This window comes from Caloenas nicobarica, chromosome 12 (assembly GCF_036013445.1).
Source record: "Caloenas nicobarica isolate bCalNic1 chromosome 12, bCalNic1.hap1, whole genome shotgun sequence".
NCBI classification, from domain to species: Eukaryota; Metazoa; Chordata; class Aves; order Columbiformes; family Columbidae; genus Caloenas; species Caloenas nicobarica.
In genome coordinates, this window is record NC_088256.1 from 13307916 (window position 1) to 13374872 (window position 66957).

The following is a 66957-nucleotide window of genomic DNA, read 5'->3' on the forward strand; positions in this document are numbered from 1 at the left end:
TCAAGTATCACTGATTATTTGCAGCTCCACCTTCTCGCTCCCTGGATAGGTATTTTTATAGTACTTCTGGGTATGTATTGTTTCAGTTTTTGCCTAGTACCATAATGCCATTATTTGCACTCTTCCGCACTTCCAGCTCAGACATGCTCTTCCATTAACAAAAAAAATAAAGGTTACTTGGCTGACCAAATGCCAGCTGCACTTTACCATGTGGTCTACCCTGGATGTTCACAAGGGTGATGTGGGAGAATGGTGGAGTCGAGAATCTGCAGCTGTGACAGAAGCCAGCCATAGGGAACATACACACATCCCTTGTGTAAGCATAATGCAAGAGTGGGGATTAACTGGAGATTGAGTTGGTTTAGCAAAGGGTTTTCTTAGTCTAGGTCCTCCCCACCTACCACAGCACGCCGCAAACGGGAAGCCATCTTACCTGAGAGGAGCATTCTGTGTGCTTTGCTTTCCAGCCCCACAAAACGCACCCAGCAGCTACACAAACATGTCTTTAGCAAATTCTGACAATGCTGCTTACGTTTCTTAGTAACATTTCATAAATCTACCAGAAATGTGATCCAGACTCTTCCCTGGGGTCAAGTAGAAAGAGGCTGACACTCCAAACAGAGCTACTGCAGCCACAGTAGTCTGTGGACAATACAGTGAAGTCTGCCTTTTCCAAACCTGCCTCTGAAAGTTTTTTAACTATTTCAGTTTGTCTAGTAAAAGATTTTTTCAAATTAACTTCTCTAAAATCAGTTCATTTTTACTCCTCTTCTTTTAAAAATTGGTACGCTTTGCTCTTAGAGGTTTACAGTAAGTGAAAAGACACAGCCTACTCTATCTGAAAAGAGCTGACAAGGTTTCTCACACTGAGATCATATTCACAGAAATGTTAGTTTTAATTCTGTTAATCTCCTACCATATATATATATATATATATATATATATATGAAATAATTTCAGCCAAGCCATTCACGTCCATATTTATTAGCAAACCTGTTCACTGCCAATACTCATGCTGATGCCTGAAGGAACAAACACTAATAGAACACAGTCTTCATGTTTCAGATGCAAATTGTTTCAAGGCTTTCCCAGTTTACATCAATAACCCAGACTGGCTTATAGAAACAGACACGGGGGACTGCAGCCCAGCATTATGGAAGGAATCACTTGGGGGTTGCCGAATCACAGAGGGGGTGTATCCATCTGACGCAGAAAGACGAGTGACATTAGAGTTCCCAGGAGACAGTCTCTCTTACAAGCCCAGTTTGGTCCTTCTCCAGTGTCTCCTTTTGGAGTTGTACCTAAGACAAAAGCAGTGTAAATTAGCAAAGTGCACACAACACATTTGAGGATCCAGGTAGACTGAAATGGCCCTGAATTAGCTCAACAGTTAAAAACGGAAATCTTTCTTGCGGGCTACACTGCCAGGCTGACAACAATCATCAGCTGTGTATTTATTTTTATTAAATTTCTACCTCTGTTTACTTTCTTCATTCACTAACCAACTAGCACGTTACTGCAAGAGAATCTAAACCTCAGAGAGATAGAGATGCCTGCAGAGACGCATCAACACTGGCGTGTGAATATCTTACCTCCTCTTTTGGAGACGAGACCCGCGATCTTGTATTGACTGCCCAATGGTAATGAAAACTACTTCTTGAATGTAGTTCATAGTCTAACACAAGAAGTATCATTTTCGTTCAAAATAAGAAAGTATGCGGTGCATGGAAAAGGCTCTCTCCTAGGAAAGTATATTCATTTATGAGTATGTACTTGTACATGTTAAGAACCAGCAATTTCACCACCACATAGGTGAAACCAAACACGGTGTTAACAGAGTCGCTCTCAGCAGGAAAATGGCAGTACTCCCACGGAATGAAGCACTGTAATTGCAGCCTGCTTTGGCACACAGTTTGGATAAAGCTGATGACTGAGGTACTGAAGCGCCACAGGACAAAAATTCATTATTTTGTCCCATGAACGAGTATTCCAAAGTACTGCAATTTAGCTAAAACAGAACCCCTTTGTAACTTGGTATCTGGAAAACAAGAATACAGCCTGGGGCTGATTTTTCCTGGAAAGAAAAAAGTCAGAAGTCACAGGAACAGAACCTGGCAATTCTGTGCTGCCCCGGTGCCTGAGCCAGCCACTGCTGCTGTCACTCTCCTCACTGCTTTGGACAAAAAACAATCTGGGAGAAAGAATCCCATTCTCTGAAGAAGTCTAGACAAGCAAGCAAGTGAGATAAAGAGCTAGCTGCACAGCTAGCACAGTGAATAAGCAAACTGTACTGGTCGAAGCTTCTAAACCAGAGGGCTAACATATGCATCACCTTCTGCATGCCTCACATCCAGCTAGTATTCTACAGTACTCTTATTGCATTTTCCTAAATATGATACTTGAAAACAAATGCTATAGGCAAACAAAAAGGAACTGTTGCAATCTAATTCTGCAGTCACGTGCTAAGCATCTCATACTATCAAATTTATCTCCCACACAGGTCTGGTCCTTTACACACAATCTTCTGTGTCTCACAACACCCATGCTCAGTAAGCTACTGTTCCTTCAAGAATGCGGGATCCCAGAGGAACAGCTATGAGAGAGGGGAAAGGGAACGTCAGAGGCACGGCGGTTACCAGCATGCAAGTTCTGGAATAAATGATCTCCAGGTACAGTTCACGCTTTCATTTTCAACACGCCATCACCAACACCTGTGGGTACTTGCAGAGCACTGGAATGAACTGAACTCCTGCTGAAGGGCGCAGAAGCCCCACGCTGCCTCAAGAAACCCCAACGGGCCGAGCCTGCCCGGCAGCCGTGTCTGCGCTAATTACCTGATCTTATTGCCCGTTTTCATGCGAATCCACTGCGGGATGGGCCGGTTCTGCTTCTGCTTCTTGGCGAGGAAGCGTTTGATCTTGAACGTCTTGTGAGACGACTGGAAGAGAGAGCAGCCGTTAGTGGCCCCCGGCCGGGAGCAGCTCTGCCGGGCCCGGAGGCCCCGCACCGCCAGGCACCGCCCCGCGCGGTGAGGCGGCCGGCGGGCCGCAGGGCCTCGGCCAACCGGGGACGGGGAAGTTGCACCCGGGGGCCCTCCCGCTCCGCCCCCCCGCGCGGCCCCGCTGCCGGGAAGGCCAAGCCAGCCCGCGACGGGGAGAGAGCTCGCGGCGCGGCGGCGGATGGCGGCCGATCGTCTCACCATGGCCCGCAGCTGCCCGGCGTCCCGGCGATGGCGGCGGCGGAAGAGGAGGAAAGGGCGGGGGAAGCGGCGAGAGAGGCGGGGGCAGCGCAGGCTTCACGGCCACAGCACCCCCTGGCGGCCCGGCGGGCCCGCCCGGCGCAGCGAGTGAGGGACGGCGGCAGCACTCGAGTTTCTGCGAGTTTATTGGTTTTCGTACAAAATCACTATGGCTAAAGTTCGCTAGCTTGGGAGGAGCTGCTACTGGTGAAGTCTCTTTCTGGGCTGTAAAACAATACTTCAGGTTACGAGGGAAGATGAAGCAGTACCGGGAGGAGAGGAGGTTGGAAATGTTTCAGACTCTAAAGAAAGGAGAATGCTGGAAAAGAACAGGGTGCTCAAACCAGCTACATTTGATTGAAAAATAAGCATTTCAGTGTACGTAGACTTTACATAAGAATTTGTCAAGAAGTACTCCAATGTTAAGCCAGCTTATTCATACACTCCAGAACCACAGGAGAGGAAGGTCTCTCCCTCCCTAACACTGATATTGCCATGCCAGATGTGTGATTACTGCCATGCCAGATGTTCTCTCCACATGCCAGAGGGCTCCTGTTCACTGGTACCTCAACAAGCCCAGCCTGCGGACCTGTCTCAGTGCTAGGCTGACAGAATTTAGCTACCACTGCCTCAGGTAGGAGCACCACACAACACTGCAACACCTGTGTTCACTCCGGGCACCTCCAAGCTCGCTCTGCTGAAGCACAAACGCTGGCTCTGATCGCTGTGCAGTAAAGCTCTGGCTTTAGATCCAGGTGTCATCTCCTCCTGACTGCATGACTCATTTATTATCATACTTAAGGCCATAAAGTCCTACTTCGCAAAGATTCTCTTCTCTGTTGTAGTTAGATGCCAGGAAAAATAAATTCAAATAACTGAAAATACAATAACACATTTCAAATTCTGAATCTACAACTGAGCTTCTTTAACCAGAAACATCCAACAGCACCATGCCCCTTTTCTTCCTTTGTTCCTTCTTCATTTCGAAGGCACTTCTGGATTGCGTAGTACATGCTCTTTGGCTGCACAGACAGTCAGAATGCTAAGGCTTGCATGCTAGTCACTCCTCTTCCTTCGTGGTACTGGTCTCACTGTCTTGTTTCTTATCCGCTCCCTGATCTGTGGGCTTTGCAGCACTGTCTTCATACTGACACAATCTGCTTCGGCTTCGGGCTCCTGGCTGGTACAGCTGCATTGCTGGACGATCCTGAAATAAACCAAAACTGTTTAGACTCTTTCACAGCCCCATGCTCTCATGGTTATTACGGCAGTGATACTAGAAATGGCCTAAATACAAACTTCTCAATTATTCTACCATGTTGGCAATGTAACTTCAACTGTCTCAAATCAAGGTTGCCTCTGTTGTAAGGCAACATCTCTGTTCAAACCACAAAGAACACTGCACATAGCTGAAGTTACTTGTACAGAGTTTCCTGCTTTGACGAGTTCAGCTCACCCTCTCGCAGAACAGAGGCCAACTTCTACAGCTTCTGCAAAACCTTGAGTTTCATTTGTACCCAATAATGCCTCAAGTGATATGGAAAACTTGCATGCTGAGGCTGCAAAAGTAGATTTGCAGAGTATATAAAACTAAACTGAAGATATTTCTTGAGTCTATAGGAGATCTGCCATATTCTGCATGTAGCAGTTTTGTCCCTGTTTCAGAGGAAACTCTTCAGTCACTCTCACTTTAAGATGTATTTTCAGGCACATATAACATCAGCAGAGGTACAGGTAAATTACCAATGCTCTGCCGGCACCTTAAAGATACGAACTATGGCACAAGTCAGCAATTAAAAAGAGATCAGTGCCTTTACAGTTTAGCCCATGGTATCTTGGCTTAATTCTTACATAGTAACAAGAAATATTGCAAACAGTTCTGCAAAGTTTAGTGGACAGATAAGCAAACTTCCTAGCAATGGCAGCAGAGTTTGTTACCAGAACAGGGAGAAGTTTCAACAGATAAACCACATAGTTCTTCCCTTAAAGTGCTTTTATCCTAAAAGCCACAATCTGGTCCTTACGAATCAACACATGAATTTAAAGAAATCCAGCACCTTGTTTCTGATACGATCCCTCTTAATTGTATCCTCTTTTTTATCGTCTTTGGTTACTTTCTCAGATTTGTCCGTGCTGCTGGTAAAGTCTGTAAGATCACTTTTCTTTCCCTTTTCTCTGAGTAAGTCTCTCTCCTTTTTCACCTCTTCCTCTTTTCTTCTAAAAACCTTCTCTTTCTCAAAGCGCTCTTTCTGCCTCCGACGCTCCTCTTCTTGGCGTCTCAGTTTCTCCCTCTGTGCTCTCTCATATTCTCTGTCTCTTTCAAAATCTCTATCTCGGTCCCTGTAGTCCTTTACACACTCATCTTCTGATCTGTATGAAAACAAAACTGAAAATTAAGCTCAAAAGATTCATCAAACAGGGCTGGGAGATTAATGTAATACTGGTGTAAATTTGCAATAAGGAGATGACACCCTGGTAGGCTTTAGGGAAGCTGTAATAACCTGAGTCATGCACGATAACCAGAGATGACACGGACTGCTAGTGTTTCCTGGCCTTCCACTCACATAGCTGGCTGAGTCTCCTCTGGCTTTGGAAAACATCCACATTTCTCTGTCTCATCTCTATTTCTCACATGGCAGAATTGAACCTTGAACAGATCATGGAGCTGTTGAGAATGACACTTCTCACTTTGACCTTCTACTAGACTTAAAGGGACTACTAACTGAAGTACACCGCTCCTCTTGCCATGGATAGAATTCCCTCATTGCAAGGACTGTGCTCACAGCCTGCTGCAGGTCACCTACACCCAGGCTTCTTCTGCAGATCTCCTGCAGCAAGTCACAAAAATATTAAAATTTGTCTGCTAGTGAAGAATTCTCAGGTAATTCATACAGAATTCTGTTATCACTGGGACATTGCACTGCCACTGAGAACACATCCCATGCCTTATAACAGAAAAATAATTTGAAAGGAATTTCAAAACGGGGTCATGGCAGAGCAGCCTAAGCCTCAGTATGATCAGGAAACAAGTTAGATAGACACATATATATTTATAGCAAGTACTAGAATACTTTTTTGCCTTCTCTTCTTTTGTCTCCCCATCAGATCGTTTGGCAGATGCACTACTCGCATTTTTTTCCTCCCTCAGAGTCTCTTTTTCCAGTTTCTTGGATTTTTCTTTTTTCTCCAAGTCTTTTTCATCTTTTTCAGGCTTCTTAAGTAGCTACAAAGAAAACAGAAGTCTCAACTAAAAAGCTCACTCTAACACATATTGTCTGGCACAACACCGAAACTGCATCAAAGGAACCATAGTCCAGTAAGAAATGAACATTAAAGTAATGTTACTGCAAATTGCAGTATTTCTAAAAGCTGGAGTGTATGAGTAAGCATCATCCACAGAGCAGACTAAGATTTTTCTCCTAAAACAGGCCATTTTAGAAAGCTTAAGAATAGTCTCCATACCATAGTGAATTCACAATTCTGTTTACCACAGCATGTACAACAGTCACATGACAAAAGCTTTAAATACTACTATGAAGCATTACAGCATGTAAACCTTTACAATGCCTAATATTTAATATTACAAAAGAGTGGTAATCTACTAACACCAAACTCATGTGATTCTCCACACAATTCTCAAAGCACATTTTGAGAGACTGATATACAAATAATAGGGGAAAGGGATTGTAACAGTTTATAATAAAGAACTGTTCTAGACCTTAATCTTTGGTTCTTCTTTTGATCTGTCTCTTTCTTTTTCTGGGCATCTGTCTACTTTCTTCAGTTTTTCTGCTTCTTTTCTCTTCCTTCTCTCCTCCTCTTTCCATTTTCTTCTTTCTTCTTCTCTTTGTCTTTTTCTTTCCAATTCTCTCCTTCTCCTCTCCTCTCTTTTTTCTTCTCTCAATCTCTGTGTGTGTAAAAGCAAAGAGAAAGCGTATTTCTACACTAGTAAATATCCCTTTAAGCCTAACAATACTGTCTTAAACCCAAACACAACACTAGCCTCAGCCTTTATCATTCTAATATTAATTAAATCTGCCCCATCTGTGATTTTCTCCATCGCTAAATGTTAAAATGAGATTATGTGCTAGGAGAAAGATCATCTACAAGGACCTTGGCCATAACCGCATTAAAAAAGGAAGTATTAAAAGGAAGTCTGGTTTGGCAGTGCCACAAGAGACGTTTAGCTGTAATCAGAATGCACGTGAAGCACCACTATTCCTACAAAGGCCAGCGTTTTAGTAGTTTAAAATATCTGATCCAAATGTTAACAAGGGAGTGGGGTCAAAAGCTTATTCTTCAAAAGGAAAGACAGAAACATGCCAATGTACACACTACAATATACATGTCCATGCTTTAAATGAGCAAATTGTACTTGCAAGCGACAAGAAGACTCTGGAGATAAGTCTTACCTGTTTATTTTTCAAGAAGTTCAATAAAGGAGTAGTCTTTTTAGCTAGAGAATATATAAAACAAATGTAAATAATTTGCCTTATCCAATACTGCAATACTGACAACAAAAGCGTACATGAAATGAAAAAGCCTTATGGATTATCCATCCTATCTCCTCTCACACAGAGCAATACAGCAGTGAAACAAGGATTCCAATCCTATCCCTGAACAGCAGCAACTATCAGGATTCTGTAAACTTCTTTAGGACACTAATATGATATCCAGTACACATATCTGTGAAGGAATATTCAGTCTACATTAGGTCTTTCTCAGATTCTCTCACTTCAAAAGAGATACCTGCAACATCATTAAAAATAGTCTTCTGGTCATTTTTATGGTATTTTACCCAACCACAATATCTCTTAATTTGTGCCTGCATGGCACATCACTGCTTTAAGCATTTCGCATTAAACATCACTGCATCTCACTAAATGCAGCCACTCCACTGCCTAGTCTGGCTAACAAACATCTGACTAGCAGCTTAAACCAGGAAGGCACTTTATGACATAAAACTTAAACCTACAGAAGAATTTGCGCATGGGAGCAAAATAAAATACAATTAATAACATTAGCCTAAAGGTTTAACAAATACCAAGCACACAAAAGAATTCAGCCTCTTCAAGGTTGAGAAATCACAGCTTCAAATTACACCACATACATTTTACTAGAGCACAAAGAAATGTAACTATAGTACATAGATTTTCATACCTATTAGCTCTTTGTTTCTTGCCTCTATTTCCTCCAGCAAAGTTTCAGGAGTGGAGGTTAATTTTTCATCATCTGCACTGTAACTTTCCAAAAACTTCTTGTACTCTGGATCTACAGGCAGAGAAAAAGGGGAGGGGAAGAGATATTGTAGTATCGAAAGAATTTGCATTGCACACTGCTGGAAATCTGGGTTAGATTTGCAGGAGTTGTATTGTTCCTATGTCACCTTTTCATACATTGGCAGCTCTCAAATGAGCTGCTGCTGCATTATGTTTGTCTGGGATAACACTCTTTAATAAATTTGCAGCGGACAGAGCAGTGCTAACAAGCTTCACATAAAATTAGGCAAACATTCTCTTGATAAACTACAGTGTCACAGTAAAAACATTATATTCAAATTACTGCTAGGACTTTCAAGTCTACACATGCAGAAGAAACTAGCCAGCTGTTATACCATCTTCAATAGTTCCAGTTTTGGCATCCTTTTTCTTACTCTTCTTTTTTGCAGCTTTTTGGAAAGGTGCAAACTCAACTATGGCAGCATATTCCTGACCTGTCAAGAAGAGAGGGAAAAATACATTTAAAAAAAAAAAAAAAAAAGAGATGAAATGGATATAAAATAGAGTATATTGTCCGTGTCTAAAGCAGGAAGACAAGCCTCACAAAAAACACACAATATCAGAAGAGACTACTTGGACAGCAGAAAAGAACTACTGTATTTTGAAAGCCACTTAATAAAACAACATTTTACAGACAGCAGAATTCATGAACTGAACACTCTTACTACATTAACAAAATAGTAAATTCACAGACTCACAACAGGAAGGAAATACTGGATTTAAGACTGCCCACAACTGTCAGTTCAGTCACCTCAGCTACACCACACCACATAACATCCTCATCCTACAGACTATGCACTCATTGTGCAAGTAGAACAGAATATTTTAAGTTAATGCAACTGAGGCATATCTCAATTTTTGGCAAAATACAATAGAATACAATGCATTACAGGCAGGGCTTACAGTTTTATCTTATGACAATAATGTTACATTTATGGCTGTATAAATCTAACATTGCTGTTATTGCAAATACTGTCTGCTGTCACACTGTGAACCACCTTATTTAAAAGATCTAAGTGTTATGAGAACTTTGTCATGTAACCCTTCTAAATAAGGAATAATCTTGTGTACAGAGCTTTGTATCACATAAAACACCCAGCTGGATGAAATGTAAAATATAGTACTTGAAACAAAGTTCAAGGTGAAATCCTTAGTCTACTGAAGTCAACATGCAGACTCTTGTTAAAGCTTTTGCTAAATATGTAAATTGAAGGTCTATCAATGAAAGACTAACAACTTTTAGTGCTACCCAATGTAAGCAGTTCCAAATTGTAACATTTAAAAACATGAGATATACTGAATTCCTAACACGCATTTAGAAAAAAAGATAAGCAGCAACTAAATACTTGGACGTTTAACCAATGAATTAGACAAAACATTTGTTTCCTGCAGATTAATGTCTTCAGAGAGCAGTCATTTTCACAGCTCAGACTGCAAGCAAGAAGCTATTCCTTTTACTGAATCAAGATGACTCAGTTGTAAACTGGAACAACTAACAATCAGAATTAAAAACTGACCATAACGTAAGTCACACTGTACAGAACAAGTGAGGGGAGTAGTAGAGGGTGACATTGGTAACCTCAGCTTCATTGAGGTGGGACAGCGACACTACCCACCCACTTTCACTTTTCAGACTTCCTACTGAACTATGACAATGCAAGTATTAACCTCAGTAACACAGCGACTGGTTTTATATTGATATCAGTACCATGTACACTTAACTAGGTTTTACACATAATGTACAAAATCAATTTAGACTAGTTTCCACAAAGCATAAGAAATTTTCTTTGTTCTTTGAAAGCCTGCATAACATTTGGTTAAGGCATTAAGACAAAGGAAATTGAGATACTAGAGAGAGTTCAGAGAAGGGCAGTGAAGCTGGTGAGGGGCCTGGAGCACAAGTCTGGTGAGGAACAGTTGAGGCAACTGGGGCTGTTTAGCCTGGAGAAAAGGAGGCTGAGGAGGATCTTATTGCTGTCTGCAACTACCTGAAAGGAGGTTGTAGCGTGGAGGGGGTTGGTCTCTTCTCCCCAGTAGCAAGTGATAGGACAAGAGGAAATGGCCTCAAGTTGCGCCAGGAGAGGTTCAGATTGGATACTGGGAAAAAATTCTTCATGGAAAGGGCTGTCAGGCATTGGAACAGGCTGCCCAGGGCAGTGGTGGAGTCACCATCCCTGGAGGGGTTTAAAAGGCGTTTAGACGAGGTTCTTAGGGACATGGGTTAGTGCCAGAGTTAGGTTCTGGTTGCACTTGACGATTCTGAGGGCCTCTTCCAACTGAAATGACTCTATGAAATCAGAAGTGGCATGTTTCTCATACCTGTCCCTCTAAAATTCAACCAGCACAGCGTGCACACAGCAGGACAGACACAACCACACAGCCGGGCTGCGCTCACTCACCTTTGTGATCGACAAAAACATAGCCGTCAAAGCGGTCCCTGAAGAGGACTATGTCTTCCTGGTTTTTGAAGTTGATGTAGGCTCTGGAGAACATGTGCGGGTACAAGCTGCAGAAACACAAGACCGAGAGCGCGGATGACAAGGTGGCGGTGCCTCCCGGGCCCTGCCGCCGGCGGCAGCTCTGGGGGAACCGCCCGGGCGGCGCCGGCGGCCGTACCTGGAGTCGTTGGCGAAGAACTCGAAGTAGTCGTGCTCGGGCAGGGGCTGCAGGTGCTCCTCCAGCTGCTCCTTCGTCAAGCTGGGCGGCAGCCGGCGGATCACCACCTGCGGCGGGCGGCACGGTCAGTGTCGCTGTCCCCCCGGCGGCCCCGCCCTGAGGGCCGCGGCGCGAGGCCCCGTTACCGCGGGCGGGGGGGGCCCCACCCCGAGCAGCGCGCAGGCCCCACCTTGCTGAGCGTCTCCTTCTTGTCCTTGGGCCGCTCGAGGCGGTCGAGCTCGGCGCCGCCGGCCCTGCCATCCGTACCCGTGGCGGTGCCCGCCCCCAGCAGAGCCCCCGGCCCGGCGGCGGCCCCGCGCCGCTCCTTGGGCCTGGCGTTCTCCTTGTCCTCCTTCATCCCGGCCGCGGGGCAGCGCCGCACGGCCCCGCCCGCCCATTGGCCGCCGCGCCTCTCGCGCGACTGCGCCTTAAAGGGCCACGAGCCTCGGCCTCCCCGCTGCCGGACTACAGCTCCCGGCATGCACCGGGGCGTGCCAGAGCGCTTCCGTACACAATGTCCTGAGCTGGAAGGGACCCACAAGGACCATCGGGTCCAGCTCCTGTCCCTGCACAGGACAACCCCACAGGTCACACCATGTGTCTGAGGGTGTCCAGTCTCTTCTTGAACACTGTCAGGTTGGGGCCGTGACACCTCCCTGGGGAGCCTGTTCCAGTGTCCAGCACCCTCTGGGTGAAGAACCTTTTCCTCATGTCCACCCTAAACCTCCTCTGGCACATCTTCCTGCCATTCCCCTGGGTTCTGTCATTGGTCACTAAAGAGAAGAGTTCGGCACCTGCCCCTCCTGACCCCTTGTGTAACCGCAGGAGCTCTCCCCTCAGTCTCCTCCAGGCTGAACACACCAAGTGACTTCAGCCGCTCCTCATACGGCTTCCCCTCCAAACCCTTCAGCAACTTTGCAGCCCTCTGCTGGACACCCTCTGGTAGCTTAGTATCCTTTTTTATCCTGTGGCGCCCAGAACCGCACACGGTGCTCCAGGTGAGGCCGTGGCGGACTACGGCTCCCGGCATGTCCCTGGGGGCCCGCGGGACCCGGCACGGTCAGCGGCCGGGGCCGGGACCGCCGCTGGGCGGACTGGGGCGCGGCCGCGGCTTCATGTCCTGCCCCGGCACCACTGAGGAGCGGTCCCTTGGCGGCGCTGTCACTGCCGCCCCCTCCCGGGCCGGCCCCGGCAGCGGCGGTGGCGCGGGGCAGGCCGGGAAGGCGCGCGGGGCAGGCCGGGAAGGCGCGCGGGGCAGGCCGGGAGTGCCCGCGGGGAGCCGGGGCGGCGGAGCGGGCGGCGGCAGCGGCGGGATGTGGTACGAGATCCTGCCCGGCATGGCCATCATGGGCCTCTGCCTCGCCATCCCCGGCCTCTCCACCGTCTACATGCACCGCTTGTGCAACGGCGGCAAGGTCAGCGCGGGGACACCGGGCCGCTCACACCCCCCACGGCCCGGGATCCCGGGGCCCCCCTTCCCTCCGGGATCCCACATCCCCCTGGGCTCCCCCTTCCCCCTCCGGGCCTCCCTTCCCTTCCCCCTGGGATCCCACATCCCCCTGGGGTCCCTTCCCTCCCCGGGGGCAGTAACAGGCAGCCCCGTGCGTGTCCGCAGGAGAAGCGGATCGCCCGCTACCCCTTCCAGTGGAACCTGATGGAAAGAGACAGGCGGGTGTCCGGTGTCAACAAGTACTACGTGTCCAAGGCAGGTGGTCGGGGCCCTGGGCAGGTGCCGCGGGGGAAGCGGGAGCCGTGCACTGCTGCTCTAGCTCCCGCGGGCTCTGCAATGGGCACTGGTTGCTCCTGGGGCTGTGGGAGCTCGCTCTGTACATGCAGCTGGCCTGCATGTGGGCATGTGCATTTAATTTTTTTTTGAAATTAGGATTTGGGTACTTAAGAAGCATAGTTTGAAAACCTGCATTTTCAGCTATGCACTGTTGCAAATTAACAATGAGAATGGTGCAGAAACTGCTATTTTTCTTTTTCAGGGTCTGGAGAACATAGACTAAGGTGGTGGCACTTTGAAGAATCCACATATCTATATAAAATGATTTAACTCTTTAATAAAGATATACATGTATTCAATCCTTGCATCTGTGTTGTTATGATGGGTTGACCCCAGCTAGACACCAGGTACCCACCAAAGATGTTTTATCACTCGCCTCCTCAGCTGGACAGGGGAGAGAAAATGTAATGAAAGGTTCATGGGTTGAGATAAGAACAGGGAGGACACAGCTGTCTAGCTATCTTTCAGAAATTGACCTAGATAGCTAAGGACTCCTAGACCACCCCTGTTCCCAGAGGAAGCAATTCTCTCTCCTGTCCCTATCTTGAGCTTCCCCCAAGTATCCACATGGTTCTTCCTGCCCCTATAATCCTTCATGCCTCTCAGTGCTGACCCAGCTCTCAGTACAGATGTATCACTAGCCACTCAGTAATGCAACAAATCATTTTTTAATACAATACAGTAAGCAGGTGCTTCATCGACCTGCACAGCAGACACTGAATGAAGAGGTCGGTCCCTCTGTAAGAGCCACAGAAGCACGTGGCAGCACCATTGAAGTTTTCCAGTTTTCACTGTATTCTGTTCTTGGATGTGCATCTGTAAATAAATTCTAGCAGAGTGAGGAAAACAAGTACTTGACAGAGGAATTTTTGAATTAATATTCTGAATATATCATCTTTAAAGCCAGATATCCATCTTCTCTCCATGTAACCTTAGCACCACATTAGATTATTTTGTAACTGTTAGTCTTCTATGTATAGTTTTAAAAAAATGCCGTAAGGCCTGCCCGAATGGCTGGTCTTCACATTCAGTAAGGGTTAGCACCATGTTAGTGCTGCAGGCCTCTCCACAGCCAGCGCCTGTGTCCTGACGAGGGCTGATCAATTCTTCATCTAAAAGAACAGTGAAGAGGCACCAGATCCCAGGAACTGGGCGGTTCCCAGGGATCCTGTCTGTAGCCGCAGGAGGCTGCTGTCCGTGTCAGCCTCCTGGCAGTGACAGGTCACACATCTCCTGCCTGGGGAAGGTAGACAGTAACTGTCAACTCCTGCTAGTGCAGCAGTAGCTGGCAGCAGCTGAGGCAGCACGTTCAGCCTTGCAGAGAGGCTGCTCAGGAGTGAGAACAGACAGCTTGCAGTTCAGAGGCTTCCTCACACGCTCCCACCTTCCTCCTCTTCCTCCTCTGTGCTCTGAGAACCTTTGTCCTCTGAGGACAGAAGAGGCTGGTGCTGACACGACTGGTGTCTGTCTGCACTCCTCCATGTGGCCTGCAGCTCTGCCCTGCCTTGCTGCAGGAACAGGGGCAGGAGGTCGGGAGCAAAGGGCATGTCCCTGAAGGCGTGCAGGAGGAAGATGCCGGACACGATGGTGAGGAAGCCGCTGATGGTGCCGATGATGTTGTCCAGCACCATGTGCTGCCACTCCTTGAAGAGGATGGCAGAGCACATCATGACTGCTGTGGTGAACAGCACATAGTAAATGGGTGTGACCACAGATGTGTTGAAGATGTCCAAGGCTTTGTTCAGGTAGTTGATCTGGATGCTGATGCAGATCACCAGGCACACGAGGAGCACCCAGCCCAGTGGTTCTTTCAGGACTGGCTTCCCAGAAAACAGTTCTTTCAGGGCAATCCCCAAGCCTTTGACACAGGACACTGAAAGCGAGCCGATGGCAGAGCAGACCAAAACATAAACCAAGACGTTGCTCTGTCCATAACGTGGTCCAGCCACAAAAATAAGTAGAAGGGAGCTCACCAGGACACACACAGCAAATACAATGAATCCTTGGGGAAAGCAGAATTAAAGAGCTCTATCAGAGAACAACAGCACCAGTAACATGTAGCTGAACAGCAATTAGAGATGGAGGACAGGCAGGTAAGTGCCCCATCAGTCTGGTCTTTTTAACTTCCACCTGTAGGGACTGGGGTTGGGATGCAGAGTTTCTCTCCAGGCTGAGCAAAGCTGCAGAGACAACAGCAGCTCTTTACAGTGCTGATCACAGCACCGCCCCACGAGTCAGCCTGTCAGGATACAGCTGCCCATAGGGGAAGGGGTAGGGACAGCCAGGGCGCTACTGGAGGTGGGGGGCTTGCTGACCAGGAAGACAAGGGGGTACAGCTCAGCAGGATGCCCAAGAGGCTGGCAGAAGGCTCAGGAAGCTCTAGCTGAACTCTGCAGGCTGTGGCGGGATAAAGAGGAAAGTGCCACATCACAGGAGTGCGAGGGCCTGCCAGAGCGCTCTAATAAGCAGCAGCATCTACCTCTTTCTCTGCTTTGCTCTTCTCCCTGTGCTTCCTTCCTCCATTTCCTGTGGCTTATTCTACCATTCATGCTATTGAGCAAATCATGTCCTTGCAACTTGATTCATCCTCTAACATAAATATCAGGACCACTTGACCTTGGGCATAACTTGAATCACTCATCCATCTTGGCCTGAAGTTCCTCCCGTCTTCTCTCAGCCACCACTGCACCCTCATGTACAGGGATTTCCTCGCCTGTGCCTGCACTGCGACAGGCCAACCCCTTCTGCTCACACCTGCAGCTAATTCCCATGCACTTCACTTTTTGCATCTATACCTTCCAGGCAGTACAAAAAAGCCACACTTGGTAACTTAATAACCCAAGTTCTCATTCCTGCTTCCGCACAGACCCACTGACTTGGGAGCACCACCCAGACCCCCTCTCTGTGAAGTGGGGTTCCCATCTGCTTCTTTTATCCAGGGTCAAGAGGACTTGACAGTCCTAAAAAGCCATTCTGAAGATGACATGTCCCTCTATGTTTTGAGGTAGCTAATAAGGTGTAAATCCTCCAAGCACATGTATGAAATTCTGTTTGACTGACAGCAATCTTTCACATTTAGGGCATGGAAACCCCAGCCTTTTACCACCACAGAAGGCAACCCACAAGCTCTTCTCGACACAGGGGAATGTTTCCTCCACTGGTGCACAGAACAAGAAACAGCTCAATTAACCTTTAGTTCAGTCCTCCCAATCCAGCCAAGTTGTATACTACCGCTACTGTCATTTCCAAGCTTGAAGCTGACAGGACCTCTTCTATTTAAGTACCTGGATCTTTCAGCTTCTCTGCCATTGACTCCAGGCTGGAAACCTCTTCTTCCTGTGGAGCATGGATCACCATCACCGTGGAACCTAGGATACTGAGGATGCAGCCAATCTTCCCATGAACATTCAGCTGCTCATTCAGGAAGGTCGAAGACAGAACTGCACTGAAAGACAGTAAAAAAAAGCAACCAAACAAAAAAACCCAAATTAGGCCAAGGGATGGAGTACCTGAGGGAAGAGACAGAGGAAAGCAGAGCAACTGCTTTGACCACTAAGGTGTGTAGGTGAGGTGAGGGTGTTTCTGCAGCTGCTTACCTAACAAGGACACTTAGAGCACCCAGTGGAGTTACTAGCGTTGCAGGGGCAAAGGCATAGGCAGCGAAATTTGCAGCTTCTCCAACTCCCACTGCAAGAAAAACTCTGTCAGGTGAGCATCAAAGTAGGTGCAATTCAGCATAATGCAAATTTGGGTGCAGTCAGAAGACAGCCTCAGTTTCCACCTGAGTGCCCCATGTTTCTCTGAGGTATGTAGTGCAACCATGAAAGAACAGCCCCAACAAGGACAAGCAGAGCCTGATACAGGTTTTCTTGGGAAGAGAAGGCTCATGGTTATGCATCGTGATCCTTAATCACATGTCACTATGCAGCTGAACAGTAACCACAGAAAAATATTTCCATAATGTCCTCAAAGCTGAAAGGAGTTTTGACCTGTTTCGTATTTCTAAGTCATATTCTTCTCTTCGAACAGCTTTTTATAGGGTAAATAAAGTACAATTGGTTATTAATGTTGAAAAGTGTAAAATAAAGCTGCTGAAATTGCTGTAGTACTAAACCCATAGCGCTAGATACACCATTATAACTGCATCATCTGGGCAGGCCATTTCCAGAGGCACTTAACCCAATCCAGTTTGACCAGCTTCTCAACTCCTATTTAGCAGAGAAACCTGGTAACGCATGAGACTTTAGAATGTTTTAGAGTTAAAATTAGGTTGACAATATCCTCAGATGCTCAGAAAAAACATCAAGCAGTCAAACAACCATCATAACAGTAAAACACAAAAGCAACTGGAAACAACGACCAAGGCACTCTCAAGTGTGTTTTGCTACAGTTTCACAGCGGGTACTTACTGCACAGCAGCCCTGCCCACCAAAGCCATTCGTGCAGGTACGCGTGACCTCCTTGCCCTAAGTAATGAAGAAATGGTGACAAGAAACCTCAGATGAAGCTGCACAAAAAGCTCATTATCCTGCCAGAACTGCCTTGGAAAAGCAAGCGGGAAGCACACAGCAGCCTTGGGTCTGCCCGCCCTGTCACATTATGGCCTGACCCAGGCATGGGCCAGAACTGATTCTTTCACCCTAAAAGCAAAGATTTTACCCCCCGCTTCTCCCGTGTTTGAAAGGCAGCAGTTTCAAGAACGCGTGAGTGGTTCTAGAAACGCATCTCTGTCGGCTACGGGCGACGGCCAGCCCTGAGGAACACACCTGCTTTTAGGCCAGACACCCCGCGGGCACGGAGGGCGCGGCGGGGGCCCGGCGCGGCGCGGGCTGAGCCGGCGGGGCCGGGCCGGGCCGCTCGCAGGCGGCACCGGGGCTTCCTGCGCGTCCCCTCCCGCCAGCCCCAGCTCCCCCCCGCTACCTGCCCTGACGCGGCCGCGGCGGCACAGCCGGAGCAGCCCCTTCTTCTTGAGGATGAAGCTGCTGCCGATGAAGGCGCTGGAGGCCAGGGCCAGCCCCAGCCCCACGGAGAAGCCGGCCCGCCCGCCCGCAGCCCCCATGGCGGCCCCGCCGCCGCTTCCGGTGCGACGCCAACACCCGTCCCGGGCGGGGCGGAACGGGCGGGTCTGCGCCGGGGCACGGGCCCGGCTTCCGCCCGAGCGGGGCACCGGCAGCGGGGGTGGGGCCGTGGGGGTGTCGCAGCCCCCGAAAGGTCCCGGCTTCCCCCTGTGCAGCACGCCCGTGGGCCAGAGTCTGGCCCGGGGTGGCGTTGGGCTGAGTTCACCTCCTTGGCGGCGAGGTGATCGCGTCTGGGTTTCTAAGCCGAAGAAGAAGATATGAGTAAGAGCAAGGACGATGCTCCGCATGAGCTGGAGAGCCAGTTCGTGCTGCGGCTGCCGCCGGTGAGAGCCCGCTCGGCGCGGGGCCCGGGGGCGCTCCCGGGGCTGCTCGGTTCGGTCGCGGGGCCAGCACCGGGCTGGGGGGGCCAGCACCGGGCTGGGGGGGCCAGCGGGGCGGGGATGACCGTGGGAGGCCTGCGAACCTGGCGAGGACCGTGGGAGCAGGCTGGGTGCCTTTTGGCCTTGGGCAGCCCGTTCGGTGTCGTTCGAACAGGTTTTCCCTGGGTTCCTCTTGAGGCGTGCTCCTGCAACACAGGGCAGGAGGCCTGCCAGACGACTGGGAGGGTTAGGGAGGAAATTTCTGTGAGGGCAGAGCTTCAGCAAGGGCCGGGTGCTCAGTCGCTATGGCTGGCAGTGCACTTGGTGCTATTAGGTGCTTAAAGCTGAGACTGTCTTGCCGAGACCACGAGACTTGGCAAGGGGAGCTTTAGCCTCCCCCAGAGCTGCGTCCCCTGGCACGGTGTCTCTGTCGGGGCCTCACGCTGTTGTCACAGCTGTATCGTGTCTGGGGGTGTGATGGGCACTGGGAACAGCAGAGCCACAGGGTGAGCGCATGGTATTGGGAGGAGGGTGCAGTTTTCATTGCAGCTCTTGCAGTCGTTTCAAAGTGTTGGGATGGCAGGGGGGTGTTTAAAGCTGGGTAGGTTGGATGGAAGCCTTGGGCGATTCTCGGAGGAGGCACAACCAGTCCTGATGTAAATCTGTCCAACCTTCCCAGGAATATGCATCCACTGTGCGGCGAGCGGTACAGTCCGGGAATGTCAACTTGAAGGACAGGCTCACCATTGAGCTACACGGTGAGTGAGCGGAGTCAGAGCATCGCAGAACTCCTCTGACTGTCCGCAAGTGAAGCTGTGCAACTTGCATGTGTTTTTCGCATTAAATTTCTGCTCCCCAGGCATGTGTCACTCAGTTTAGCTGTTCAGTGACAGCGCTAACCTGTCCCATGGCTTTTCACAGCGGATGGGCGCCACGGGATTGTCCGGGTAGACCGGGTACCACTGGCGGCCAAGCTGGTGGATCTGCCCTGCATCATCGAGAGCTTAAAAACCATCGACAAGAAAACCTTCTATAAGACAGCAGATATTTGCCAGGTATGAGCTGTCCTTCTTACCTGCCCCAACAGCTTAATTCCTTGCTCTGCTCTCCAGGAAAACCCTTGCACATTTTGACAGCTGGACACCCAGTATAACATGGCCAATTTCTGTATTCTCACAATATTAGCAGTTCAAAATTTGCCACTCCGCCTGGTGTTTAGAAATCCCCTTTCTGAAGCATGAAATGTGGTTGTCCTTGTAACAGCTTAACAGCTGCTGCGTTTAGATATGAACTGAGCTGGGTGTGAGACGTGTTTCTCCCGCCCCATGCCTGTGAATCCCTTTGGCTCACAACATGCAGCGGGCAGTCACTGTTCATTTTCCAGTAAAGCTTTCGCATTGTTTTGTCCTTGCGTTACGACAAGCACCCTTTGTGTTTATGTGGCGATTCCAGATGCTTGTTTGCACTGTGGATGGTGATCTCTACCCGCCTTTGGAAGAACAAACTGTGAGCACTGACCCCAAGGCAAACAAGAAGAAGGACAAGGACAGAGAGAAGAAATTCATCTGGAACCATGGCAGTGAGTAGAGGCTGTGCCAAACCCCTCCATCCCACCACCGCAGTGTCCCCACAGCTGTGCAGGGCACTCACCACTGCCTTGTCCCGGCTGTGCTCCTGCTCCGTTTTCTGTGCTTGTTCTATTCTCGAAGGGATCTTCTCCCTTTTGGCACCAACTCTCCTGTGGGGCCATCTGCCTGACACACGCCATCTGTTTCCTCCGTCACAGTCACTCTTCCCCTGAAAAATGTACGGAAGAGACGGTTCCGGAAGACAGCTAAGAAGAAGGTGAGTTGCTTCTTGCACAGATGCAGATGCAATAACCAAGGGATAGGAAGGCAGAGACATTAGAGCTGTAACTTTCTGTTAGTCCAGAGACATGTAATTTCTTAACATTGCTTCACATGTTTCCTTGCCTGAGATGAGAGTGAAGGGAGGGCAGTAGATTTAAACACTTATTTGGATGCTTCTTCCATGTTTTTCAAGATGCTCCTGAGGGGAGTGTCTTCTGCAGAGAACTGCTGGGCTCCATTCCTGTGGCTGCCTGGCCACAGCATGCCTCTTCCTGCTCACAGAGAGGAAAGGAAGCCTCGCAGGGAAATGAGGCTTCACTCGTTCCTGCTTTCCCAGCTGAAATCTTCTCTCTATGCATGGCCTGTTCACTTCCCCAAAAAGCAACACTACAAATAGAATAACTTGTCATTTCAGCTGGGGGAGTGACAACAGATGGATCTCAAGAGACCGTCTCTGTGCATCTGCGCAAGCCAGGCAAGGTGCTGGGGAGCTGTAGCTTTGTGAGGCTGGAAAGGCTTGTTCTTCTCTGCTTTGCAGTTTCTGAGAACAGGATGGAGTGCTGTTTTGCATGACATTTGGGAAACAAATTACTTGAGACATTCTTATAGCCCACAGGAGAGATTTGATGTCACTGCATTAAGATTCCTGGCTAATTTAAAAGTGAAAAATGAAACCTTCTTTTGAGCGAGATAGGAAGGAGTTGAGTTGACCATCCATCAGGAAACAGCACCTCAAGGACTTTCTGCATAAACATGGAAAGTCTTATTTCATAAGTAGTAAAAGTAGAAAAGTGAGAGCATACAACCCACCAAGGAGCTCTGTACAAAAAGGACAAATTGCTTTCTAGAGGTGCATAAACTACTTTTAGAGTGAACATGAGCATAGGCTGAACAGCGAGCATAAGAGAAGAGAGGCTTGAAATGGAGCTCTGTTCAGAGGTGGAGGGTTGGAGTTGACAAGCACCAGCAGCATGCACAAGGCAATTAACAGTGTCTCTGTTCTTTTTCCCCTCTCTGGCCCAGTATATTGAGTCTCCTGATGTGGAAAAAGAGGTGAAGCGTCTCCTGAGCACCGATGCTGAAGCTGTCAGTGTCCGTATCCTTTTGGGAGGAAATAAGCTCAAGTGGGGGACAGGACACTTATGTGTGACCTGGGGGTTGTGGAAAGGAGAGAGACAAGTTCAGCTTTGTGTGGGTGTGAGAGACGGGAGATAAGCACACAAGAGGTAATGAAGTTTTGGAGCTTCATCTTTGATTTCTTCAAAGCTCATTGTTTCTTCGTGGTGACCTTCCTTGCAGACTGTATTGTTGTACTGAGCAGAAGCTTAGGTAACAGCAGAGAAGCCATCGAAAAAGGGGGCTGGGGTGGCTGGTTGTGGATGTCCTTTGCTGCAAGGCCAGACTTGTTGGAGGGACAGTGATCTGCAGTTTTTAGCATTGTTTCATCATATTGCATCTTTCATGTTCCTATTTTTCCCTTGACTCATCTCTTCCTGCTGTCAGGCTGGGAAGTCATTGCTGAAGATGAAACAAAAGAAGTAGACAACCATGGTTCACTCACCAGCCTGGACATTTCCTCTCCAGGGATGTCGGGACATAAGCAAGGCCATGGCTCCTCAGGTGCAGTGGGGAAGCTGTTGTTTTCTTTCTAGCCACTCACTAATTGGTTGGGCTCATTCTCTCAGGGTTAAACCCTACCCAGAGAGGAGAGAGGGTGTTGAGACAGACACCTTGTACATCCCTGTATGGGCCCTGGCAGGCAAAGGGTGCTGGGAGGTCATCAGCTGTGATTTTCCTCTTCCATTTTGTACCCTCCTAGAACATGATGAACTGCGGGAGATATTTAATGACATCAGCAGCAGCAGTGAAGATGAAGATGAGAGGGATCATCATGATGATGAAGACCTGAACATCATGGACACTGAGGAGGATTTGGAGAGGCAGTTGCAGGACAAGCTGAATGAGTCCGATGGGCAGCAGCAGGAGAACGAGGGGTCCAACCAGATAGGTGAGAGGGTGGCATAGCACAGCGGAATCACCGGAGTGCCAGGCAGGCTGCACTGCCCAGCTCTGCTGCTGTTCTGTGCTCACTCTCTCTTCCAGTTATGGGGATCCAGAAGCAGATTGACAACCTGAAAAGTAAACTCCAGGAGACCCAGGACAGGAGGAAGCGCCAGGAAGATCTCATCATGAAAGTGGAGAACCTAGCCCTCAAGGTGAGAGCTTTCCTGGGGTCTCTTCAAGTCTTCTGCTTAGCACTGGCTTGCCATTAGATCCAGTGGACTGATTCAGCTGCTGCCCTGGAAAAGCCAGGTGCCTGCTGGGTTAAAAATAACTGTGATGTGACCATACACACTCCAGCATTTCCCCATGGAGGCAAAGCAGTCCATAAAACTAGGGGAGATAAGGAGGGCTGGTTGTCAGTGCAGCTTGGGGCTTGCTGCATCATTTGACATGTGCCAGCACCTATTCAGTTGAGAGCACATCGGTGACTGTGATCTGGCATGTTTGTCTCTGCAGACCCGTCTCCAGGCCGTGCTGGATGAGTTCAAGCAGCAGGAAGAGCGAGAGAAGCAGCAGGTGAGGAAACCCCCACAGTGGAGTGGGGAGGACTGGGGCACGATGCAGTTTTAGGCTTTGCCCCTGACAAAGTTTCCTGAAACTTGTACCACACCAGCTGCTTTGAACTCCAGTGTTACAGGTCAGGTGTGGTTGTACATCATCTGTAGTCGCATGGAGCTTCCTAAGGGACAGGGCGGTATAGGAAAGGGGGTTGATTGCAGCCTTCCTTCTGAAGGAGCAGTTTGCCAAAACACGTCTGGCCAGCAGTCTAAGGCTACTAAGATTGCTGCCTGGGGTAAAACACGACACAGAAACCCACTAGCACCCGTGTACGAGACAGACAGTAGCTGTAGGGTCTTGGCAGATTTCTTGCCTGGGCAGCTCTTTTGAGTTTCAACCAAGGCAGGAGGTTCCCACTCCTGGGTTCCTGTTGTGCAACTTCACCTGTGGGCAATGCTGAGTTCTGCCACATATGGGCAAAACAGCCACTGGCGTAGGTGGAAGATCCACAGAAACGCAGAAGGGCTTGGGCTGGAGCTGCCGGGAGTCCCAGCCGTGCCTTGCTGTAATGCCTTGCCTCCTTTTCCCAGATGACGTCCCTGCAGGAGCAGCTGGAGGCCCTCATGGAGAAGTGAGGAGCGGGCCTGGGTCTTTGTATCTGCGAGAAGAGCTGAAAGTGTTTCTTCATCTGCCACGCTGAAGTTTTTGCTCCAGGCACACACCGCTGCTGCCAGCTGTGCTGCCGGGCAGGGCTGGAGGCTCCGTGTCCAGAGCTGCTCTCACAGACATTGTGCTCGGCTTGGCTGGTGGAGCTGAAGGATTGGACTATGTCTGTGAGAGCAGCCAGAACACTGTAAATATTCAGCACCATTCTCTGAGAGGGGTTTAATTCTCCATGGGACTATGCGGTGCAGCTTTCTACATGTTACTGAGTCTTGGACTTGATGGGCTGTGGCCTGGTAGAAGCTTGTTCCTTGCTTGAGGAACGCTTGTTTCTGGAAACCAGACTCAATAAAGTATCGTTTCCAACCCTGATCCATTCCTGCGTGGTCTCTGGAGTACAGACCAGTGCGGTCTCTAGAGTACAGACCAGCGCTGCCTCTTGCCAGTTGTGCCTGACCACACTCAGCCCAGGCTGGTGCTCGCACCGGCTTTACTGGGCTCTGCTGAAATGCTCCTTGCGCGTCTGACTCAAAGGGGGACTGTGCGTGAAGGGGACCCCGCAAGCCCTTGCTTTGTGGGAGGAGCGAGGCGCTTCTGATCAGGGAGTTTCTTTAATTCCTCACAGACGAGGCAGGCCAATCCCAGATTAACCTGACAGGGTGGGAAGAGGATTAGAAAGGCAGTTCCAGAACGCAACGGAAAGCACCTCGGGCTTCAGCGAGGGTGTGCCACGACAGGACATCCCTCTCACAACTCGAAGAGCACGGGAAGGGGAGAAGGCTTCCAAACTCTGCCCCCAGCACGGAAAGCAAAAGGCCAGTGGCAGCCCTGGGAAGTGGTGTGCGTGTCCAGATAGTCAAGAAATGGAGATAGCGTAAGGAAGACGTGGAGCTCAGGAAGGGCCAGAGCACACCTGTGTGTATGTGCCTGTGACCTGCTCCTGGGGACCATCAGGAGCAGTCATGGAGGAAACCTACCTGCTGAATGTGGAAGGGGTCAAAAAGAAGATTCTGCATGGAGGTCAAGGAGAGCTGCCAAAGTTGCAGGATGGGAGCAAGGTAAGTCATCTTGGTTGTTACCCAAAGCTCTGGGAGAGTGGAGGGTTCTGATGACACCATCCCAGCCCATTACAGTTAGATTTCCCTGCTCACAAGCTGAGCTCCAGGTCTGTGGTATGGGGAGATCCTATCTCCAGGAGATCCCTCGTAAGTGGGGGGTGCAGGAATGGCTATTTTGGGCACAGGCAGCCACATCGCCCTGGCAGTGACAGCCAACGTTGCCCACTGCCTTCACCTTGTATTGGTGCTGTTATCTGCCTTCTCCCTCTTGTCCTGAGGCCATCGGAGCTCAGCAGCCAGGTTGCTGGAAATCTGTCTTTCCTGGTGTGTCAAACAGGAGTGAGGGGTGCCAATGGGGAGCTTTTGGGGGCTTCTGAGGACCCCCGAGCCTGTGGGAATGGGAAGATCAGCATGGGTTCTGCCAGGTCCTGGCACACGCTGTGGGCCCACTCTCTGAACTGGGTTATAATGGGGAACCCAAAGAGAGCAGCCAGATATAGCACTGATAGGCATTAAGATGCTCCACCATCTGCTTGCTGTCTAAGACAAATGGGTAGGAAGCACAATCTCCTGCTGTAGATGGAGAGCTGCCAATCAAACCAGCACCTCACTGGGAGCAGGCTTGGCCCTGTGTACTGGCCCTGTGGCAGAAGGATTTGGGGCTGGCGAGGGGACAGATGGCTCCCGCTGCCGTGCCTGTCCTAGCTCAACACTCACCTTTCTCTGGGGCAGATCACCTTCCACTTCCAGACGCTGAAGGATGACTTTGAGCGGACAGTGATTGACGACAGCCGGGAAGCTGGCATCCCCATGGAGATCATCGTGGGCAAGATGTTCAAGCTGGAGATTTGGGAGACCCTGCTGAGCTCCATGAGAACCGGGGAGGTGGCCGAGTTCTGGTGCGATGCCATCGTGAGTGAGGGGCCAGCGGGCACAGGACCTCCTTTCTGCAGAGCCGGGGCACAGGACCGTGCACCCCAGAGATGCTCCAGCCTTGTCTGGTGCAAGCACGGGGGCACAGATATCACTTAGGCACAGCACCGGGGGGCTGCCGCAGAGGAAGGGGGGTGCAGGCTGGCCCCATGCAGCTGAGCAGGGTGCTCCCCCTCCTTGCAGCACACGGGCATGTACGCCCTGGTCTCCAGGGGCATGCGGAGGATCGCGGAGGGCCGGGACCCTCTGGAAGGGCAGAAGCACCGCTGTGGCATGGGTAACATGTTTGACTACCACAGCACGGGCTATGACGACCTGGACGAACTGCAGCGGACGCCACAGCCCCTCATCTTCATCTTGGAGTTGTTCCGGGTAAGGGGGATGGCAGGGAGAGCTGCCAGCGTGGGGACGGCCAGGGCAGGCAGCTCATCTCCTGCTGCCCATGCAGGTGGAGGAGCCCTCAGCGTACAAGCGTGACACCTGGGCCATGAGCAAGGAGGAGAAGCTGGCGGCGGTGCCCGTCCTGCACAGCGAGGGAAACCGCCTCGTCCTCCGCAAGGAGTTTGGGCAGGCAGCAGCCAAGTACCAGGAGGCTGTCATCTGCTTGAGGAACCTCCAGGCCAAGGTGAGCAGGACCTGGCCACCTCCTGTCATCCCTGCCTGGGTTTCCTCAGAAAAATTCTCCCCAGTGGGCCCTGAGTGCCTGGGAGGGGACGGCCACAGCCCTGAACCATCCACTGGGACTTCCTGGGGCAGGAGAAGCCGTGGGAGGATGGCTGGCTGAAGCTGGAGAGCCTGGTCACACCGCTGGTGCTCAACTACTGCCAGTGCCAGCTGGAGCTGGGCGAATACTACGAGGTGCTGGAGCACACGACGGAGCTCCTGCAGAAACACAACGGTACCCATGCCCTGCATCCCACCCCAGCACTGTGTCCTCAGCCCCTGGGGACTCTGTCTTCCGGATCCCCTATCCATGACAATACCCGTCCCACTTCCATCTGCCTGTGAAGGTACCTGTGTCATCTGGATCCCCGTGTCAAATGCAGAACCTGTGACCCAGGTCGTCCTGCCCCTGATTTCCCCTGCCCACAATGGCACCTGCACCTCATGTCCTCTGTGTCCCACTGCCCATGATCTTGTCCTACATCATCCAGACCCCCCTGCCCACCATGGTTTCCCTTGCCTATGATGTTCCCTGCACTCTACGTCCCCTGGTGCCCACGGTGGCACCATGCATGGCCCAGGTCCCCCTGTGCATGACGGTACCCCTACCTACAAGTGTGTCCACCCCCATGCTCCATGTCCCCTGGGTTCCCAGGGTCTCCAGCTCCTGTGGCTGGTGGCCCTGAGCTGCAGGACCCCCACCGGGGGCTCTCCTCTCCCGGCAGACAATGCCAAGGCTTATTTCAAGCGGGCGAAGGCCCACGCTGCTGTCTGGAATGAGCGAGAGGCACGGGAGGACTTCCTGCGGGTGGCTCACCTTGACCCCTCCATGGCGGCTGCCGTGAAGAAGGAGCTGAAGCAGCTGGGGGAGAGGATGAGGAAGAAGCATGTGGAGGATCGGAAGCGCTACCAGGGGCTCTTCCAGCCGCCCCAGGGGCCACAGGCCGGTGAGGGGCAGGAGAACAGGCAGGTGGGTGATGGGGTGATGTTGCAGGAAGAGGCACCCCAGGGTGAGGCTGGGGTCCCAGAGACCCCTGGGCAGGGGGAGCAGGGTGCAGGGACTGAAGAAGCAGAACAACCAGGGGCTGACCAAGCAGAACAAGGGACCCTCGGGGCCAGAGGTGAAGGGGCAGCACCAGAACAGACAGGCCAGGGGCAGCCTGCAGAGGGGGAGGTGGAAGCGAGGGATGGGATGGGACTGGGGGAAGAAGCAAACCTGGGCACCAGTGGGGCAGAGCCAGAGAGCTGGGAGTCAGAGGAGGAAGATGAGAAAGAGAAGGAGGGGGAAGAGGAAGAAGAGGAGGGGGAGGAGGAAAAAAAGGAGAGGGAAGAGGTGGAGAAGGAGGAAGAAGTAGTGAAGAAGGTAGAGGAGGCAAAAAAAAAGGAGAGGGAGGAGGAGGAGGTGAGGGTGGAGGACGGAGAAGAGGAAGAAAAGGAGAAGGTAGAGAAGGAAAAGGAGAAGGGGGAAGAGGTGGAGACAGAGAAAGAAGACGTGAAGAAGGTAGAGGAGGAAAAAAAAGAGGAGAGGGAGGAGGAGAAGGTGGAGGAGGAGAAAGTGGATGAGGACAAAGAGGAAGAGCGCCCAGCAGCAGAGATGGAAAATCTGGCTGTAGGGCAATGTGGGGAGCAGAAAACATGTGGGGCAGAGGGAGCTGGCACATGGAGCATAGCTGGGGCTGAGCCAGGACCCCCCAGTGAGGGACTGGGGCCAGCCAAGGGGACCCAAGAGCTGGAGGACAAAACACCCGGAGAAGTGCTGGAAGAACGGAGCTGTGGGGAGCAGCGAGCAGGCAACAGCTGGGGGAATGCTGGGGAAAGCAACATCCCTCCAGACAGCTTCAGCCCCGGGGCAGTGCTCCAGGCTGGGCACTTGGGGGCAAGCGAGGAGCTGAGTGGAGGGCCAAAAGTGCCCCCCTGCCCCATAGCAGCCAGGGAAAGGGGTAACGCACCCCTAGGGCAGTACAGCAAGAGCAGAGAGCTTGAGGATGTGACCCTGGGGCACGGCCAGCCCTGAGCAAGGCCTGTTACACATGGATGAGGGAAAGGCTGCTGGACCGCTAACGAAGAGGCACAGCACTGGCAGCAGGGCTGCTGTAGCCTGAGAGGGAGCCCCAGGGCTGGAGACATGGGAACAAGGCTGTCACCCTGTCACCGCCGGGACCTCCAGCCCTGCTGTGCAGCAGCGCCTGCTGCCTCCCTGTCCCGACTCGTTGGCTCCAGTGCCTTTCAGCTGGGCCCTGCTGAGCTTTGCTGGCTGAGAAATAAAAGCTTTTCCTTGGCACCACGCACTGGATTTGTTCCTGGATGGGATCGGCTTTCCTTGATCACAGCCCGCACTCCTTGCCTTGCTCTGGAGCCTGCGGTGCAGGGATGGGGATGGGGCATCTTGCTTTACCCTTGAGAAGGGGAGTTTAAGAGGCTGCATTTTGCTCCCATTTAAGCTTCTGAATCTCTCCTGTGTGAGAGAGTCCCTGCAGTAGCATCATGTCAGGCCTTTGCCCAGAACCACCAGCCCTTCCAGGCAGGGGCGAGAGCAGATCCAGCCCTACAAGGATCAGTCCTGGGCAGGCTTCACCCTGGGCTGCACCCTGTGTGTGGGGGAGGACCTGAGAGCCCCCAGCCTCAGCCTGGGCCAGTCCTCAGCTGAGCCCCTCGCTGCGCCACAGAGACATGGGCAACTTGGGAAGCTCTTGGGGCAGGGGCGCCCGGACACCTGTGGGCACTGGAGACATAACGGGGCTCCAGGGAGAACACACAGAGAGAGAAGACTGCCTGCCCAGCATCCCACTGCTGCCTACATCCTTCCTGGGGCTGAAGGATTTCCTACAGCAGAAGTTCCTGGGCGAGGAAAAGGGACTGTCCCCACACAGCCCCTGTCCCAGCCCTCAGGCTCCTGCATAGCCCTGAGGAAAGGGATAAAGAAAGATGGTGGTCAGAGGACACACTTGTGCCTGGGGAGCCCAGAGCTTTGCTCACACCTGCTGCTCCACCTCAAATGGTGTGAACAGCTAGTGTGACACAGGGCCACCCACGTCCCAGCAGCCCTGCAGGAGCAGTGCCAGGTTGGCTCGGCGCTGGGAGCTGCCCTGACTCCGCCGAGCTGCACAGATAGAAGAGGCCAGAGCACCAAGCCAGGTCTCAGTACAAATACAAATTTATTCTCTTTCCAGAGCAGAGATGGCGCGAAGCAGCGAGGTCAGCAGCATCACAGCACATGGTTACCAGAGCACTAGCCAGCCTGCTCCCCTCCCTGCCACATCCCGGCTCCAAACGCAGCCCGAGCACCCAGCCTGGCTGCTGCTGCTCCCCACACCTGGCACCAAGGCTCTGCCCTCATCCTGCCTTTTCCTTTCTCCAGCTTCCCCCAGCTGGGTACTCCTGACCTCATTCTCGGGCCAAAATCTTGCTCCTCTCCATGCTCCCCCCATCCTGTCACTGGGATAACCGGAGGGTCCAGCAGGATCTCACAGGCTGGTGTGTGTTCCTTCCCCATGGCCAAACGAGCAGCCTGACACACAGCGTGCGTACGGCCAGCCCAGTACTAGTGCCACCACTGGTGTCCCACCTCTCACCTGGGTGTGAGAGGGGACAGCAGGGACAGCAACCCCCATGGCTGCTGGTAGACACGGCAGCACAGGACCCCCAGTGCCCAGCCAGAAGGCTCCACTGCCAAAACCCCGGTGTGGGTGCTGCTTTGCACCTCTGCCAGCACACTGAAGCCAAACACACAGCCCTGTCGCCCCAGGTCCAGATCTCCCAGAACAGCTCGCCACTGCATCCCATCCCAGCCAGTGACAACAGCCCCATACCTGTCCTCGCTGCAAGCCCTGTTTTGGGCAGGATGCTTCACACCGGTGTGCAGCCCTGCCTGCACCCTGCCCTGTGGGCTCAGGCATCTCATCCCTCCACAGCCTGTGGCCCCAGAGCAGCAGGGCCACCTCAGCCTCTGCTCTGGGGCACCCCACAGCACCTGACTCTGCCTTTTTCTCGACATAACACAGCATGAGACAGCCAGCCCAAGGGAGCCTTTGGGATCAGGAGCCACCACCACACTACCCTGCCAGCTTGCAGAACAACCTCCTCCACTGCAGGCAGGACTTGCCTGCTTCCAGTGAGTGCCTCTGGCCCCTCAGCCCAGCTCAAACTCGGGACAGAAGCAGGGCAAGTACTCCTTGGGGGTACCAAGGAGGTGCACTGCCTGTCCTGCTGCCTTCCTGCACCGCTGCGCTCCTGCATCACAGCCCAGCAGCCTGGTGGCCCCAGGGCTGGAGAAACCCCTTCTGCAGCACTACGGGGATAGGTGGCTGCAGGACGCCAGGCTCCCCAGGGATAGAGCTGGGTCCAGGCACGACAGGCCCTCTGTGCCATGGCAAAGGCACAGCTCCCCAGGAAAGCAGGTGGGACGGAGTACCTGCTGCTGGTCCAGCCCTTTGCTGAGCTCCCCTCGCAGCAGCCCTGCTCCACAGCAGCTCCAGCAGCAGGGAAGGTGCTGGTCCCTGCAGGAGCAGATGTTGGGCAGAACTGAAAGTGAAGGGCAGCTGCACTTACAGTATTAGAGTTTAATGGAGTGAGTCCATGAGAGTATTTAAGTACAGAATATATATATAATATATAGAAATATATGCAAATTAAATGGTAAGGCTCTGTTATAAAGACCCTCTCAAGATAAGGCTACTAGCTGGGCTGAAGCTCTAACATGGACTCATCCCTACTCCATAAACCTCGCAGACTCTACCCACCAGACAGTATGTGCCTGGCTGGCTGCAGAGCCCTGGGTGGCAGAGAGAGTTCAATCCGTAAGGCTGGCAGCTGGATGCTGTTAGAAAGAGTTCTTTTAAAAACTGGGTGGCTCCAGGAGTGTTTTGATGCCCATAAATCTGGAGGACCCCTGGCCAAAACTGAAGAGGAGCGGGATGCTGAGTTCTGCACCCCCTGAAACCATGAGTGCCAGAGGGGACAAGCAGCTTTCAGAGCTTCATTTCTTCTGAACCTTTCCACCCAGGTTTGGACACTGGCTGAGTGACTGAGCCAGCCTCCTGGGGAGCCCACAGTCCTGCTCCTGCATGGCCTATGTTCCCCTGAGATCTTCTGGAGCTGCCAAGCATCCTGCACGACCAGCTCGCAGGGAGTCTGTGTGAGGTCTGCCGCAGCACGGGGAGCATGGCAGGGAGAGGAGAGGGAGGAAAGCAGCCAGGTAGCTTGTTAGGAAAAGCCTCTTGCTCATAGGAGGTGTTAGATAAGGGAAGTCATACCTGAAAGAGAAATGGAGAGGTCAGGAATATAGGACCTGCAGCCACCTGGTTAGAACGGGGCTGCTGCAGAGCCAGAAGAATCCTGCTCAGAGATGGCAGAAAGTGGGCAGGAGTCTGCATGGGCAGAAAGGGGAGCTCTGCCCCACTTTGTGTTAGTGCTGGCACCAAGCAATGTCTCTCCCCGGCATGCGCATGGGCAGCCCAGGTGAGGGACCAAGTGCTGCTCCTGGGCTGGAGCACAGAGGGGCAGCAGAAAGACCAACACCAAAACCCACTGGGCAAGTGAAGCACCATCCACACACACATCCCCCAGTCCCCAGCCCCACTGGGAAGAGCTGTCCGTGAGCATCTAGGAGAGGATGCACCATCGCTTCCATTTCACCAGGTAACTGGGGCCTTGACCTCTTCTGGAAAAGGGTCTGGACAGGGATGAAGTGAGGAGGTGGCTCAAGGTGATCGTTGCAAACTCGATGCTGGCAGGTCTGTCCATCTTCTCAGTGGAGAGTCCTATGGGGTGCAGCGTCCCGAGCAGGGCAGGAGGCTGCCTTGCAGCTCCTCTGTGGGGATCTAGTTGGTCCATACTCTTGGCAGCTCTGTTCACCTCTCCTTACATGTGTGAAACCTCCTCCTCAGCCTCTCTGCACCCAGGATACACACCAGTCCCAGCAGCACCGTGGCAGCAGAGCCCTTGGCTGCAGGCACTGCAGAGCATCAGCCATCGCAGGGAAGCTGGGATTGGGGCAGGGCTCCATGGGGAAAACCTCATCTGAGGGAGCAGTACGAGGCCAGAGAGGGAGACTTCACTCGAGTACCTCGAGAGTTGGGGAAGGCGCTGCGCAGCTTCTCCATGATGTCTTCCAGGCACATGCTGACTTCCTGGCTTTTGGCTTCCACTTCATCTGCAGCAGGAAAGAGGACACCGGGTGAGCAGGCTCTCTGGGCATCCACCTCACCAGCCAGCATCTCTGCAGGTTCACAGGGTGCAGACAGCTTCCCACAGCATTGAACAAAGAGTGGGGCCGAGAGCTCCGTCCAACTTCAATCCTCACCTGCAGCTTCAGTGTCAGGGGTGTTGTGCTCTTTTTCCTTTGCCTGGCTGCCTTCAGACTGATGTGGGGATGAAGCCAAGGAAGAGGCTGCTGAACCATTGCCATCTGACTCTGCTGGAGGCTGGAGAGAAAGAAAGGGGATTGTCACAATCCTCTGTCCTTGTCCAACCCTGCTTCCGACTATCCCTTTGTGCCACTGCCCCGGCTGAATTGTTGCAGAGTCCACCCCAAGGATGGGCTTTCCCTAGATCCTTGCTCTGAGAGTACCTGCAGCAGCAGCTCCCTCAGTCGGTGCAGCTGGGACTCCAGCTGCTTGTTGTGGTCCTCCAGGATCTGCATGCGGGTCTCCAGGCGGCTCTTGTGCTGCCGGAGGATTCGTGCTTCTGCCAGGAGCTCATCATTATGTGGGTCTTGCACTAATTTGGGGGAGCCCGTAGCCAAGGTTGGAGACTCCACCGCTTCATCATGCTGCCATTTCAAGCGTCTCAGCTCTCCCTGAAGGATCCTGCAAGATACCCTAGGTCAGCATCACCGCCCTCCTTTCTAGGGACTGCTCAAACACCCAGCAGCTGCCCGCTGGGAATGGTCCAGGACTCAGAAACAAAACACCGCTGGAGGAGGTGCTCCCATGAAGGTTTTAAGGCTCAGCCTAGGCACCCTCCAAACCAGCCCATTCAGCTCCTCCAATCCCCATCTTCAGCCCCAGCAGCCATCCCCTGGCTCCACTCTGAGCTCTGCCAGGCTTCTCCCTTTCTCCTCAGCCTATAGGCCCCCCTTTAAGAGTTGTCCATGCCTCTACCTGTTTTCATCCTCTAAGTGCGCCAGAATTCTCTCCAGTTCTCCCTTGTCATCCATGTTGAGGCTTCCTGGAACCTGTTGGCTGCCCCCAGGCTCTCGGTCGGTGATGGGGCTGGAATGGCGCAGCAGGTACTGGTCCTCATCCCTGTTGCAGCAGGTAGAGAAACACCTTAGTGAGGAACATCAGTCTCACGGGACTCATGTGCCCTTGGGGAAGAACAGCTTGGAGGGAGATGTTTTTGCATGGGAGCTTGTTCTCGCTGCTCCAGGTCTAAAGCTCAGAAGCAGCTCAGCACCCCCGGGTAGCTGGAGGTGGCCAAGAGCCTCAGACTCAAAGCAGTGGGGAAGGAAAACATTTCTGTGCCCTGGCTAGGCAGGGACAGAGTCACAGGAGCCCTGACTCAGGGGGAGGTGAGGAGGAGCGAAAGGAGGCAGAACTCACAGGCTATCATCAGGGGACAGGCTGTCGTTGAAGAAGGAACAGTTCTGGCTTTCCATCTCTGCAAGCCTGGAGGAAAGAGAAACAGGTTGAGAAACGGCCAGAGACACCATGAATGCCTGCTCAATGCACCCTGCTTGCAGCAGCCCCTGCAAGAACCCTTTCTGGCAGGGTCTCCCAGCTGGCCTATACCAGTCTGCCCGTCTTCACAGGCTCTAGAGAGTTTTATCTTTTTTGAAAACAAGAAACTGCTGCTCTGGGGTGACAGTCTCTGGAATAAAGGGCTGCTGCAATGCAGCCGCTCAGCCTCCTCTCACCTAAGCGAAGTCAAGGGGTGAAAGCTCCAGCCTAAGGCCTGACCTACAGGCTCCCTGTGCTCCTCAGGTCCCTGCTCTGCCTGGACCCGCGGTGAGGGCAGAAGCATCACAAAGCACAAGGCAGCAACGGGAAGCGAGCAAGCAGCACTGGTGAGCGCACAGGCAGAGCATCGAGGGATCTGCCTGATGAGAATCCAACCAGCAGCTCATACTGGGAAGAGCAGGAAGGTACGTGGAGGCTGCACTTCATCACTCAGACATCTGCTGTCAGATGCATGGCACTTGCTGCCAATTTGTGTGACATCAGCTGTGTCCCAGGCAGGAGCAAGGTGGTGCAGGCAGGTCTGACCGGCCCCGCAGCTGCCTTTTCCCAAGGGCACGGCAGCCTGAGCCATCGCAGCCAGCCTCTGCCTGCCAGGCAGCACGCTGGGAAGCGTGGAGGGGGCTGTGGGCACACCACGCGTCTGCCCCCAACCTCCCCACACCCGTGGGAGTCACACTGCATGCCCTGGCTTGACAACGGTGCCCGGTGGTGGTACCTGCTGGCAAAGTGCTCGATCCGAGAATGGGTGTCGGCATGCGGTAGCATCGGGGAGGAGGCTGGTCTGGAAGAGACACACACTGGTCAACAAGGCTTGGCAGTCCTTGCTCAAAGCTAGGGCTTGAAGAGGCTGCCCTGGTCTCACCTGGGCTGAGAAGACTCAGGGACAGGCTGGAGAGGGAGACTGAAATCTCTGCTCCTCCAAAAACTAGGTGCTGTAACACCACCAGAGCAAGTGCCCCCTCCAGCCCTCCCTGTCTCCCAGCTGAGATGCTGTTTCCATTTGTGGAGCCCACGTAACAGGCAGGGTTGAAAGGCACAGTGTGGGGCCCAGCCAACTCACGTCTCAGAGAAGTCAGCCTCGAGTACGGACTGGACAGGCAGGTAACCCCTCTGCGGATGCTTGCTGAAGTACTGCTTGGACCGAAACTTGTTCTTCAGCGTAGTGGCAAAGTCTCTCATGTTCTCACTGGATGTGGTCTGCAGACACACAAACAATGACAAAGGTGCTGCTTAATGAAAAGCAGAGTACTACCGGTCAGCACCCTCAGGAAAGAAGTCCCTTCAGGCTGGGCATGAGTTACATGGTGGAAGGGGCAGACACAGCTGAGGAAGCAAGGAGGGCACACGGCAGCCCTGTCAGCCTGTCATGGGGCCTGGCACAAGCCAAGCTGGGAATCGGTGGATGCTATACATCCTGCTCACCACGAGCCCTCCTGCTCACCATGAGCCCCAGAATAGCAGGGACACAGACAGCAGAGGGCATGCAGAGGGGATCAAAAACATACAAGGGATCCACTTCTGGGGCTGTACCAGCATAAATGTCATATGGCTGCTGCCATCAACGGGGACCTGCTCTGAGCCAAGACCCTCCCAGCCCAGCTCTGTACCGGGGTGTAGTACTCCATGATGGGGTAGTGCAGCTTGTTGCCCTTGCTGGCTCGTCCGGTGAGGAAGCAAGTCTGGCAGATGTCCACATTGAACTGCTTCAGGCTGCGATACCTGGAGAGATCAAGAAGCCATAGGGAGGCAGTGAGAGTCAGCAAAAACACATCATTTTGGAGCCAAAGGAGAGCTCAGCAGGGAACAGAGGTTGTCTCGTCTGTGTCACTCTTGCACCCTGCTGAACCCACAGTGCTGATGGCTGAAATCCCCAGAAAAGCATCCTGCTCCTTCCCTGCTGCTGGCACCTGGTCTGACCTGCCTGAAACGCTGCTGCTGCAGAGCTCTAGCTTCCCCCAACAGCACAGAGCAAATTCAGCTCCCTCCTGCAGCACACCATGCACTTCCCTTGGGGATCAAGGTCCCATATCACAACCCCTACCTGAAGCCTTTGATGGGGCACTGCCGGCAGACGGAGCACTTGGTCTGGTGCTTCACCTGCTCTGCCATGGTGACCCGGTGCAGCACAGCCAGCCACACCATGGACTGCGGCTCCAGGTTGGCCCACTCCAGGAACTGGGACACCTCGATGGCAGACTTCCCATTGCTCTGGGGAGGGGAGAGAAAGGGGTTGCTCAGAGCTGGGACCCAGCTGTGATGGGGTGCAAGCCCCTTGCCACCTCCGGGAGCCTCTCCCTGGCATGGCTGCTGCAGAGGGGACAGCACAGGCCATGGCATCCTACTCACAAAGCGGAAGCAGCTGCGGATGCTGGGCTCCACGTTGCTGCCCCCGAACGCCGCCACCTCTCCCAGCTGGCGTGGGACCTGGATGGCCTCATGGAGCAGGACGCCAAGGTGCCGCTGGTCACACAGTCCCCCTGCATTCGCCACTTGGCTGAAAAGATCTGCCGGCAGGACAGACACACAGCCCCATTAGAGACATGGCTGATGCCTCTACACACTGAGCAGGATGCAGGAGCTGGGAAGCGGTGTGTGGATCACACCAGGGCTCCCGCTGCCTGTCTCTGGCAGGGAGCTCAAATGAGCAGGAAAAACTGAGCTATGGTTAAATAACCTTTACTGGTATCCTTCCAGCTCCCAATAACCAGGAATTTTGAGTCTTCTTGATACAGAGGTAACTTGCATCACTTCTTTGACAGCCACAGCTGGCTTGTCCTCTATGAATCTGCCCAATCCCTTTATTTAACCCCTTGGTGCCTCCTATGCTAACTTCTCTGCAGTATCCCATGGCAGAGAGTACCATGGTTAAAATGTAGTGAGGGAAGGGGCTTCCTTTAATCTGCCTGAAAACTACTTCCCAGCTATGCACGCCCAGGGTTCTTCCTTCTGGGAAGCACTGGACAAGTTGCCCGTTTGCCTTCGCTGCACTGTTCCTTATAGCACCATGCAAGAAAGATCACCGCAGCACCAGTCAGTCTGCAAAAATGCATCCTAATTTAGGCAGCGTAGGCTTGGGCAGGGAAGGAGAGGTGGCAATGCAAGCAAATTAGTCACTGTAGAAAAGCTGTTTCTTTGGTCTTTCTGGGCAAAGAAGGGCTACACCAGGAAACAAAAGCACTCCTGCTTTCCCTAGGTTACTCCACACCAGGCCCTGGGGGAGGGAGACGGGGGGACTCACACTGAAACTTCTCCTTGACCTCTGTCCCGCACAGACATGCAATGCCCGTCTTGAAGGAGAGCGCCCTCATCTTCCCACTGCGACCACTGCAAGGTGAGATATTGCAAAGGTTTGCAAATGTTTTGGAGTTTTTTCTAATGCAGGGGGGTCAGCAAGGCAAGCCTGTGCCAGGCAGCCCCCTCACTCATAGCCAGGGCCTTCTTGCAGCACTGCCAGCTGGAAAAGCAGCAAAAAGGTTTCCTTCCAAGCACGGCAGCCCCACAGCTCTGGGAGACACTGGGGGACTGGTACCTGTCAAAGACATTCAGCAGCCAGTTGAGGCTCATGTCCACGCAGAGCGGCACATTCACCAGGATGCCCCGCTCCTCCTCCAGCCTCTCGTAGAGGGCGGTCAGGCAGTGGATGACCTCCACCACGTCCATCGCCCGGTCGCTGGGCTGCAGGTCATGCTCATTGAAGATTTCCAAGGCTGTGGCTAGGGGCACCATGTCCACTGCACAGAAAGCACAGGCAGAGGGATCAGAGGCAGAGAGGAAAATGGTAGAAGCAAGAACCAAGAGCAGGGAGACACAGCCCTGACCTGGAGCACGCATCATGTTGAACTTCTACCGCATCGTATTCACCTTGCTACTAATCCCTGTTCTAACTGGAGTTTTACTAACAGTGCAGAAGTCGAGTTTATTGACTCCCTTCCTCCTCTTCAAAGCAGTGGAGCCTTCTCTGCCCGCACCAGCGAGGCTGGTTTCTGCTCCATGTCACATCCATGGCTTCTTCAGGCTCCCTTGGAGCTGCTGGGTGAGCCCTTGCCTGATCCAACAGCTTTGTAACTCCGAGCTGGACCATGTTGTGCTCAAATCCCTTCGACTAACCCCTGCCCCTTGAGGAATTTCCACCCTAAGCCTGCAAAGAAAGGGGCTGGCGCAGAGACCTCAGCAAGTGGATTTGCTCAGCTTTCCAGCCACAGGCTCATCTTCCTAGCGCCTCTCGCCTCAGCTACCTGTCCCCTGGTGGGCTCCTGCCTTTGATGTGCTGATAACAGCTTGTATTAGTTTAATGCCTTTATCGAGGGAGACACAGCAGGAGGGAAATACTTTTCACACTCACATCTCAGGGCTTTTTGCACCCGTCGTAGTTTCATAGCCGTCCGATACGCTGAGAATTTGATGTTGTTCAAATCCGCTGCAAGAACACAGGAAAAGAAGAATAAAACCACAGCTCGACATCCTTATCTCCAGGGCAGGAAGCAGCAGTTGCAGCTCCCAGATATCTGCTCCACCAGCAGAAGTGGAGTACATGTGGAAGGAGGAGGGACAGAGCCATGCAGGCAGCTGCACCCCTCTGCTTTAGGGGGGGCCTGTGCCACAGAGGAGAGTGGGTGTGCTGAGGGGATCTCGCATTGGACCCCACGCTGCAAAAAGGGGAAAGCAACTCAAATGGTTTTGTGGCAGACTCCTTACCCAGCGTCTGGTACAACTCCGTCATCTTCGGGTGGTCCCAGCACGTTGTCTGGGCCTGGTGGCTGGAAGGAAAACAGAAGTAAAACGAGAGTCAAGTTGGGAATGAAGCAGCTGCCATGAGAGATTAAAAAAAGGACCTTGCCAGCCTTGGGACTGAGTCCCCCAGTGCCTGCAGAGACACTGGGGCTGCTGCATCCCAGTAAGCACAGTCCCCAGCCACAGCAGCATGGTAGAAGATGCTTCCAGCCAGTGTCCCCCCTCATCTGGGGCATCTCAGCAGACAGGGAAAGCCTGGCTCTGCCAGGCTGGGGCTGACATGCTTTGCTGGAGGTCAGTGCTCAGACCAGTCTGCTCACCGCTCCCCACTCCTAATTGGTCCCCAGTTCCTGTTCCCACTGTGCTAGAGAAGACACTGGGCCATGGTGGGGAGCACACTCACTTGATGTAGTATGGCACTTTGTTGGGGGAAATGGCTCGCTCCCAGGGGACCTGGACAGAGGCTGCAAAGAGAGACACACAGATGTCAGATCAATGACAAATGCTTGTTTAGGTTGATGCTCTCCCTGGTGAAAGCCCAGTGGGACTGTGCCAGCAGGTGGGTGCCCCTGAGGAGGCTGTGCCTTCCCAGATCACCAACTTGGGGTGCTGAACCAGGCAAATGGATGCTGCCTATAAGAGAGGCGCAAGACTGTGGGTCTTTTCAGAGGGGTCTTGCCCTTCTTGAGACAGGGACCCTGAATCTGGCTGAGCTCACAACTCAGGAAGAGACAATTCCTGACACTTTGGGTGATGCCCAAGACAACGCTGTAGTCACCAGTGGGCAGGGCTCATAGCAGCTGGGATTCAGGCACACACACAGCACTGCCTGTTATGTCCAGGTTTGGGCACCCACAGCATCTGCTGTTCCCATTACTCATGTTCTGTGTGTCAGCTGCAGTATCTTGGGAAGATGAGGATGCATCCCATACCATCTGCCTGCCACCCTGTGTTTATTATCTAGAGGAAGAAAGCCCTTTTATGACCCTCAGTTATTTTCCCTTGTCACAGGCAGCTTGTCAATTCCAGCAACTGGAAAAGTTGCTCTTCCTTTCAGATGGGAGGATGTGGTCTGGAGAGAAACAGCCCAACAAACCCCACTGACATCAGGAGACTCTGCAGGGCTCAGCACTTCCAAGGACAGACCCCAGACTTCGGAGCACAACATGCTGCCTATCCTCTGCAGGTCTGAGAGTCATCAGCAGCTCAGCTCAGTAGGAACAGCATTGCTCTGCCTTGCCACGTAAATGAAAATCCTCTTAATGTGCACGCTTTTGGCCTCCAAATGACTAACACAGGATATGGGGGACTGCATTTTTCTGCCATCTGCTGTCTTGCCCACCCAGTCTCTGAGGCTGGCACAGTCCCAGTATCACCTGGGAGCCGCTGCTGCAAGTGTCACAGCTCTGTGCTCTGAACGGGAACCGCACTCCGTGTCCCAGCCTTGGTCCCACAAGGTGAGGTAGCACAACCCTAACTTTGGGACATGCCTCCTGCTCTGGTTCCTGTGCCCCAGACACTGGCCTGGACCCTTTTTTAGCTGTGCGCGTGGCTCTTAGGGCTCTGTGCTCAGCAACGGGAATCTGCACCCCATTCTCCTGTGCCACAGCCCGTGCTAAGCCACCCTGCAGAGGCAGCCCCACAGCAGGAGGACCCACTCACGTACAGGAGAGGAAGTGCTGGGAGCCTGGTCCGAAGTCCCGGTGGGCATCTTGGAGCTGCTTCAGGCGTTCGTTTATGGAAGCCTGGAGAACAGGACAGGAGAATTCAGTGGCAGCCCCTCAGGTATTTCAGATTGAAGCCCCATTCAGGAAGGCTTGTGGATGGACTCAGGCATGCCCCAGCATGCAGCTCCTCTTCCTTCCTTGCCTGCCTCGGTATTTGCGTTCCCCAGTCCGCTCAGCCCTCTACAGCTCCTACCACAGGCTGAGGCAGCACAGGCCACAGCTGCAGATCACCTGTATCCATATTTTCACAGACATCAAAGCAGCTACAGCTGGTACTGACACCCCCATCAGATCCTGATTCTCCTCAGACAGCGTCCTTCATTCCTCCCCTTGCTTTTTCCTGCTCAAGACGTCTACAGATTTACCAGCCACTTTCCTCACACTGAACTGATGCTCTCTTCCTCCAGGAACACCGGCTATACCATCCCTGCTATGCCAAGCCTTGATTTATCATCCTTGAAGCTCAGCAGTGACAGCCCTTCCCCAGCGTCTTCCCGTCTGTGGTTTATTTGCGGTGCTTGGTCCTGATTCCTTCTCACCTGCAGCTGCTTCCAGCGCATGTTGATCTGCTCCAGGGTACGGGAGTTCTCCATGGACAGGTGGACATCTGAGATGGCAAGCTGGTGCGCAAGATCATTGACTGCTTTCACCCCATCCTTCATGGGGGAGAGCTCCTCTTTGAACAGCTGGAATCCGGTGCCCGGGGGAACAGGCACAGGGCAGGGAAAGAAGGAAAAGAAGCAGGGGACTGATCAGGACTTGGGTTCAATTCCTTTGCTACAAGCTAGGGTGGGCTACTGGCTGGCAAGATACTGCTAACTAACCTTCCCACAGGGTACCTTAGTGGGAAAATTAAATCAAATTAACAAACAAAGAAGCAAGCAAACAAGCAAACAAAACCACCAAAAACCCCCCCACAGAAACCCAAAACAAAGCAGCCAAGCTGGCGATTACTCGAATCTCCTGAAAAGCAGGATGTGGACAATGGCTCATCTACACTGAGCCACTGTACCTGTGTAATGTCTGTACCATGACAAGGTGCTCAGCACAGCTGATTGCTCAGGACACTGTGGGCCAAATCCACCCTCAGAGTGCCAGGGGGCTGCTGCAGGGAGGACCTGGCCCCTGAGACCGTGGGTGATGAGGTTGCATTGGACTGAGCAGTCAGGAGGAGCAGCACCGTCCTCCTGGGAAGCAGCATCTCATCACCTCTGGGGCCAAGGCTGGTGCCTTCTCAGAGCCAGAAGTACCTTGGTCGACTGGATGTGCTCTGGCAAGGAGTCAATGAAGAGGTCCCCAATGGGTTCCCAGGTTTCATGCACGCTTTCAGCCTGGTCCAGTGTGGTGCTGAGCTCCTCCATGGCCCCTTTAATCTCTATCAGCTGCTCCAGTGTCCGTTCGATGTGACGGTGCTGGTCCACGCACCGGGCTGTGAGCTTTTCCCACAGCTCACTGGCCACGTTTGCCTGCTTCCAGACAAAGCGGCTGATGTTTTGGATCCGGTGCCGAGGAGAGACATCTGTGAAGGCAAAGCAGAAGGGGAACAGAGGGCAAAAATGAGACCCCAGCCCAGAGGAGAGTGGGCAACAGTTGGAGGAAAGACAGGTGAAAGGGAGACTTAAAAATCCAGGGAAAACTTGAAAAAGGGAGGGAAACCAAGTGATAACAGTATGGGTCTCTGCACCAACTCCTCTAGGTATCCAGCCTGCTCTGCACCAGTCTGAGCTTCGATCAAAGGACTGGAAACAGCCTGGTGCATGACGGCACTAGGCGGAGCGCTGATGTGCGCTTTGTGTCACCCCACCCACCTCCAGCGCCACCCTCTCCGGTCCAGCCCAGGAGGAGCTGTGCTATGGGAGAACAGGGAAGGGGAAGCTCCACGGACCTTTGCTTTCTGAAGTTGGTTCTTCTAATTCCTCAAATGGATGCTGGGAAAGGAAAGCCTGTGCTGACTCCAGGACAGAGTAAATGTATGGTCCCCGAGACTTCACTTCTTCCATGAAAGCCTGGAGAGCAGAGCACAGAGATCAGACAGCATGCTGCACTGGAGAATCATGCCCCTGCTGCCCCCTCACCAAGGGCTGCAGTGATTTATTCACTCTAGGGCCTAAACCTCACTGGAGACACAGAGGGAAGTTAACAGAAAAATCTTTTTGCGGTTTGGGGAAGGAATGACCACCTGCAAGAAGGTGGCTCCTGCAGAGGTCTGGACTGTAGCTTTGCAGGGTGTGTTAAGCCAGGGCTGTGCAAGAGGAATTGCTTTATTGATGATGATTTCAGAGGCACTGCTTAGACCCTCCTCACTCATGCAGCAGGAGCATGGTCATGCAAATAGTCCTTCCAGCAGCTGTTCAGCAACAGGTCCAGCTGTTGGGGGAGCAAGGAGGGGAGCAGCAGGATGCCTCAGAGCAGCACATCTGCCAAGCCAGGCTTCAGAGGCAGGCTGGTTTAGGATGTCCTCTCCTCCAACTGCAGCACCCCACTGGTGCTGTCTGCTGGATCGGCTGTGTGTGTGTGGGGAAGTGACCAGCTCCAGTGAGGATGAGGGACAGCAACAATAAGCAACAGTTTAATTTTGTTTTCAAGGTAAAAACAACTGAAGCCCAACAGCCACCGACAGCGAGAAGGAAATGCTCTGATCAGGGAAGCAGCAATGCTGATCTGTCTGGGTTTACCCCAGTTTCAGGTATGTATTACTGCAGGAATCATTCATGTCTCGACCACCAGGCCACCTTTAGACCAACCAACCTCCTCAGGCCCCAGGATCCCAAAAGCAGAGGTCAGTGAGAGGCAATTCTCTTTGTGGCAGAGGTAGGACATAAGGAAGAAACTAGAAGAGAAGTGACGGGGCCCCACTACCAGCTAAGGCACCTGCAGATGACTTGAGGCTGTAATGCAGAGATGTTGTCTAAAACCAGATGGGTTCTCCCTGTCGCATGCCTTGGGTATTTGCTACGGAACTGGTGCTGTGCCTGTCCATGGGAAGCAGAGATGGGCAAGGGCTGGTGCACTCACAGGCTGGGGACATGCGCAGTGACACAAGGTGGGGGTCCCAGGCAGGGCTGCCCACCTGCAGCTCATCTGAGCAGTGACTGGTGGCAGGGGAGGCACAAGAGAACGTACCGCGTGCGTCTCCTTTTCCTGCTGCACCAGGAGGACATCGCCCCGCAGGGGCAGCTGCGCCGAGAGCTCCTCATCCTTCTGCCCAAGCCAGTCTATGATCTCCTGGAGGGGCAGCTGCAGCTTCCCACTGTGATCAGAAAAGGCCTCCAGCCGAGCCCTGGCAGGATACCAAGGACAGCAGGGCGGTGGTCAGATGGGCAGGAGAAAAGCAGGTTACCCAGGGAGGGGAGGCACAGCACCACGGCTGGGGTGATGACCCCACCACCCCCAGAACCCCCCAGTGACCGGCAGCGTGCCTCAGCACGGGCTGTGTGTGACCCTCAGCCAGCACAGCACAGGTGGGGTGAAGCACAGAGGTGCAGGGGAGAGGAAACTCAGAGGCTCTTCATCACCCTGGAGCCCGGAGCAGAGGACAGTCGCTCTGCATCTGCCTGGGGGTCAGAGCTGTACTCTGGTTGGCACAGCGGGCTCGGCATTTACATGACTGGGCAGCTTCCAGGAGCCTTGCATTAGGGCAGCAGACAATTAACACGCCCCAGTTAAGCTCTCTGTCTTGCTGGCGGTGGAGCTGCAACCTCTGATGGTCTAGCAGGCGCGTTCCCCCTGCACGGTGGAGAGAGCTCCCAGCAAAGGGACAAACGCAGAAGAGGTGGTGGCAAGGCCATGGGGCAGAAAGAGACAATCTGCAGAGACAGCAGCGGTGGAGGATGGAGACAGCAGCAGATTCAAGCAGGAGGGAAGGAGGGGAGGGAGAGGAGGACGGGATGGGTGGAAATGGAGGGGATGCTTTTCAGCAGAGAAAGACTCTGAGGTCTGTGGACAAGAGGCGAAACTGAGCCAAGGTCACAGAGAATTAATGTGGTTCATTAAACAAGTAAGTTCAAAACCTCCTGACAAGCACATGAAACAGGCAAGGCTAGAAGGCAAGGCTAGAAGGCAAGGCTAGAAGGCAAGGCTAGAAGGCAAGGCTAGAAGGCAAGGCTAGAAGGCAAGGCTAGAAGGCAAGGCTAGAAGGCAAGGCCAGCCCTGGGGCTTGCTCCAGGCAGGGACTCTTACCGAAGACTGTGTGATTTCTTTTTGATCTCATTCCAGCAAAGATTCATCTCCAGGGGGGCCTGGGGCCCGGTGGCACTGCTCGGTGCCCGGAGGGTCACGCGCGAAGGTCCTGCACCATCCTGTGAGGCTTCAACCTGAGCAGAAACAGAACCATGCTGCATGCAGAGATCGATGCCTGGTGCTTACAACACTTGCCTGGGGACACCTACCCTGCTCTGTCCTGACCCTGCCTGGCTTTTCAGCTCCCAAGGAGGCTGCCCTGCTCCCAGAGCAGTCCGTTAGCAGCTCCAGGGAAGCTCGTTGCTGTGGAGGAAGGATGCAGTGCCAGCTCCAGCAGCACCAACAGCAAAGGTTGGAAGAAGGGCTTACTGCACATCTCCTGTTCTGCAGGACCTCTGTGCTCCTCAGTTATCCAGCAATGAACTTCTCTCACTGCTACATATTAAATCAGAGCTGGTTCCTGTGTGTCACAGTCCCTGCAGGGCTAACGGCAATTTCTTTCCACGCCATACAGGATTGCTATGCTTCAAGAAGAGGTGAGCACCGTGGGTCCTGTTGTTCCTTGGGACCAAGGGGACCTGCCAGCCTCCTTTACACCATATCCCCAGTACTGGGAGCTGCCACCTGCTCCTCTACAGAAGCACAAGGATATTTATTCCCTGCCTGCACGGCAAGTCTGAGATGCTGCTTCCCCTCCACAGATGCTGCTTCTCGTCTGCTCCTCTCCAGAATGAGCAGTGGTGGGAAGGCTGCTCAGAGAGGCCGTGAAGCAGATCACAGCAGATCTTAACCCAGTCACTTGAAGGAAGCACGCTTTGTACCGTGCCACTCAGCCTGGAAAACTGAGTGCTCATCCCCAGACAACAAACCCTCAGTGGATGGGGGAAGGAATCCTCTCCAAAGCCTTATCACTGCATCATGCCCCTGCTCATGATGTCACCAAAGACATCTTTGCACTTGCTGGCGAAAGCAACACGCACCAGCAGGACTGGAAGCAGCTCACACAGGACTTGATGAGTGAGAGGGGATTTCCTCTCCAAAAAACATAGTTTGTTGTGCAAAACACACAGACATATTGCATTTCCACAAGTGAGACATTGATGCACTTTGTTGGGGAAATGGCAGCATTTCAATCTAGTGCTGCTTTGATATTAGAGCTCATTTGTGATAATTATCCCCAGGTGATTAATCAACCATAATTAACTGCATTAGCACTTTCTAAACAGCACATACAACAGGCACCCCTTCGCCAGAGAAGGGCAACTGCCTCTGCAGGAAAGCAGCAGCTCTTCCAAGAGGAGTGTGCAGATACTTGTCCTGTCCAAGGGCCCCTGGAGGTGTCCAGGGGACAGACCCAGCAAAGCCAAGGAGAGGAACAGGCAGGAGCAAACCACCAGACAATTAATTTGGCCACACAGCTAAAACAATGCCCCCTCCACGCCGATTCTCAGAGAGAAATCAAATTATCACCGAGGCGGGTGCTAAGCTTGCTTCATCTAAAAATATCTAACACTGGTCTGCTCTCTGCCTCACCATCCTGCCTCTCCAGAAGCATCAAGAAAACACAGAAAAATCATCACCCACAGAGTTCACAGGAATCTTGGGGCCATGAACATTAAACCACTCAAGCTAAAGCTGCTGCTTGCGTGTAGAAAAATCAATACTCTGCACGTGCACGTCATCATGAAGCGGGTTACCCCACAGTGCTGCCAGGGAACACTCCAGCCCTCCCCTCTACCTCAGGGGATACCAAAGGAGGAGATCAGCTCTACCTGGCTGCAAGTGCAACTGCAGCACAGCTCAGCAGACAACACACTCCTCCCAGCTTTGCTTAAGAAGTTAAAAGCTCACCAAGCCTGTGACTCACAGACCTTACCCAGTAGATAAGCCAGTGCCAGTGGCCAAGCAGGGGCCAGGTGTTGAACATCTGCTCCCCTGGGACAAAACCCCTGCAAGCAAGCAGAGGGAAAGAGAAGTGCTTTCCCTCTGAGCATCCCCTTAAGCATCCCTTCCCCAGAGATGCACATTCCCCCTCCACCCTTGAACGGCTTTCTCTTCAGGCGCAGAACACTCACGCAGGCTCTGGCCAGTCCATCTACCTGTGCTTAGCCACAGATCCACCGCGGGGCCGCTCAGCTTTGCCGGAGGAGCGGGCATCGCCTCCCACCCCTCCGGGTGCCGCCAGGCAGCACCCGGCAGGGAAGAAGGCGAGCACCGTGTGCTGAGCAGAGCCGGGCAGCCCTGAGAACTGACCCCCCAGGAATCTGGAGGGGGGCGGCAGTGCCTCGAAGCCAGCTTCAATCCCAGCTTTGTCCGGTGGCATTCCAGCAGCCTCCAACCTGCCTTAACCCTGGTGGTGCCGTCGAGGCTGCCTGCAAAGCACAAAGTGGGCAGAGATCTGCCCGCTGCTGGGCACTGTGGCATGGGAAAGCCCCTTGTGGGATGCTGGCCACGTGAAGAGGGATTGCTCCTGGCCCTGGGGAAGACCCATCTCTGCAAGAGGTCATGCTGGGCTGGGGTGACCAGGAGATACCTTGCCCTCAGATTTTGGAGCATGTGCAGGGCAGACAGGGATGTTTGCTAGGGAAGAGACTCACCCAGGGAATGGTCCCAGCAAGCTTTGGCTACCCAGAGGAAAACAGTCAGATCCTTGAGACCTGACCTCTAAGAAGCCAGAGATGCCCTCTTTGCTCCCCGCGTGCCCCAGCACAGATGTTCTCACCCGCCTGGACTGGGCGCAAATTGTTTTTGCCAGAAGGCTCTGGGCTGGCTCCTTCTGTCCCCCACAGTCCTGCCGCCCAGCATTGTTTCCATGCTCTCCTCCACCTACAGCGAGGGAATGAAAAGCTCCCTGTATCTCTCCCTCTCTTCCCCTCCTTCCCTGCCTGCACATCTGACCACTGCTGTCTCTCCCTCTGGGGCCAGCACAACCAGCCTCCTCCCCTCACCACTTCCCAGCACCGACAGACGCAGGACCAGCTCCCAGACTGGAGGAGGGGGCTTCAGCAAGGCCAGGGCACAACTAAGGATGGGCTGTCTGCAGCCTGCGGGGAGCTTTCAGGACAAGCAAGGACAAGAGAAGAAGGCTCTTTCTTAGGTGGCAACACCTACACCTGTGCAAAGGGTGGCACAGCAGACCCTTTGAACTAGGTGGAGTGTCATTAATCGTAGAGCAGCTTGCAGCCAGCTAGTGCATGGCACCCAACACACTGATGCCCACACAGCAGAAAGCCAGGCTTAGGCAGGGACTGGGGGAAACCTGTGGTGGATGTGACCTGAGCTGAGGAGGTTTGCGACCTCCTGAGTGTCATCCTGCAGCTCAGTGGTGGTGGGTCCCAAAGGGTGTCCTGCCCGAGCTCCCCTTCCCTCTCCCAGCAAACCCCACAGGGCTCTGGCCCCCTCGTAGAGCCTTGGACTGCTTGGGGCATTTGCCTGCTCATCTTGTTCTATCTCCCTCCCTCCTCGCTTCATCTGCTGGGCTGTTCATTAACCACCCATGCACGGCTCAGTAGCAGCTCCCTAACAGCCACCCCAGGGCCAACAAGCCCTGACTCAGCTGCCAAGAGCCTGTCCCAGCCACAAGCCTCGCAGCCTTGCATGCTGGAGCTGCTCCAGAGACAGCTCTGCCTTCCTCCTGCAGACCCGGGCTCTCTGGCGCAGGATGGGTGCAGGCTGATGGTGAAACACAGCAGGGAGGAGCTCCCAGTTCAGCCTTTGGTCTTTGTGTTTGAAGCATGATGGAAAAGGAAAAGGCAGAACCTGGGACCTCATTTACCCTGGGAGCATCCAGCTCTTTTACATCCATCATTTACACTGCCAGCATCCAAGGAAAACTTTGCCACTGTCCATCAGTCTCTTGTGAGGTGAGAGGTACCCTGGGGCCAGCAGTTATAGGCAGCAAAGGGGAAGCCATCCTCTAGTAGAGCCGAGGCAGCGTTTCCCCAGCTTTGCTGTCCTGGGTGACCCAGGACAAGTTGCTAAACCAGCTTGTGACACCTCGGTGCACAGCACAGGCAGCTTTGCCGTCGCCAGCACACCTTTCTGTTCTCTTCCACTCTGCCCTGCCATTTACCCAGGGATCCCGGAGACCTTCACCTCTCTGTCCAGCTTTGGTGAGGAGCCTGGTCTGCCAGTTCAGAGATACTGGGGGAAGCAGGAGGGAGACCAGCAGTGTGAGCACCCACTCTCCGCTCCTCAAGATAACTAGATTAGAAAGAGATCAGGCTCCTCCTCTACCTTACAGCATTCGCAAAGGCCTTATTTCCAAGCTCTTCTCTGCAATCGGGAAGGTTAAAAACCTACATTTTCTGCAAAAGCTGTTGTTCTTCTAAGTACCCAGGAAAAAAGTAAACCAAATCAAATACACAAGTGCTGTTAACGGTGGCCTCTTCCTCTTTATTTTGAAGAAAGCCTGAACTCCAGCTCTGCAGGTTGTCTCTCTTGCTCTACTTTGGGAAACAATTTGTAGCCAAAACGCTCGAGGAGAGCTAAAGCTCTCATTAAGTGCAAACTGATGCAGGGCTGGAACTAACAGCTTTCCCTGCCACCAGGAACAGAAGTCCTGGGTTGCTCCACAGACATTCACAACTGCTGCAAAAGCTGCCCAGAGAAAGGCTCCCAGATCCAGCTCTTACCTGAGACAGCGGGTGGGCAGTGCTCCTGTGCTGCACCTGGTCTGTGACGTGCCACTCAGGACATCGCGGGAGGACATAGGGCCACTCCTGCATCACCAGAGGCTGCATCAGAACCAGTGTTCATGGGAACGGAGACAACTCTGGGCACAAGCACCTGAAAAGCAGTGCAACAGTCCCCGAGTTAGCTTGCACATCGTCGCGGAGCTGACCCCCTTCCCAGCTGCTCAGTGTCCTGCCTTCATGAAGGCTGAACGCTAAAAGGATGCATTTTTAAAAAATATATTTGTACTATGTTGCAACCTTTTTTCATCCGAACATCCAACTCTTTTTTGCATCTAGTTATACAATTTGCTGTAGTGATATCCTGTGTTAATGAGTCCCAAAGATCATGATGCATTTTTAAAAAGGGTTTGGTTTCTTGAACTACAGAAGATGCCCAGGGTTTAAAGGAAGCATGGACAGAGGATCTCACTGACATGACCACTTATGTAAAGACTTAATAGACATATCCCCATAACAGACAATATTTTCAAACATTGTTTTTCCTTTTGTGTTCAGGAGGAAAATTGCTGGTAGAACCTCAGTCCCCCATATGTGCTTCTCACACTATCAGATACCTTTTTATGCGTTCTTACTCATTGTGAGTTATGAAATTCCCTTTTTTATTCTGTTTTTAAAACTATATGACCCATAAAGTCAATTAGCAGTGGCCCCTTGTCTGTTCTACAGATCTGAAACACAACCTCTGGTCACGATGCTACTTTTTTGTTGTTTAGACTCTGAATAAGCTAAAATAGTGATGTATCCCACTGCCAGCATCATCTTGGCTTTACAGAAAGCCATGAGAAAATAAAGCCCAGAGAAAACGGTGCAAGGTCGTGTTTACCTGAATCTGGTAAAATTCTAGAACTGTAGCGCAATCCCACAGCTCTACATTTGGCCAGTGTCAGCACCGTGAAAGGAGCTGAGCACCAACACTTTCCCAGCAGGATGGAGACCTAATGTACAAACTCTGCACAGGGCTTTGCCCAGGCCAGGCTCAGCACATCTGCGGTCAGCTGAGGAAATCACGAGTGCTGCTCGAATGCTGTCCGTGACGGGTCAAGGGGCAGTGCTGCGGGACAGTGCTGTCTCCTTTCTAACCCACTGCCTAACATGGTGATTGCTTTCCTACTTCCAGAAGGAAATAGTCACCTGGCTCCAGCAGCCAGCCCTCATGCTCAAGTGGAGATGGAGCTGCTTCCAGACGGAGCAATGCTGCTGGAAGAACATCATTGGCGCCTTCACAGCTGGCTCACTTGGACCAGCTGAGAAACTGCCTGCTTGGTCCTGGCAGGGCAAGAGAAGGCAGCATGTCCTGCACAGCCAGCAGCCACTCTGGACAGCCGGGCAAGGAGAAAGCCCCCAGGCCCTGGTATACACTGCCCATGTCTCACACTTTCACATCCCTCACTCCCCTGCCTGAGCTTTCACTGCCTCTCCCCCCTCTCTTACACACATTAAGAGAACAGCTTATCCTGTTACGATTTTTTTAATCCCTTAGCAATTTCTACAGCCATAATTCTCTCCCTCTCCAGCAGAACAGCCTGTGCTGAGCTCTCCAACACGCCGATAATCCAAGGTCTTGTCCTCTACTCCTCCTGCCCATTTGCACGAATGAGCATTGCAGACTGTGCATCACAGCGCCCTCGCCCTGCTCCTTTCCCTTTGCAGGTAGGGTTATCAAGACACATGAATAATTATGAATTCCAGGGTCTTTAAAACCCTGTAAGCCCATGTGTGGAGAACCCAAGATAATGTGGAAATAACTCAGCTGCACGGCAGCCAGCACAAAGGAGGACATGCAGTTGGAAAGAGAGACAACCAGACAGTGAGGCACAATTGCAAGCAAACCAACAGCTACGTATGATCTCTTGCCAAATTCCTTGCTCTTACAGGAACCAGGCAAGGAGAAGTGCTCTTGATCTGCTCTGCTCCTCTGTGATGGCACACAAAATAGCTCCTACTCCTGCACTTTTAGTTTACTGCTTCAGTATGGCGTTGTGTCTGATGTTTTCTCCTCTTCCCACATGAGCTGCACCTGTGACAAGCTCAGCACTGGAGAGCCTGGCTCACCGCACTGCTCCGCGGGCAGCTGGAGTGGCCTTTGCTCAAGCAGTTCTGCTTCAGCTCGACCACACAACTTGCTGCTCTGCTCCCTGGTCTCTGCACCGCTCCTGCTCACAGAGCCGCTGCACAGCAGCTCGGGCCGGAGAGGCAGTGCTGGGGTGCAGCGGCCGTGTCCCTTCTCCTGCAGCGTCTCTTCTCCATCCCAGCCAACAGGAAGAGGAGAGCTTGCTACCGGAGCACGCGCTGCACAGTGTATTTCTGCCATTTTGCTGCATTTGTTTAAAACCCTCTTGATATGAACCCAGATCCAAACTCTCTGGAACATTAAGGGAATTCACACTGCAGCTGGCCTGTGTCACTAAAGGTAACCCCTGTGATCAGGGACCTGCCAGGGACGCTGGGGTCAAGTGTCAGATGTTGAATTTCCGGCTTTCTACCATATATAACAGCAGCAAATGCAGAATATAGGTCAAGAGGTCTCTCAATCACAAGGCTTATGCTTTGAATTGCTAATTTCCTCCAAAACATTCTTTCTGGCTGAAACTTTCCACTTCATGTCTTGGCCTGTAAGGAAAAAATATGGCAAAATTTGAGGCAAGGCAGCTCAGCCTTTATCCCATGAGGGGAATGGAAATATAAACACATTCCCTGCTGCTGGAAACATTAACGACTTCGTTGTTGTTTGTTTAACTTCCTGTACAAAAGAAGTAATAACATTTTAGCTCAGCATGCTCAGTGTCCTTTAAGGGGAAAGGTGGGAGGCTTGCGGATATTTCAAAGTTCAGCTCCCATTTAGATTCTAACAAAGAGAACATTCCCAAGCTGGCAGACAGCAGGACTACTTCAACAGTGCAATAGCATATCCTGTTCCAGCAAAAAATGTTTTCTGCATGTATAAGTAAATAGTTTAAGCCTGAGATTGAGGGCCAGCAGACCTGCTTCCCAAGACCCCACTAGGTCAATGTTTGGTGAGACAGAAGGAAGAGAAGTCTCTGTTCCACAGGGACCAAGCTTACAAACACCGCAACTCGTTCTTAAAGCAGTGGCCCTTAGTCTCCATCTCTTTACAAACCAGGATTAGATACCCAAACACACTCCTTAAAAAGAACACCTCAACAGCCTCCTGGTTCTCACTTGCTCCTGTGTACAAGGGAAAAGGACTATCAGCAATCTTCCACATGAGCGGGCATTTACAACCCCATCATCCAAGGGCTAAACAACCCAGATATCAAAGCTTCACACTGCACTTCCACCTAAGTATCAAGTCCCCTTCACTAATTAGAATGAAGGGTGCTTCAATTAAGCAGCTGTCCTTAAGAAGTAAAATAAAATCTTTGCTGTATATGGTAGTGAGCAAGTGGCACAGAAGGTGCCTTATTCACTGAGAGTGGGTGAAGTGGAGCACACTCACATCTAATGAGCTGGATTCTTAAATGACTTAGACTTGGAGCTCATAACAAAAATATTATTTTAATGCAATGGATAAATAGGTGCCACAGGTCCTAAATAAAGAAGTAGCATCTCTTCTGCTGGCTCACTCACTCTCCCTTTTCCAAAGCAAAAGAGTATGCACACACGCACACACAAAAAAACCAAACTCCAGCTGAAAAAATTCACCAGTTAGTCTTGCACCAGGAAACTGGGGTGATGCTGTCCCCAGCTGACCAGCTGAGCGTGGGTGCGTGCCCACAACATGGCCATGCAGAACTGACTGCTCCTCTCTCATGAGAATTTATTTAGGAAGATCGAAATCTGAATTTCTTTCAGATGTTGTTTCAGACTCCCAGCTGGGTTTTAAGCTGCTCTCTCCAAAACTCACTTTGCCTTGGAATTCTTTCCATCTCTTCCCCTACTTCGATTAGACAAGTGCCACAAACAATTCACGCAGAGGACCCGGCTGTGAACACACAGCCCCGCTGTGCTGGACAGACATTGCTGTCTGGTAGACCTGACAGACAGAAGTTGTGTGGGAAGCAGCAACCTCCTAAAAGGGACAGCGGGGGACAATAACTTGCCTAATGACAGAAGGAAGGTTGCACCATAAAAATTGAACCAAATTTTTCAGAGACTCAGTCGTGTCCTGTAGCCCTGAAACCAACGCATTAGAAACCCTGAGCCTCGTCTTTGTCTTTCTCTTCTAAGAACCTGGGCTTTCCATCCCCTGCTGTCAGAGGCAGGGCATGAGTCTTGCTGCATTGTGAAAAACACATCACTCATTTACCGCACTGTATAACTGATCTGCAACAGTGGGAAGAGCTCACCTACCACACAGCCATCGCCAAGGTAGTGCTCTGTTAACTTTTGGCTTCCTTGGTGCTTTGTTTCTCATTCTCAGTGTCCAACTAATACCCAGTTTTCTGTACTGAATATTCCACCTTGCCACCAACAAGTTTGTCTTTATAATAAACTCCCAGCCAAAGCATAGTGTTCTCTGGCCTTCTGAGGCCATGCATTTTATAAACAGGGTGTGTGCCACATGAAGTCACATTTTCTTTCCTTTCTTGAGGTGTATCAGAGTAACTTTATCCTTAAGCTAAAGGAAAATGGGATGGAGTTATACTGGGTTTTTTGAAGACTAAATTATTTCTGGTCAGTATGTCTTGTTTCATGAGACTTACAATTCGTCTTCTATGGTTCTGTCATAGGCATCCAGCCTAAAGTGGAGGCCTTGAATATATTTCTCAAAATAGTATTATAATCAGAAATTCATCATACATATCCAGAACTCAGGGAAGGGATTAAATGAATGGATTCAAACAAAAGCCCTATCTCACTTCGTTTAGTTTTGAAAAGAGTAACTCTGACCTGAGCAACCCCATTCATGGTTACACTTCTGGCCAGCTTTAGTGAGTAGGATTGGTTTATCTCAGGTATTAATCCAGAGAGAGATGGTCTTCATCTTAATTTCTTCAATTAACAAAGAAAACCTGAACACGGCATCACATCACAACGCCCACTCCAGCACCTTCCCACCCCAGCACTCCAGGCATCCACGTTCCTTGGCACTGTGCTGCAAAATAAGATAATTTGAAATTGCACATCTATTGTCTGGTCCCTTTCTGAAGTGCCATCACATGCTTGTTGTCACCAGAGCCCTGCCTGGCCAGGTCCCGCAGCAGCAGAGAAAGCAGCTTTCAGCAGGGCGAACTGGCTGGGAGGACTCGAGATAGAACTGGAGCATGGCAGGCACACACGCTATGCACAGCTGCCAGAAATACAGAAATCTTCCTGGTGTGACTGAGCCTCGTAGCTGGAACTTGGACAGTGTGTTGCTGTAGGGTACTATGGTCAGGCAAGGAAGGCCACTAAAGAGAATAATCAGTTAAGAACTCTAACAGCTCCAGAGAGATCGGCGGGCAGCAGAAGGAGAGAAGGTGTGAAGGACCTCGGATTAGGGTGCAGGTAAAACACAGACCGACAAAGATTTCAAGAGAGATTTTTTTTTTTTTCAAAGCTAAAACCAAACCCCAAACAAACATTTGTTTCTCCCACAGACAGCACAGTGTTTAAAAGCACGGGAGTAATAGCTCCACACCCCTGTCAGGGCACACGAGCCATCTCAGCATCGAGATCCCATGAACGTGACGCTGGCAATTCCACCAGCGGAGCTGTACGTTTGCGATGCCGTGCCAGAGGGAAGACTGGGTGCAATGGGCTGGACTGGGGACCGGTAACAATCTGTTGTGCGAAGTGGCACTAAATCTTGGTGAACTATTGGCCAGGCTGCCCTGTCTGGCATGGAGAGGGAGGCAGAGCGCTGAGCCCTGGGGAGCAGGAAAGGTCCCGTGTCTGCTCCCCAGAGCAGTTCTGCAGCCGCTCAGGGCTGCCCACATCGCAGCAAAGGTCAGTGGTGGCAATAAGGCCTTGAGAGAGGAGGAGGAAAGAGTGAAAGGGCTTGGGGTATAGCTGGAGGGCAGGAAGACAGACACATAAAGGAGCAAGGCTGGACTGGGCAAGGCAGTGAAAAGTGCAGAGCTGGGACTAGAGTCTGATCCCAGCTTACTACTTGAGGAATATTTGGGTCCTTGCCTTGTCCTGCCATCTAACCCTCCCAGGAGGGTGCTAGAAGGCCACCAGTCACCCTGCCCAGAGCAGGTGAAAACACTGCCAGGGTAAATAAACCTTCAGTGTGCAAAGAATCAGAGCTGGTGAAACTGGGATGCTGGCTACTATTGTTTGCCTTGGGAATCCACATCACTTACTGGTTCCCAGCCTCTCTCTTGCGGAAACAGTCTTGGCCGCCTCTCTTGCTCTCACTGTGTCCCCCCTGACACCCTTCTTTTCTTCTCTGCAAGTTTCCTCTACCTGCACATACATGGACAGTGTTACTGTGAAGAGATACACACATGCACACACGCCCAAAGAGCGTATTTACAAGGTTAACCATCCATCAATATTTTCCCCTTTTCCAGCCCAGCCAGGATCTGAGTGGAAAAAACAAATTTTTGTCGTGGCCTACCTTCCGAGTCCACCAGGTCTGAGACACGGGGACGGCAGCCGCCGGGTTTCGGGAGCAGGGGCTCTGTGAATCAGCAGAGGAGTCCCCGTGGCAGGGATGCATGCTGAGCCTGCTGCTGCCTGCACGCTCCTGCCTCTCCTCCTCCGCCGCCCTGCGCTGCTGGGTTGCTATGCAATCACATCACCAGGAGGAACAGCATCTCTCCAAGCCTGCAAAGAGATACCCTTGACTCGGCAAACGCAAGAGGCACAAGGACGATCCCACAAAGTGCCCAGCCCTTTGGAGGTCTTCTTGGCTGGCGATCGATCCAGAGGAGGGGAGGGAGAAGAGTGGAGATGCAAAGACAGACACACACACAGGAGGAGGAGGAGCAGACAAAATGCACATGGAGAGGGAGAAAGAAAAGGGAGGGGGGAGAAATACAAACGCACAAAAGGTGCTGTGGTCTGCTCGCCGGAGACCTGACACAGGCTGCTGGGCTCAGATACGCTTCCCGCTGCTTGCTGACATCTCCCCACCGCCTTTCAGCACCGGCGGCTCTCTTTTTAGGTTAGAAATGGCCATGCCTGTGCTGGAAATTGCAGACACATTCACCTCCTTTCTTAACCACAATTTAGGTGCCTGGCATAAGATTTGATAACTTTAAAATAGCCCACTTAAAAATTAAAGTTAAGGGGCAAAATTAGGATGATCGCTTAATTTTGGATATGTTTCCTATTCTTCTTAGAAAAGAAAAATAAGTAAGGGAAGAGCCAGTTCTTCAAGCTGGGGAGAAATCCTGATCCAAGATTTTTTAAATGTCACAGTATCTTGTCTCAGCTCACAAGAAACAGAAGGATTTGAGCTGATAACTTGGCTGAGGACACAAGCAGACCTGGAGTTGGCATTTCAGTCCATACATAACAAATAGTTTGTGGTTGTTCAGATCATTCCACCCAAGGATTTCAAACTGCTCAAGATGCCAGTGATGTTACTCCCATATTACAGAAAATTGAAACAGAGTTAAATGACTTGGTCAGAAAGAGGATTCAAATCTGATCCCAGTATTGTGCTTTAGCCAGTGGACTGTCTCGGCCTCTCCCCATGAAAATCAACACTTGGGAAATACAATCTTTCTAGTCCTTGTCAGAGCAACCTTTAATGAGCCTTAGCCCTTCTTTTTCCCAGAGCCGACAGACTAAAGATTTTAATTTTCTACTCATGCAGTCATGTTCTACAGAAATATCACTGCTGTTTATAAAGGCTGCCCATTTCATACATTCATACATTCCTCACAAACAGTAGGTCAGGTGTGCCTCACAATGCAGGTTCACTTGGCTCATTCAGACCCAGAGAATGCATGTGTAACAACAGCTTCATAATCCCACTACGCTTCTGAAAAATCATTTTTGGCGAAGACACCTCTCTTGCAACAATGGAAAATGCAACTGGCAAACTACTCACGGTGGCACAGAGCATCCCATGGGCTGTGCATCGAGGAACGTCAGTCAGGAAACATCGCATGGAACAGCAGGGCCCAACCCGCCACAGTTGCCCACTGATGCGACCACCGGGGAAGGCCAGGTCTACCTTTCAGTCACTTTTGGAACCCTAAGAAAAAAATTTTCTAATCCCACACCATCGTTGGAAGGTGGATATAAACAGATCAAAAGCTTTTCTAGGTCACTAATTTAAACCTGGAGAAAGCAGTCAAAATGTAGTTGATCTTGGGTAAAATACATTTGAGAGAGTCCTCAAGAAACCAGTGTGCTCCTCATGGTGGTACCAGCTAGAACCTCCAGCAGGTGGATGGCTGACCCTGCAGAACCTCTCCTTTCATCCTACGTACATGAACCAGGAGCAGAGCCCATCAGCACACAGTGAGGCAAGATGCACAGAAGTCTCATGTAACTACAGTGAAAGAAGATTTTTAAAGAGCAGCCTCCTTATAGTTGCTTCCAAAAGGAGCAACACTGAATACTTCAAGTACCAACTCACTCCACACACCTTCTGCTGTTAAAAGCTTCTTCAACAGCTTCTGCTTCCATAACTGCTGTACTGATGCAACAAAAGTCATTCTGAAAAGCTCTATTTAGACAAAAAAAAAAAGGTTACATATAGGAAGACAGCAATGAGCGGAACCTCTGCTGGGCTGTTTTTGTGCGTAGACACACGCAAATAATAACTCCTGTGTTAAGCAAGGAGAGCGTGTGCGGGGGTGGAAAACCACAGAGTGCTGGAAGGGCTATCCAGGCAAGTCCAAACACACCATTCCACAGAGAGACATGGCCAAATCCAGCTGCAGCGTGCATCTGTCACCAACAGTATCTATAAGTGACATGACAACATGGATAAACGAAGTGAGTACATATCAAGCCAAGTTACACATGCACAGGAGACAGAGATCAGCACAGAGACATTAACAGACAGCCCAAACCACAAAAACAAGGTGCTTTGAAGTACATGCATTCTAAACTATTGATAGTTCAGGGACAGCAAAACACAACAGGGTAAAAAATAGTCTCTTGTGTCAGTTTAGCTTAACTTCTGAGGCAAACCAGAATCACTGGTGAGAGTTGCTTCTATGGCTGAGAGTATCTTCTGAAGTCCCCCCAATACCTTCTGTTTTAAGGATATAATTAGGACAAACAGCTGAGCAATTCAGAACTCAGAAGAAATCAGGGGGACAAACTCTGATCTGTCATAAACACAGCCTTTCACATAAGCACTACAACATTTTAAAGCGTATGGGAAGGTTTACAAGACAGGATGCTAAATGTGATGTGCTTTGAGTTCTGAAGAGAACTTAATACACAAACAATCTCCCAAGGAACTCCAAGAACTCAGCTTCCAGAAGACACAGTGGTACATACCGTATGCCTTTCTCTAACAAAACATTTCAGATATTTTATGTTTTACTAAATGGCAAATACGTACCTTGTCAGCAAAACTAAGAACCTCTACCTACCCAACAGGGACATGTCAATATGCACAATTCTAAATAATGTACAAACATACAACAGATGAAAATCAAGCCAGGTTTTATAAGGCATGAACATGAAATTGAAATCAGATTCTGATTTACACCAGAATCAATCCCTTTAAAACACTGGTGTTTAAATCAATTTAAATCACTAAAACAGAGTCCAGTTTACAATTGTGAAATCAGAATCAGCCACACTGACTAAACATACAAAGTCACAAAATGCAGAATACCCTGAATACAAACGCATTTGCTGAAAATGACTGGTGAAAACTGTGCTATACGGAGATATACTAATGGTATTTTTAGTCCAAAAATTTTTTAAAAGCTAGAAGGGCTGTGTCTGGCCTGACCCTAAAGTCTTTACTAATTTGTCTTTATTCAAAGTCAACATTAGTTTGGGCAAATCATTCGTAAGTTAGAACATGCACAACACTAAGTATCTTGCATATACCAACCAACAAAAACATTAACTAAAATTCTAGTATTTGCATTTCCAACACAATACTTCAGGTGTTGATACAGTTAAAGGTTATTGCTTTTACTTTTTTGCTTCCCATAAGCTCCCACTCATTAACTACTTCTTCTAAGATAGTCCTTGTTTCAGGAAATAATTTCCCAAAACACGCACTCTCCTCTTCAAACACTGCAACTTCCCTCCTTTAAAATCTCACATCTCTTGAAAGAGGAGGATCATCTTCCCTCTTGTACCAATGAGGAAGCATTGTTATCGTTCTTTGGAAACTTTGCTAGATTATTTCGTTTTCTGAGTAAAGCTCAAATTTATCAATTTATCCCAATTAAAGTATTTTAAAGAATGACGCTTTACCTAGGCACCTAGAATGCAGATTGTGCAAGGAATACTATGATTTAGCAGTGTGGAATCAATTCTCAGAAATCCCTCCTGTAGAGCACTACCAAGAACACACACAGAGAATGTAAAGCAAAGAAAGTCTTCAGGGAGCTCGATGCAGAAGCAGCAAGGAAGGCAGCAGGTTAGAGCTTCTTCATACATCTGTATTCAACTGATCTTTGCCTTGCACAAAGTGTTGTGGCATTTTGTCAAGCAACCTCTGCTGAGGAACCCACATGGCATTTCGAGCAGAGAAGCAGTTGGAGGTTGTGAAGTTCCTACATGCAGAAACAATTCATTGATATCCTAAAAGCCTCCAAACACCCAAACCAAAGAACAGAGCGAAAGGTTGACTGAGAATATATATAAAAGCATCCTTACTAAAAGGAGAATACAGACGACATGAAAAATGGAGCCATTTTCCTAGAGCCATACACTGACTTTGTCCTCGTGGATCCAGCTGCAGGAGAAGGGTTTGGTGAAAGGCTTGTGAGCTGGGACAAGGTCCCTTATGGCTTCAAAATATCCTGTTTCTCCCTGAGAGCCTACAAATCCCTATTTTCCTGAGACACAGGGCTCCCTCATCTGGGTCTCTTCCTAATTGAAGTAACAGATGAAACTGAGTTCTCACACAGGGATCCATATCGAAATGACAGGAATTCAGTTTTGATGGAAAATAATTGATCTCTGTGGTTATGCTGTGCCTACCTGGGAAGGCAAAGCCAGAAGGAACTGATCTCGCACAAAAGGACAGACGTGCCTATCAATTCCCGTACATTAGATAAGCACACACTTGTGAATAGAGCACAGAGTCTCTTTTCAAGAAAAAGCAGCAGAACTAGAATTAGGGGCCCTAAATTCAGCTTGAGAAGAATCTAAGAATGGTTACCCAGATATTGCACCATCCTGTTCCTTTTGTTTTGTTTAAATAACTGATGTCAAATAAATAACTGCACCTCCTTTGCTAGCACCAATAAGCATGAAAATCTTCCAAGCACAGATTCTACCCCGCTGAAAGCATTTAGAAAAACAGCGGGATACTTTCTAAAAGCACAGTACCTGGGGTGAGAGAGAAGAATGGGTAGAGAACTGATACAAGCAGACAGCTGACCAGCACTCAGAAACAGAATGAATCCCCCTTGTCATTTGTTCCTGCAGAGGGACTGAAACAGTCCCCTGAATGAGAAATGAGACAGACTATAGGAGGGGAAATATTTCGAGCAGCAAGCACCAAAAGAACGTGGGGGTGGGTGTCAAAAGAGTGTAAAAGAATTTGGGGGAAAGATGGAAAAAGAGTAGAAAAAGGAGAAAATGGTAGAAAAGAAAGCAAAAACATGCAGGAGAGAAGGAGAAGGCAGACAGTTTTCAGGGGCCATTTTGTTCTTCAAAAGCTGTCAACACATTTACAACGTGCTTTCCATCCCCCTGCTTATTTACTGGGCCATGCACACAAAGGAGCAGGAAAGCAATCGCACAGGAGCTGCCGAAGATTCGCTTCGACATAGAACAGAGGTGCCCTAAGAGAAAGGAGACTGCTTAGTGATCCGTGCACAGCAAGCCATGATGGGAATGTTACAGGCCTGGAGAGAGGGCTGGGAGAAAACCTGCTGAGAGCAGCCTCTTGTGCAGAGATAGCAGTCCAGACTCAGAGCACAGACACTGGACGAGAGCGAGTCAAACTGCACGGGGATCCAGCTGCATATAAAAATATACATGTACATGAGAAGCTTATCACTGAATTCTTTAAAGGAAGCATCCAAATTATTTGGGTAGAGAATACAATTTTCAGAAGTATGTGTTGCAATTTGCACCTAAACTCAGTGCCTGAGGCTCAGGAGCTCAGACGTTACCATGACTGAACATCCCATCACCTGGCCTGTTTGTGTTGCGTTTCCAGCAGGTACCAAAGCTTGCCTGATGCGTGTTCTCTCATTAAGCTTCAGAATGGCATCATGTCTGAGCCTACAGATCTCTAGATGCTGTCAGGGTTAAAATAGTACTCAAAGCCTGTGTAAGGCACCTGCAGCTTGTTTTGAAGACCAACTGTCTCATTTTCTACATTTGTGCAAGACTGTGGTGAGCCTGAAATGGAAATTAGATGCCAGTATAATTAAAGCTTTTTTTTTTCCTTTCTTCAATCTTACCCTCTGCTATGCAGACATTTTACTCCTACAAGGCATGAGACTGAGAAGCAGAGAAATGAAGCAGCATCACAAGATATGCACTTTACCGAACATTATTTATGTACTTCAGTACTTCCCTTGCCAACTCTAATTACCTGGGAGTTAATCGGGCAGGTCTAACAGCTAGATAGAGATCTCAGGAATCCTGTGCTGAAAACCACATCGGTATATGCTAAGAAGGTCATAAAAGACCTTCTTAGTCAAAAGCACTTTGGTGAAATCAACCCACCAGTAGGACAAAATAATTACTTTTATTATAAAAAGCAGAGCCATAATGAGGGAAAGCCATTGGTATTAATATAACATAAATCATCTTTCCTGGAATAAAACACTCAGACTTTTTTCTTTCAAGATATTCATCCTCCAGAGTAAGCTTGTTACCAATGTCTGTTGTTCTTCGCCCAGACTAGATCCATCCTCTGACTAAAAAGCACATCAAGAGCTCCCTCCCACATTCTCTCAGGAGCCACAACACTACAAATAAAAGCAGCCCAGTGTGTATTATTAATGACAAGTTATGAGAGGATCTAGGACTACGGCCAGACAGGAGTTTCACTGTGCTGTGGTTCCACAGAGAAGACAAACCCTTGGCCAGGTCACATTGCCCAGTTTCCCTTATTCTTTTCTCCTCCGTGCAAAGATTTGTGATAAACCATTTTGTCACAGCAGCTGGGAGGCAACTGCCCTGCCCTAAAGGGCTTATAACTGAGCTTAACAAAAAGACAAAGGGAGACAAGTGAGGAGATGCTGGGCAGAAGCACAAAAAACTTAAATGTTATGTAAAAAAGGCAAAGTGAATTTTATTTTGGTACCAGTTAAATTTTATTAGAAGAGTTCAGAAGCACACATAGTGGCAGTTATTAGAGCTGCAGTACAAGCCTCAGAGGTTCAATTTTCTGAGTGGCTACAGCTGTACCACCTTCTAAATCCTTGGGTCCTGATTTATTCATGGCATTAGGAATGCAAAATGCAAGCAGAGGGAAGTAGGCCAACAAGAGAATAGAAAGCAGGGATACAGAGGAACCAGTTTCTTCATTCCAGCTGAAAACAGGTTGAAATTAACTCTCTCAGAGCAAGCTCTCTCTGAAATAGCAGCACAACCTGATGCATAAAAATGTACCAATTATTTTCTCCCCACAAAATAAAATCGTCATTAACAGAAACACTAAGCAAACATGGCTTTGGAGAAGATTTCAGCTTAACTCTAGCCCAAGGCATTTGCATTTTCAGATGCATAATGCTCAGGCCAATGTGTCTGACGGGGAGGGGTTAATGCCTTTGGTTCTGCGCGCTGTGGACCAGATGTTCAGCTGGTGCAACTCACCATAGATCCATGAGAAATTAGCAGAGCTGCGCCTGCTTCCCCCAGACAAGATTCTGGCCCTGCATTTTGAACTCCTATTGAATACCCACTCGGAAATTTTTCTAAAGGGAAAAGCTTCACTTTTTGAAAGCACCTTAAATGGGCTCCTAGAAAACTGCAAATATGGTTAAGCTGAAATCACCACTGCTCTGCTGGCAGACAGGACACAAACCAGCATTCCCCGAGATCAGCTGATACTGGAAATTTGGACCTTGAAACACCATCCTCCAAAAAGAAATAAAACACTCAAGAGCAGAGCTAAGCCATGCGAAGGCATACACTTTCTTTGTACTGAATCATGCTCAATATAAACCCCTCAGAGGGAGATTGCAGGCCTGACCTAATCTTAAATATTGAGGTGCTGGTTGACATGAATGGGAGCCATAAATGAACATTTAATCCTGCATTGTTCCTTTCAAATAGTATTAAAAACCAGTTGTTTCTGCTACAGTGTCACAGCCTGTACACACAGGCTACAGTTTCATAGTATATACATTACAATGGGCAGAAACCAGCACTTAGAAGTAAATCACTGACTTGTCACTTACTAGGAAATGGATGGATCTTGGCTATCGCTGTTTTAGTCCCCAGAGCAGATGCCGTGGTCAGCGAAGTCTTTGAGCATATACTTGAAATAGAAAATGCTCTACAAAATTTACCACTGTGATTAGATGGTAAAGAGCAAGCAGGGAGGAAAAAAAAAAAAAAGTACAGCAGCACATTCCTCCCCAAAAGGACCATCCTTCCATTCAAGTGGAATGTTAGTAAAGTCAGATATTTAGAGAAAAAAAGAAAAAATGTCCAGATATGAAAGATGACAAGAACTACCAAGGTGTATAAAGATGGTAAAAGTAATCTCAAGTGCCCAGTAATACAAGACATCATTGCTGTATGGAAAGGATTTTAAACAGCCATCTTGACCAAAGCTGAGGAAAAGGGAAAATTACCTGCCCTGTTACTTTATTTCTGCACCTCTAAGTGTCCAACCTGTGCACTTGAATGACAAACTTGTACACAATTTGTTCAAAGACTTTTGTAACACAGGGTATAATAAAAGACTTGTGATGCTCCAACAACAGTCTTCCATAGCATGATTCCGTGTTTTCTCAACCAAACACCAGCCTCAAGGGAAAACTGATCTCAGGGACCAATAATTATCCAACATTCAGTATATCCTAAAGGATTCTGCTATAAACCTCTTTAAATACATTTACATACATCACACACACTTAAGAATCTAGGCACCTTTCACAACTGAAATGAAGCCTCTGGCAGCACCTTCCAGCCTGACAGGAATGCTGCAGAGATCCTTCCACAGAAACTCCAAGCAGCACCCAGGTAACACGAAGTCTGCCATCCTGGCAAGAACTAAACACTGCTTTGCAATGTTCTATGTTTGAACCAGCTGGCTGTGCACAGATCTGTCGTCACATCCGTGTCTTCACCTCCTGTTTTCCTAGGGCTGCCAGTCCCTCCAGCCCCATTCCTATACAGAATCCCAGTGCAGCGATATGGAAGGACAAGTCTGGTCAACATCTGAAGACAATTGTATGGTGTGAAGATAAAAACAAAGATCAAGTCATCCCAAAGGAATGCAGTACACAGGCTTTCCAGCGTAAGTGCTGTTAGAGCATTTCCCATACGTTTCTAAAAGTAGCTTCATAGAAAAATTATAAAAACAACTATGGAGCTACAGAGCTCTCCTCCTTGGGTCCTTTGCTGAAACCTTTAAGATTCTAACAAAGAACAGGCACCACTGTGACAGGGATTGCCAGCCAGTGGTGTTAGGATAGTCCTCAGCCAATAGGCTGAACAGGTCCCAAATAGTACCAGTTTTTAAAGGAGATAGCTGGTTATTTGTCAGGGTCACATCTCATAATATATCCACTTGGAGGAATTTGTAATTTGTGGAGTTTCCCCTGTTGAGAAAATATAACCAGGATTTTTGAAGACCTGCTTCTCATGACAGAAATTAGCAAGCAGCACTTGTACTGGCTGGAATAGCACATCCAGATGAGACTAGGCAATAGTTTAGTCTAAGCAGATCACTCTGCAAATCTTTCAAAGTCTTCAGTAAAAGATTTTCTTATTCTCTGGAGAGACTATATATACACACATAAATATATATATACATGTATTAACCATGTCATTTATTTGAGCCGAGAAGAATGGTATTCAACCGAGACCCAGCCTGATTTTGAGAGGATAAAGGAACCAAACACACCCTTAGCGGCTCTGGAGTCACTCTGAGGATCATAATACAGATTTCACAATGCAAAATTCAGTATACGCTGACCCATCTTTCAAGTGCTTAAAGCCCCATTTTACAGCAGTGAAATAAAGTTCACTCAAATTTGAGACCCGAGTTCTGCTTCTCCCAACTTCTACTCAGCATTTAAATGAAATGACAAGAAGAGATACATTTTTGTAGCAGAGTTCATTCAAAATAGCATGTTGGAAACTTTTTACAAGATATAAATTATCTATATACACACAGTATACAACACAGCTAAAAATACAAAAAGGAAAGTTACATTTGCGCTTCTCAGTAGAAAATGGTGAGCTGGTGGCAACACTGTTCAAGTGCTCAAATCATGGATAAGCCATCAACTTAACATCAAATTTGCCAGCTGCATTAGAAGAATGTTATAAGCAATGCTAGCAAAAAGTCTCTTTTGGAAGCTTCATAATGAAAGTTGAGGAAGGTCAGTTGGTCAGATTCTGAAATGCCAGTATATACACAGTGCAACAGGGAACTGGGAAATTCATAGCGCTCCTAGCCAGCACATATACAGTATCCCCAAAAGGCCGATTAAATTGCTTCTCATTACCTACTGTTGAGGAAGGCAAAGCAGGTCAGGGATCAACATTACTTATAAATGAAGCAGCGCTGTTCATTGCAGGTTTGAGATAGAAGAGGTTTGTTTCTCAATCAAACCAGATACTGCAACTGAGAAAAATGAGGATGAAAAATGTGGATGATACATATGAGCTCAGCAGCTTCAGACCAAAGAAGTTCAAGCAGGGACAATAGGGGTTTCAGGGTTAGTGGACCAAGCCAGCATTCCTTCCATGCCTTCAACTTTCCTAAAATAGATGTCAGTACGAAAATGCAGACAAGGGTAATTGCTCCGTTTCTTTCCTCTCCAGAAAGAAGAATTAGTGACACAGTCCATTAAATTCTGCTTTCCTCTTTCAGATGATAAACAGGCTCCAGTGAATCCCAGTGGCACATTTACACATTCCCTGATTTACTGTGAGAGGCCTGGGAAATACGATTGACACTGCTTTCAATAAAGACCTTCAAGCCCTTTAAGCCTTGCAAATAGAGATACTCCAGATACCTGTTCCACTCCTTTCCCTATAAAAACAGAAAGAGCAGTCAGATGCAACACAAAAAGTTTCACAAATATCACCTTCCACAGTTTGACAACATCCATCCTAGTCTGTAAATACCCACAGGTATACAGGGTCATGCCCTGTTCCCAAATGCCCAAACTTTTCACTTATGTATTACACATTAACTTGAACATGACAAATCATGACCTTTTAATACTGAAGATGCTTATAAATCTCAGTTCTAAAAAGAGCAAAGTCTATTGGAACAACAGTGAAGATGTCAGAAAACAAATGAATGTGGATATTGAAGCCCTCCTCCTATCACTCATGACAATTCCTCCAGATCAGGTTTGAAGTACACTCTGGTATGGGAAAGGAATCAATCTGCCCCTGTACTTGCTTAGCAGAGGATCTCTGTTCAAAACTATAACGGAGCCACACATCCATCTCAGAAATGCAATATTAAAGTCCATTGATAATAGAAATTCTGCTTCAAGTACACCAAAAACATAACTTTTTCTGCAGCCTGCAGAGAACAACAAACAGCCTCATCCTGATACTGCACTGACTTGTGAAAGAAATATATATAAAAATCTCAGACCACTACCCCCAGAT

The 66957-nt window shown here is 50.5% G+C and overlaps 7 protein-coding genes and 1 non-coding gene across 11 annotated transcripts in view; 2 read left to right on the top strand and 6 right to left on the bottom strand.

Moving 5' to 3' along the window:
• Positions 1 to 968: 968 nt before the first annotated feature.
• On the bottom strand, positions 969 to 3293 carry RPL39 (ribosomal protein L39). Its single transcript, XM_065643148.1, has 3 exons — positions 3200 to 3293; positions 2835 to 2938; positions 969 to 1301 (listed from the first exon to the last, which is right to left on the bottom strand). The coding sequence occupies exons 1-3, from the start codon at positions 3200 to 3202 to the stop codon at positions 1253 to 1255; spliced, it is 156 nt and encodes a 51-aa protein (XP_065499220.1). The 5' UTR covers positions 3203 to 3293; the 3' UTR covers positions 969 to 1252.
• Positions 1772 to 1903, bottom strand: LOC135993703 (small nucleolar RNA SNORA69). The gene has a single exon (XR_010606902.1). It is a non-coding gene; the product is annotated as a small nucleolar RNA SNORA69 (small nucleolar RNA).
• A 73-nt stretch (positions 3294 to 3366) lies between the features above and the next one.
• Positions 3367 to 11555, bottom strand: UPF3B (UPF3B regulator of nonsense mediated mRNA decay). Its single transcript, XM_065643147.1, has 10 exons — positions 11363 to 11555; positions 11134 to 11240; positions 10917 to 11023; positions 8853 to 8951; positions 8399 to 8509; positions 7651 to 7694; positions 6957 to 7145; positions 6310 to 6461; positions 5296 to 5608; positions 3367 to 4445 (listed from the first exon to the last, which is right to left on the bottom strand). Exons 1-10 carry the CDS (start codon positions 11528 to 11530, stop codon positions 4299 to 4301), a joined length of 1437 nt encoding a protein of 478 aa, XP_065499219.1. The 5' UTR covers positions 11531 to 11555; the 3' UTR covers positions 3367 to 4298.
• An 850-nt stretch (positions 11556 to 12405) lies between these two features.
• On the top strand, positions 12406 to 13257 carry NDUFA1 (NADH:ubiquinone oxidoreductase subunit A1). Its single transcript, XM_065643359.1, has 3 exons — positions 12406 to 12587; positions 12788 to 12877; positions 13161 to 13257. Exons 1-3 carry the CDS (start codon positions 12486 to 12488, stop codon positions 13179 to 13181), a joined length of 213 nt encoding a protein of 70 aa, XP_065499431.1. The 5' UTR covers positions 12406 to 12485; the 3' UTR covers positions 13182 to 13257.
• Positions 13258 to 13610: 353 nt separating this feature from the next.
• Positions 13611 to 18027, bottom strand: LOC135993465 (magnesium transporter NIPA2-like). 2 transcript variants are annotated; one of them, XM_065643357.1, is made up of 5 exons: positions 17879 to 18027; positions 17368 to 17424; positions 16555 to 16645; positions 16243 to 16403; positions 13611 to 14960 (listed from the first exon to the last, which is right to left on the bottom strand). In XM_065643357.1, exons 1-5 carry the CDS (start codon positions 18015 to 18017, stop codon positions 14329 to 14331), a joined length of 1080 nt encoding a protein of 359 aa, XP_065499429.1. In that variant the 5' UTR covers positions 18018 to 18027; the 3' UTR covers positions 13611 to 14328. The 2 variants fall into 2 exon arrangements, with proteins under 2 accessions (XP_065499429.1, XP_065499430.1); XM_065643358.1 differs by having other exon boundaries at positions 17883 to 17963.
• Positions 18028 to 18095: 68 nt separating this feature from the next.
• Positions 18096 to 23842, top strand: TAF7L (TATA-box binding protein associated factor 7 like). Its single transcript, XM_065643333.1, has 11 exons — positions 18096 to 18359; positions 19075 to 19153; positions 19317 to 19450; positions 19848 to 19974; positions 20182 to 20240; positions 21269 to 21341; positions 21749 to 21865; positions 22065 to 22253; positions 22349 to 22461; positions 22766 to 22825; positions 23398 to 23842. Exons 1-11 carry the CDS (start codon positions 18294 to 18296, stop codon positions 23440 to 23442), a joined length of 1062 nt encoding a protein of 353 aa, XP_065499405.1. The 5' UTR covers positions 18096 to 18293; the 3' UTR covers positions 23443 to 23842.
• Positions 23843 to 29289: 5447 nt separating this feature from the next.
• DRP2 (dystrophin related protein 2) lies at positions 29290 to 46646 on the bottom strand. 3 transcript variants are annotated; one of them, XM_065643330.1, is made up of 23 exons: positions 46540 to 46646; positions 46317 to 46389; positions 44441 to 44574; positions 43385 to 43541; positions 42147 to 42267; positions 41512 to 41780; positions 40801 to 40947; positions 40201 to 40279; positions 38938 to 38998; positions 38499 to 38560; positions 38146 to 38220; positions 37333 to 37534; positions 37042 to 37127; positions 36150 to 36307; positions 35845 to 36011; positions 35411 to 35522; positions 34864 to 35000; positions 34519 to 34584; positions 33666 to 33731; positions 33225 to 33368; positions 32693 to 32930; positions 32426 to 32546; positions 29290 to 32275 (listed from the first exon to the last, which is right to left on the bottom strand). In XM_065643330.1, the coding sequence occupies exons 2-23, from the start codon at positions 46365 to 46367 to the stop codon at positions 32139 to 32141; spliced, it is 2790 nt and encodes a 929-aa protein (XP_065499402.1). In that variant the 5' UTR covers positions 46368 to 46389; positions 46540 to 46646; the 3' UTR covers positions 29290 to 32138. The 3 variants fall into 3 exon arrangements, with proteins under 3 accessions (XP_065499402.1, XP_065499403.1, XP_065499404.1); XM_065643331.1 differs by lacking the exon at positions 46317 to 46389; XM_065643332.1 differs by lacking the exon at positions 46540 to 46646 and having other exon boundaries at positions 46312 to 46347.
• Positions 46647 to 66238: 19592 nt separating this feature from the next.
• Positions 66239 to 66957, bottom strand: part of CENPI (centromere protein I) — a 14641-nt gene continuing 13922 nt past the window's right edge. The window contains exon 20 of the mRNA XM_065643438.1: positions 66239 to 66364. Within this exon, the coding sequence (XP_065499510.1) occupies positions 66239 to 66364 (126 nt within the window). The remainder of the gene's footprint in view (positions 66365 to 66957) is intronic.

What these genes read in the sequence shown, in the direction of transcription:
- NDUFA1 (XM_065643359.1), top strand. Translation starts at nt 12,486, where the DNA reads ATGTGGTACGAGATCCTGCCCGGCATGGCCATCATGGGCCTCTGCCTC. An exon ending in GCTTGTGCAACGGCGGCAAG is followed by an intron (nt 12,588 to 12,787) that starts GTCAGCGCGGGG and finishes GCGTGTCCGCAG; the next exon opens with GAGAAGCGGATCGCCCGCTA. An exon ending in ACAAGTACTACGTGTCCAAG is followed by an intron (nt 12,878 to 13,160) that starts GCAGGTGGTCGG and finishes TTTCTTTTTCAG; the next exon opens with GGTCTGGAGAACATAGACTA.
- TAF7L (XM_065643333.1), top strand. Translation starts at nt 18,294, where the DNA reads ATGAGTAAGAGCAAGGACGATGCTCCGCATGAGCTGGAGAGCCAGTTC. An exon ending in TCGTGCTGCGGCTGCCGCCG is followed by an intron (nt 18,360 to 19,074) that starts GTGAGAGCCCGC and finishes CAACCTTCCCAG; the next exon opens with GAATATGCATCCACTGTGCG. An exon ending in CGAGGGGTCCAACCAGATAG is followed by an intron (nt 22,254 to 22,348) that starts GTGAGAGGGTGG and finishes TCTCTCTTCCAG; the next exon opens with TTATGGGGATCCAGAAGCAG.
- DRP2 (XM_065643330.1), bottom strand. Translation starts at nt 46,367, where the DNA reads ATGTTCAACACCTGGCCCCTGCTTGGCCACTGGCACTGGCTTATCTAC. An exon ending in GGCACTGGCTTATCTACTGG is followed by an intron (nt 44,575 to 46,316) that starts GTAAGGTCTGTG and finishes GTTTCTGCTCAG; the next exon opens with GTTGAAGCCTCACAGGATGG. An exon ending in TGCCCCATCAAAGGCTTCAG is followed by an intron (nt 35,523 to 35,844) that starts GTAGGGGTTGTG and finishes TGATCTCTCCAG; the next exon opens with GTATCGCAGCCTGAAGCAGT.
- UPF3B (XM_065643147.1), bottom strand. Translation starts at nt 11,530, where the DNA reads ATGAAGGAGGACAAGGAGAACGCCAGGCCCAAGGAGCGGCGCGGGGCC. An exon ending in ACTTCTTGAAAAATAAACAG is followed by an intron (nt 7,146 to 7,650) that starts GTAAGACTTATC and finishes TTACACACACAG; the next exon opens with AGATTGAGAGAAGAAAAAAG. An exon ending in AAAGAAGAGAAGGCAAAAAA is followed by an intron (nt 5,609 to 6,309) that starts GTATTCTAGTAC and finishes GTTTTCATACAG; the next exon opens with ATCAGAAGATGAGTGTGTAA.
- RPL39 (XM_065643148.1), bottom strand. An exon ending in AAAACGGGCAATAAGATCAG is followed by an intron (nt 1,302 to 2,834) that starts GTAATTAGCGCA and finishes CTTTTGTCTTAG; the next exon opens with GTACAACTCCAAAAGGAGAC.
- LOC135993465 (XM_065643357.1), bottom strand. Translation starts at nt 18,017, where the DNA reads ATGGGGGCTGCGGGCGGGCGGGCCGGCTTCTCCGTGGGGCTGGGGCTG. An exon ending in CCGCGGCCGCGTCAGGGCAG is followed by an intron (nt 17,425 to 17,878) that starts GTAGCGGGGGGG and finishes TTCATTACTTAG; the next exon opens with GGCAAGGAGGTCACGCGTAC. An exon ending in GCTCTAAGTGTCCTTGTTAG is followed by an intron (nt 16,404 to 16,554) that starts GTAAGCAGCTGC and finishes ACTGTCTTTCAG; the next exon opens with TGCAGTTCTGTCTTCGACCT.